The following is a 57,512-nucleotide window of genomic DNA, read 5'->3' as shown; positions in this document are numbered from 1 at the left end:
CTGACCTACAAACATCTCAGTCAGTCTTTCAAAGCTATCTACTGATCCAACTTCAAGGTTGTTAAACCAATCGGCTGCAGCCCCAATCAGAGTTGTCGGAAAGACTTTACACCAAACTGCGTCCGAGTTAGTGTACAGCATCATGTGTCCCTCATAAGACGTTATGAATCTTGCCGGATCCCCCCTTCCATCATACCTACAAGTCGGCATTTTCACCTTCTCCATTGGCTGATCTAAGATGTGCTGGGCAAATGGGGATGCCCTTAACTGCACTACCGTGCGTACTGCTTGACCCTCTACTTGCGAGCTTCTTTGCTGCCGAGTTCTGGTACTCGCAACATGACTCGAGGATTGCTCATCCTGCCGTGATGTTGTATGCGTCCTTACTGACGACTCATGTCGGGGTCTTCTCGACGAGTTCTCAAACTGATTATACTGTTCTTCCTGGTTACGGTGCAATGTTCCTCTATCTGCCTCAGCAGCTTCTTTTTCAGCCCGTGCTGCCTCGGCCTCCTTCCTCTTCCTACTCATTGCACTCATCACTCTTGCGGCTGTTTCCAACTCGTCTGGAGTGAATGCCGCCATAGGATCCTCTGCCTCTCCTCCTCCTGCAGGGGGGTTATCGGCATATGGAACTGATTACCCTCTAGGGTATGGGTTTCATCTACTATCTCCACCTGGGGTTGTCCTACTGGTATTCCATTGTTTCCGGCCATGATTATTGTTGTTGTATATATATTTTGTGTGAGGTTCTTAGGCGATAGAAGTGATCAACTGCCCCCTCCTTCTAGCGCCAAATTGTTTCTGTCTGATCCTAACTTCTCCAAGAACTCGGACTTGAGATTCTGATACTCCTATCGGCAAGCTGAGAACCTACACAATGAGAAGAAGTTAGCTAACCCCGGGGTGATCCGGGGATAACCACTCCGATGATAAAGTCAGAAAGTGTTTGGGAAAAGAAGATAAGTAAGAGAGAGAAAGTAGAGAAAGAGAGAGTGAGAGAGTAATTAATGCCCTCATTAATGAGGTCTTACCTACTATTTATAATAGTTTACCTTGACAGGTGGCTCTCATCCATGCAGAGCCTTTTGTGCCAAGTGTTGAGCTTCTGTTGCCACGTGTTGAATTTCGGCAGGCCGACATGTCTTCTTTCTGCAACATATCAACATCTTCTTATAATTATTAAAACCTGGTCGTGTGTTTTCACAAGATATCGGTCATGTCCAGATATCATCCCATACAGTTTCATTGGTGGATTCAGGGTGTCGGGGTGGTGGTTTCATGGGGAATGGGGGGTGTTTTGGTGAGGGAGGAAGACAGCTACGCGACGGATATTGTTTCTCACGGCTGACCGGCGATAAAGGAGTGGCAGGCTGGGCAGTGGGTGGTGGTTAGGGTGGGCTGGTGGGGGAAGAGGAGGCTGACTAGTGGTTGGTGATTTTTGAATTTTTATTTTTTTTTAATTTTTTTTAAAGATTTGGACCCATCAGGGCTTGACACGTGTCAAGTGACCTGATATAATAGGTAATTGACTTTTGTTGACCGGTTAGGGATTGAAGAAAAGAAAGACCCCAAAGTTCGGATCATTCTACTATAATCCAAAGTTGGGATTATTCTACCAAAATGTATGAAAGTTGGGATTATTATTTCTAATTTTTCCTAATTTAATTTAACCCTAGAAAAAAAAATGAGATGGAAATGAAATTGAGGATTGTATGATGGATTTCCAAATTCAAGTTATGGGCTACGAGTATTTTGCATAAGTGTATAGTATTGAGTAAATTCACTTCCAAATGTTTTCCATCCCAAAACAACCAAATTGAGTCAAATCCATTTATTTGAAATGAAACACATTACTTAATAGGTATTAGTTTTTTTTTTTTTTTTTTTTTTTTTGAACTATTAATAAGTCAATATTGAACTACTAATTATCGGTTTCAATGATTAAATTTAACCTGTTTAAATAGCACATTTTTTTATTTGAGAGATTTGTTTCTATAGACTTATAATACATCAATTAATACCTATCATATTTAATCAAGTTTATTTTGAGAAAACACACAAAGAAACAGAAGGATATAGGGAATCTCAAATTTAAGATAATTTGTGAAAAATTCAAAACCACTATGCTCACAAGAGAAGAATAATCTAGGTCAAGTCCCACGGTATTCCAGACACAAAGCAACAACCATTGATGATCAATGGAATAGAGCATCAAACTAAAACCTAATCAAAGAATGCAAATAACTGATGTAATTCGCAATAACATAGCTCCATATATCCCAGATACAAATTCAGTAACAAACATTCTAACATATTATTCAACATCCCGGATTACAAGTAGTTACTAAGTTGACAAATACCTCATTGATGACATGTTACAGTGCAGGCGCACAACAAAATGGGGAGGTAAATGTCTTCTTATCACTTTTCGCCCAAGAAAAGGGCTTTGACATACAAAAATCATGAACAACCTCCTCACTTCCCTGTCTCTGGTGACAACAGCATCAGTTTTACAGGGTTACAGCTTCTCATGCAATAACACCAGCAGATATTTGCAAATATACTTTTTAATCATCTGAGGCCTTTGGAGAGTTTTCTGGAGTCTTCAGTTCAGTAGTAGCAGGCTTATCCTTGTGAGCTGAAACTGCTGAGGAAAATTCTTCCATAATCGAGCCATCTTTGAACTTCAGTGCAAATGTTGAGAGCCCATCCTTGCCTTCTGTAGCGATATTCACACAAGCAAAGGTAATGCCTTTTTTGTCCATCTTTGTGAGCTTCATATCAGGAAAAAGACTTGCATTCAGAATCAATCTCAAATTCCCTTTAGCTCGCATCACCAACCGAGCTTTCTGAGTTTCCCCTTTTAGGACGTTCAATTTTACCTCTCCTTTACCGCGTTCTTTCCATCCACCATCAATAAACTCGAAAAGAGCAGAATCAGCATTAAAAACGGTTTCTTCGTTCTCTTCCCCTGTTTCTGTTGGTACCTCTGGCATAGAACGAAATGTGGAACTTTCAGTCTTGGTCCCAATGGATGTCCCTGTCATCACTGAACCAAAAAGGGGGGTACTACCATTAGTTGGGGCGCCAAAACTGAAGGTAGGAAGAGATGCCTGTGAAGGAGACCCATCTTTTTGAAGCGAGCCGAAAGAGAAAGTAGAGGTTGAAAATCCAGTGCCCATAAGGCCAGTAAACGCATTTTGGCTGTTTGAAAGTTGTTGAAATGAACTCAAAGCAGCACCACCATTCCCACTTGCATCAGGTTTTTCATTGTCATTTGTGCCATCATTCTCACCCTTGGTACAATCAGCTTGTATTTCACCAGCTTCACTTGTTTTTATAGCACTGTCATTAGCTTCTCTCTCATCACTTGGCTTGGGCTCAGCAGCAGCAACATCAGCAGCTTGCTCAGGTTGACTAACAACATTTGTTTGCTTAGTGAGTGCTTCTTTCTCCTTATCTGCATTAGATTCTGTTGTGGCCTCATTAGGTGTCTCTTTTGGTTCTACTTGTTTCACTTGAGTTTCTGATTCTGAGTTAGCATCATCTTTGGTATCTGCATCTTCACTACCTGTTTTGTCTTCAGCAGTCTGCGCTTCTGCAGTAGCAGGAGCAGGAGCAGGAGCAGGAGCCGGAGCAGGAGCCGGAGCTGGAGCTGGAGCTGGGGGGACCAATCGAATTCCGGCAAAAGGATTTGATGAGGGAGCAGAGGGTGTTGTAGAAGTTTGCTGACGACGAACTTTCACTATTCTTCTCGTGGCCAATACATCCTCAGCTGCTTTCTTGAAAGTTCCTGATGGTTCTTCGGATTCTTCCTCATCATCAAGACCAGGATTGTCTCGAGATAATTCTCTACCAGCAGCTCTTTTCTTAGAAGGCTGATTATCATCACCCATTGGAGATAAAAGAAATACCAATAAGAGAGAAAGACTGCTGAAAAGAAATTCGAGAAAGGAGTCAAATATAGCACTGCACATGAACAAGACAAAGACTGCTGCAGAAACTCGAGACTACAAAAGGCATGACATTAGAAAATAGTCAAACCTTTAAAACTAGTCGTATAATACCCATCAATTGATCCATCCACAAGCATTAAAAAACCAAGAAAAAGTTACCTTCAACTTTAAATAGCATAAGAAATTTATAAAGTAAACTACTCTTACTCTCAACACTTCCTAACAAAAAATTACTTGTCCAGTGATAATAACCTCACTGGACAAGTAAGCATCAATATCTATAGAAACAGAGGTTCTTTACTATAATAACCTCACTCAATCCAAATCTAGTCCCCCCCCCCCCCCCCCCCTCCTCCCCTCAAACTTTCATCCAGCAAACACGATAAACAAAACACCTGTTCAATGTTAACCACTGAAACCTCCACCAACAATCATATAACAGATTCCTGCCAGTTTCTAAGAATCTCCTACTTGGTTTTTTTTTTTTTACTTAAAGCGTAAAGAAAAATTGGATGAGCCAGCTATTCCATTTTTGGTAACAAAAAAATTGTATACCTCGCTATCTCAAGTCATGAGCAGCTGTTAGTTAAGGCACAAAAGTGGGCAATGATGGTCAATAGAAATTTGAATCACACATTCTCGGACCCAGGTCAGCGGAGATGAGAAGGCAATTCCAAAACTATGAACAAAATTGCTCAATTAACAGACAACTATTCAGATGCTAGTTGAAGACTAAGTTCAAATAAGATAAGTCCAGGAAAAATAAGGTCATATGAGTGATTAAATAGTAAAAATTAACAAGGGCTACCTAAGTTCAATTTATGACTAAAATAAGTTCTTATAAGATAAAGTCAAATAAGTTCAAACAGGTTAAGTATAAATCAAATGAATATATGCACCCTAAAGAAAATTCAGCCAAACACCCCCTCCCCCCACCCCCACAATATATATATATATATGTAATTAAAAAAAAAAAAAAGAAAAAAAAAAAAAAACCTTCCAGAACATGTCTATTAACTGGATAACTCAACTATGTTGCATATTTTAGGGTTTAAATAGGCCCACTGCCCACATATGATGCACTAATGAAGAGAACCCATTGAAGAGAGGTATGCTAAAAAAGACGAAACTTTTAAGCACCATGTGAACCCATAGGGTGCTGAACACACAAGAGTCGATGTAGCTTTTGAGCACCACAATAAAAACAAGGGTGTATGACAGTACGTTACAAGCAATCAAAAGATAGTGAATAGGATTAGAAGTATAGGATTCATAATTGACGTGATAGATTTAATTACTAGGGAGGAGTGTGGTAAATTGGTAATAGGGAGAAGGTGGTAAAATGAAATTTTGGTAAGCTAGCTATAAATTTTCAGCTTATTTCCATCCCAAACTAAACACAGGGGAGGAAATTTTGTAAATGATAACAAATTCCCAATTTCAATCTTTAAACCCCAAACTAACATCACCATAAAATTTCAGTGATAAACTTTAAAAACCGGAGAATGTCAATGTTTCCTTCATCAAACATAAGCCATAAGGACCATAACCAATATACCAATACCTTGAGATGTAATCAACTATTTAATCATATAATCAACAAATCAAGAAAACCACGCTAGAGAAATTAAATCTAGTCCAGCACCAAACTTTAAGCTAAAACTATTAGCAACCACAGAATGCTTAGACCCAAGATATATATACCAGCACAAACACTTCAAAGTCCATACTTCACATATTTCTTGATATTGTTTAAGCATGCAGAATAAGGCCATGACACAACCACACATACTCGAGTACAACCTAAGCACTTCCTTTGTTAACCCAATGCAATACTCTGTAACTAGCTAACCTTAGGAAAATTAATTTGCTCTATGTTTAAACAACCTTGAATTTGACAGTTAAGTTTTGATCAGGTGGGAATTGAAGTGGGTGAATTATTTTTATCTTTCCTCAGCCCACTTTTATTCATACGTTTGTTTGCATTTTGACCATTTATTTTTGTTCAAATAAGTTATTAATTGAAGTAAAAAAAAACCATAATCTTACAAGCAAACCTAATAAAATAAATTAATGACATCCACGGATTATAGTCAATACATATTAGAAAAGAAAATTAATAAATTTCAACCACTAAATCCAATCGTAACCTATTCATCTCAAATTAATGTAAAACAATTTCACATTATTAGATTCTAAGACGGCCTTCTATGTTGAACAGTTGAAGGGATTCAGAATCTCAATAGCAAACATTTAACAACTCCGTATTCAATTCAAGGGAGGATGAAAATCTTTCAGACATCTTTCTTGCCATACGTAACAACTTAAAATTAGACTTTCCCTATTACAAAGACCCAATTCACTACTTCATTATTGCGTGCGATGCAAAATAGGGAAGCGTGTGCATGCTCTATTTCCAACCACCACACAAAGTCAATAGAACAAAAGGGTGAGGCAATGGGTGATAAATAATACGAGTAGTCTTTTAACTCAAATACGAATTCGAAAAACGATCCCTCAAAAGCTCATTTAAACAATGGATAGATGGTACCATATATATCATAATTACAGAACCAACAAGAACAAGATGACATCGAAACTAGATGAGCTACAAGCCTACATATTTCATTTTCAATTTATTTTTCATCTGTTGATAATAAACAATCGAATCGCATAAAGAACAAACTAGGTTAATTTTTAAAATAATAATTTAAAAAAAAAAAAAAAAAAAAAAAAAACACCCAATTCTCAGCAACACCAATAATGAAATGGTAATAACAAACACCCCCAAAATTCACCAATAATTTCAATTTTCTGTCACTTTAATCAAATTTCAATAAAAATTCCTATCAACCATCAAACCCCACAAAATATTTAACAAACAACAAGCAAAATCAAGCATAGAAATACAAACAATTTTAAAAAGCAAGTTTAAACATTGAATCTCCTAACTATACTAAGCAATTCAATAAATGGGCAAATTTCATCAATAAATTCCGAATCAATAAATTGATCTCAATATATAAACATGGCTAAAACAACAAGCGATTAAAAATCACATAAAAATGAGAACTGGAATAAACGATAATAGTTAAAATACAAAGAACCTTAGGAATAGAGGAATCTACGCCGGTGCCGGTGTTCAAGGAATCCGGCGACGTGAGCGGCGGTGACGGTGACGACGGCGGCGGCGGCAGAGTGATGGAGAGTGAGCAGAGGAGAGAGAAATGAGGCTTTTAGTTGTGAGTAGTGACGCTAGGGTTAGAATCTGGAACTCGATGCTTGAAGAAGCATTGATGGGGTGTAATAAGGTGCACCGTATTATCCTGTTATACCCACTAAAATTAAAGGCTTAAGGGGTTAATCAATAATCAATAATCAATCAATTAATAACTCTACTATATACTAAAAGACACGTCAGTAATGACACATGTCAATTTCTAAGAAAACTTTTAAAATAAAATGATATAGAATACATAATATATACTAAAAGACACACCACCAATGTCACATGTCATTTTCTGACGTGTCCTAAAAAAAAAAAAAAAAAAACTTTTGAAATAAAATGATATAGATACACCCAGAATATTTTCTTCTAAAATTTAGGAAAAAAAATCGTAGAATAATATATTTGCCAACTTAATTAGGTATCTAACCGTATCTTTCTATAAATTCTTATACAAATAATTATTTTAATGTATATAATTATTATCTATAGTAAGAAAATCATGAATATATATATATCTTTCAACATAACATAATTAGTGAATGAAAAATTTTGAAATGTGAAATAAAAAAAAGATTATATGCCATCAGGGTTTAAAATAAAAGAAAGTTTAAATTAAAAATATAATATGTAGTCATAAAAAATTAAAAATAGTAGTAGTATTTTAAGTTGCTTAGTTTGGGATTGAATAAAAAATAGATTATGGACTAAATTATTTTTTATATTTAAATATAGTTTTAAATTGATACTCCATAATAAAAAGTGAAAAACCGTGCATGGCACAGAGTCTAACCTAGTTTAGCAATATTTAGGGCCTTTTTTACTTCAGCTTATTTTTGTTGATATGATCAGATTGTCTGATTTGACCAAGTTTTGATTTCATGAGAGAAATATTGGTGCATAAGGCCTATGTATATGGCATGCAAATAGGATGTCATTGCTGTAAGATTTTATTTGTTAGAAATGCTTTATGCATAGGATTTTATTTGTTAGAAATGCTTTATGCTTTATGCATAAAATTTTATTTGTTAGAAATGCCCAATGTAATGTTTTTTTTTTTTTTTTTTTTTTTTTTGCCTTTTTTTCAACCGGGAAAAGCATAACATTGATGATAAAACCATCTAGGCGCATAGGGTCTATGTGTTTCACATACACATAGGAGGACAATCTAGGGTTTTTATTATTTTTTTCTCTCTTAATGGTTCAGTGTTATATTTTTGTATACTATTATGCATGTATTGGTTCTTTCTGCCATTAAATTTTCCACCAATGCTTTTTCTCATGTTTCCATTATTCACAAAAATGCTATCCTAATTGTTTCATTGGAACATAGACCGTGTACGTCAATACTTCTCCCTTAATATAAGCCATCTCATGTGTAATTTGAATATCAACATGGTGTGATGAAGTATTAAAGTATATAAATTGATACCAAGCCCATGGTTGAGACTTTTAATGGTTGTAATGTACTCTAGGCCATTTTGAATGCCATGTAAAGGGGAATGCGAAAATGCACTAGACCACATGAATATCATATATGACGAGATTGAAAAGGATCTTACATGTGAGGGGAAGTCTATATACTTTGTTTCAAATGAATTAACGAAGAATATTGAAAGATTGAATGATGATGATGATGATGAATGTCTAGCTGATGAAGACCGCTTTAGATCAATAAGAAGACTATTCTAAATTTCTAATACTGCTATACTAGGCTTACAACATACTCTAGACAAAGGGCCTGTTTCGATTTACTTAAAGTAACTGAACTGAACTTAACTAATTGGGGTTGAACTGAAGTGAACTGAACTTAATAGAGCTGAATGAAGTGAATTGTTTATGAGAATAGGAAATTAGGAATTGAATTAAATTGAACTGAATTAAAATTAAGCTGAATAGAACATGCCCTAAATCTGTTGGGCACAAACAAAGTACGAAATCAGATCAATTATCTTATTTCGTTAGCTTAATTAGAGTCTACAAGTTGCTAACATGAATAATTAGATTAAGAGAGATGGTCATTGGGCCTTAGATGTACTTAAGACCGTGCTGTGCATAAACTAATGATTCCTAGCTAGAGTATCTAACACATGTAGTTTCATATATTTTCATATTTTGCTCACTTAATGTAGATGCACGGTCCAAGAAAATACGGATAATATAATGCAAAAGTGTGTGTGTGTGTTTTTTTTCCCCTCTCAATAGGAAAGAAAATGTGATTGTGAAAGAAAATTGGCTGGTCAGTCTAAAAAGTACTAGGGGCAAGAGAGGATATGTAAAAATTAAAGTGAAAATAACAAATACTCCGTAATAGACTAATAGGTACTAAAAGAAATATGAAGTATATCAACAAATCAACAATCGATACTCGTATTAATTATGAGGAATGAGTGAACGACTCAAAACTTAATGTAAAAAAGCCTTCAAGAAACATACGAAGTATGAAATATACAATATAATTGTCCATTTATAACTTTACCTATGATGTAAGGGAATTGAAGGTATTGACTATTGAGAGTTATGTTGATTAAGAAGGTGAACCCTAATTTCTTATTTTATTTTTTAAATCATTTTCTTTATAACAAAAGTAACTTATTATATTAATAATGAAAAAACAGTTGTGCAAATTTAAAGTAACTAGGGCAGCTAACGCGCGCGTCAAAGCTAGTCATATCTAGAATTTTTTTTTTTTTTTTTTTTTTTGGTTTGGCTTTTAAATCACAAATTTAGTTAAATTAACCATAAGAGAAGTTTTTTTTTTTTTTTTTTTTTGGCTTTTAAATCACAAATTTAGTTAAATTAACCATAAGAGAAAATATATAAACACCTATATTTAGGAGGTATAAATGTTCAAGATAACTAACATTAAAAACAAAAAAAGTAAATAAATATTTTAGAAGGTATAGTTGTCTAAACATTATTCATTAAAATTAACTTGTATATATTAATGAGGGTATGTATGTAAATACACATTTTGAAGGGTATAATTGGCATTACACTAGCTAGTCATATCTAGATTTTTTTTTTTTTTTTTTTTGGTTTGGCTTTTAAATCACAAATTTAGTTAAATTAACCATAAGAGAAGTTTTTTTTTTTTTTTTGGTTTGGCTTTTAAATCACAAATTTAGTTAAATTAACCATAAGAGAAAATATATAAACACCTTTATTTAGGAGGTATAAATGTTCAAGATAACTAACATTAAAAACAAAAAAAGTAAATAAATATTTTAGAAGGTATAGTTGTCTAAACATTATTCATTAAAATTAACTTGTACATATTAATGAGGGTATGTATGTAAATACACATTTTGAAGGGTATAATTGGCATTACACTATTCATAAGAGTAGCTTTTCACTTTTTATAAGGTAGGGATATAAGGTAGGGATAATGATAAATATTTATATAGTGGTAAGTTTGCTTTGCCTTTAATTTCAGTTTCTATTTTATTTTAGAGATTGATATCAATTGATACAAAAGAAATAATGATTCTTGATTTTGTCTAGTTATATGATTTTATTTATATCAATCTATACTCCGTAATTCGTTACTCTGTATCAATCAACATCTTTAGTAATACAATCATATCAAAACCATCATTTTTTTTTAGTAACAATAGATATTTAGTACCTATGCAATTATAATTAAGATATGAAATTTGTTGCATTTTGTTAGTCATATAATGTCATCAAATTCATGTATGCTTGTAAAAATTGTTGTACTGTCCATAACACAGTAGTAATCGGACTTACACAAATAGTTTAATCTAGAAGTTATTGTAGGTTTTTAATAATAATTTTCAATTTCAATTAATGTGTTTGAAATACCTAGGAAAACATAAGGAACATTTATTTGTTATCTTAATGACAAAGATGGAACATATATCACCATATTAACTTCTTTCATTAATAAATTAATGTTGTAAAACAAAGCTAGAAAATCAACAAGTTATATAGCTCTCTAAAATAAAAAATAAAGAAAAAAGGAAGCTATAAATTAAGGGGAAGCACAAACAACATTTTTGTTCAATTAACTCATACTTGTTTATGCAAAGAAGTTCTAATTATTGTCCATTAGTCGTACAACCATTAAATAAAAAACCATGAGCTCTTCAACAACAACAGATAGACGTTCAGCAGGATATAAACCTAACATTTGGAATCTTGAGTTTCTCAAGTCTTTGAAGAGAGATCATTATGCATATCAACAGGTAATTTTTGTGATTTTGTGGTAAAAATAGTGAAGATTGCTTGATGTGGTATGCCTAGAGGTAAAGTATAGATTATCATAACTGGTGTGTCATCGATTAAGGGGTTAGTACGTCAATAAATCCAGTATGTGGGAAAATTCGTCATATTAGTACAAAATTATATGTCAATAGGCCATACGTATATGTGGTGCGAATTGGTTATAAGTTTATAACTTGACTATACTTCATCTTCAACCTTATATAACAATTTAGGCTAATTCTTTATTATCTGCTTAATTAATATAGGATGATTATGAAAACATAATAAAGAGGCTAAAATGTGAGGTGAAGAATTTGATGGTTAATGAAGATTTGAAACCCTTAATGGTTTTCAAGATAATCGATGAAATTCAACGACTAGGTCTTGAAAATCATTTTGGCGAAGATATAGAGAGTGCACTACGTAGATTGGCATGCAAATTTGGTGATTTGGAACTTGATCTTCATGCTACTGCTCTTGGGTTCAGACTTTTCAGGCAAAATGGAATTTTTACGTCTCAAGGTATGTTTCCTTTTAAATAACTGCAAATTTAAGTTTTATTCAGTAATAACTTCGAAAAAGCGTCCGATAATAAAAAAAAAAAAAATGTGTACAAGTGTTGATAATGCTTTCTTTGTTAATATTTAATTTAAAACATCGGTCATCATAAAGTGTCCAATTGTGCTGACAACATAATCAATTATTTGTATACTTACAAGTTTCAACATGTTGTTTATTGAGCTAAGACCAAAATACATTAGATCGGATTGGGAATCAAGACTTGGAGACTGCACCATTTTATAATAGGACAACCAAACTAATATAATTGGTCCAACCAAAACCCGGACCACACTAGTTTTTTTTTTTTTTTTTTTTTTTTTTTTTTAATAATATATATATATATATATATATATATATATATATATATATATATATATATATATATATATATATATATATATATATATATATATATTATATATTATATTTTTTTTTTCAAAACATAGAAGTAGGTCAGTAACTACCTTATACTAATTTATAAAGAGTTTTGGAATAGACTAAACCGAATTTTAGAAATTTAAATCTTCAATTTCCTAGTATTAGAACTACAATGAATTTTTTTTTTTCTTTTTTGACGAATACATACGCTATAATTTACAACGTTTATGTACTCGTATTAGTTATTTTCTCTTCTCAGCATATTATTGTTGTTGAATAATGTGCCTTTTTTTCCTTGTAATTAAAATGATTTCCTTGGATTTATTTGGTATGAGAAACAGACATTTTAAGCAATTCATGGATGAAAACGGCAACTTTAATCCCTCATTATGCAATGACAACGAAGGAATGAAAAGTTTGTACGAAGCCTCACACCTTGGATTTGAAGGGGAACATCTATTAGATGAGGCCAAAGCTTTCACCAAAGAGCACTTAATTAATAGTTACAAACTTGAGGATAAAAAGATTGTTGTTGATGATGATGTGAACTACACATTAGAGCTTCCATTACGATATAGAATGCCAAAGCTCGAAGCTAGAAACTTCGTCGTAACTCATCCTAAGGATGATGAAACGGCCTTGCTCGAACTTGCCATGCTCGACTACAATAGGGCACTATTTATGCATCAACAAGACCTCCAAGAGTTGGCTAGGTAAGCTCTTCACAGTTTTATAATTAGGATGATACATACCATAAATCTCTACACAACTACATAATTACAAGAAAATACAAGTTTATCACCTTGATAAATACGGTAGATTTTGAGTGGCAAAACTGTAAATACATAAATCATTTTTTTTAATATATAAATGGGCCTACAAATAATATAAATTCGAAATTATTAGGTTGATTGAACATATTTGTTGATTTATTTATGATTTTATCATTTGATAAACAAATTTGTTTATCAATGTGATAAACTGGGACTTCCTCCTTAATTACTGTGTGAATTATTTTTTGTAGGTGGTGCGTGGAACGATCTTGAGCTATCAGAGAAGTTGAGCTTTGCGAGGGATAGACTGATGGAGTGCTTTTTTTGGGGCATAGGCACATTATCTAAGCCTGAACTTAGCTCCGGTCGAAAGGCTTTAACTAAAACCTTTAAATTCATCACCATTATTGATGACATCTATGATATTTATGGGACCATTGATGAACTTGAGCTCTTTACCAATGCCATTGAGAGGTTTGTGAGATCTCTTTTACAGTGTCCTTCATTTTTTTTTTTAGGAAACTACATGCCTAATCCCTGTATTAGTGTTAGTCTACACATATGCACACGACACTACAATTGAGTACAATTTAAAATACGGTTTTTTCACCATATACTCATGAGTTTTTTTGTTTATTCACCATATACTCTTGAAAATTTTCAAATTCACCATATACCCTTAAAATTTTTCAAATTCACCATATACCCCTAATGACAACAAGATGAGTGGAATTTGGTTCATTATTCATTGAAATCATCTTAAATCTCTCTCCCTCATCCCTGAAACCACTCCTATGCTTTCTCCAACCCCCGAAACCACTCCAAATCTCCATAGTTATATCCGTATAATTGATTTTGAAGATGAGAAAAAGAAATTTGGGGTAGTGTTTAGGGGTGGAAAAAGGAATATGAGTGGTTTTAATTTGGGGACAGGGAAATATATTTAGGGTGCGGTTTCGGATCATAATGAACCTTAATGAATCATTAGTTATCAAGGGTATGTGGTGTATTTTTGTGAAAACTCGAGAGTATATGGTGAATAAACAAAAAAATCAGGGGTATATGGTGAAAAAATCATTTAAAATATATATGTCAACAGAAAAGTAAGGTCCGGTTATTCTATTAATTTTATATACGGAGTAAATAAAAAATTTAACAGAAAAGTAAGGTCCGGTTATTTTTTTTTTGAAAAACGACAGGGATTGAATTAAATTAGATCAAGGTCCGTCAAAATCATAAGGCTTAGGGGAAAGGACCACAACAAACAAGTTCATCACAACCCCTAAAATCCCACCTTGCCACCAAATGGGCTAAGGTATTCGCCGCCACTTTTTACATGAGAAAAAGAACATAAATACTTGTACAAATGCTTTTATTTGGGTCTTGTATATATTCATTATAAATTTATAATTATATAAACTGTTATATCTCCCTAATCATGGTTGAAGTATATAGATATAAATTTTATAATAACTAGGGGAGCCAACGCGTGCGATGCGCGCGGAGCGGTTTGCCTTTTTTGTTTAGATTGTGTTTTGTTTATGAGGTTATGGTAGTTGTTTTTTGGGTTAATTAATTTTCATTTGAGTTGTTTGTGGGCTGTTGTTTTGTAAAGGGAATTGTGATTTACGTGGCTATCATATTGGAGTGGTGCTATTAGGTTGAAATGTACAATAATTGTAATTTGTAATTGCAATGAGTTGGTGCTGTGACTATCAATTGGAGTGGTTCAATGGTCTTTAAACTTGCCATTTATTATTTGATTTCAATAAAAGTGTTCTTACATGGCACATAATTTAAGATTAATCCTAGTAGTACGGAGTACTTAGATAGATATATTGATATGCAGAAAGTGTTCTTATATGGTAGTACTAAATTATTGTAAATATGTAGCTAAGTATAAGGTGTCGTTTTAGGACAAACGACTACTTCTTTTTTTTGTTGCAGCACTTTCATATCTCGTCAAATCTCAACGTCTTTGATAGCCCATTTGAGCACCCTGATTCTAGTTAGAGAAGTTGTTGGTGCTATTTGGAATTTGATGGTCCTGACCTTTAGGTTGTTAGCTATATCTTCAAATTCTGGCCAATTACCCTGCCCAATAATGCAAATAAAAAATCAGAAAGCTGGATTTGAAGGACTGTTTTTGTTGAGTTTTTATGTGAATTATATGGCCTTTCCCCCTTTTTTTCCGTTCTTACCGCCATTTTCTTCTCATATATCTCTGAAGTAGGGAGACCAAGGAGCTTTTCACAGTCTTCAGCAAAAGCAGTGAGTCTTAGTGTCCCAGTGGCGTCACTCACATCGATTGTGAAATTTACCCTGCGTGTAAAGGGACATTAGTATTTTGGTTATTGTAGTTGTTGCATTTGTTGATTTGAATTGATTCTTACCTGACTGCGGCAGTACTGTTTTTTTTGGAGCAGTTTAGGCATTTGAAAGTTGCGTCCTTTGCTTCCTGGCAGCGCTTTCCACAGTTGTTACATCCTAGGTAAGCAATCAGATTTTGCAACTGAGCATCAGGGATAGTGGCTTGTATCCAATGGCGTTCTTCTTGCATTGTGTTTGCAGCCTGCGATTTATGAAAATGCATCAGTCCTCTGTTAATAGGTAGGTATTTGTTATGTAGTGGGGTGTGGGTTGTTGTCCTTACATTTTTTTGCTCAATTTCATTGATAGTTTTCGCTGCTGTAGTTCTTGATGGTGTTCTGATGTGTAGTATTTTTGTTGCCTGGTCAAGAAGCATTTCTTGTTTTTCTTTCATCCTAGGATGTTTTGAACGAATTTAGTAGAGTTGATTAGCATTAGATATTGTAAGTATATCGTGTTTTTCATTGCTTACCATGTTCGAAGAGCATGTGCTTCCTCCCCCGTAGGATCTGAGATGATAGTAGTTGACATTGAGCTTGCAAGGGAGAACCCTACATGTTTTAAGGTTTTGAATTAGTCGGTGTGTTAAGGTATTTTAACAATTTGAGAAGAAATGATAGGCTACCTTTATATGTGGTTGGCCGTAAGTGAGTGAAGGCTGCAACTATTGGGCTTAGCACCCAACCTGCAAGCTTCTCAGTGTCAATAACAGCAAGGCCTCCCCACATTGAGATGGTCAGCGGCTGTTCAGTGCTGTTTATCATGGAATATAGAGTCATGGATACTTTTGTAGTTTTTTATAAATGGTGGATTACATTGTTATAATAGGGTATTATCGTCATTGTTTACGTACCTTTGGTCAATGACTATGATTTCACGTACATCCATCATGTTTCCTCCTGATGTTGGTACTTTCCTGACCTCTTCTATGTAAAGGACAACAGCAAGCAAATCTGTGTGACATGTTACATACGGTTAGTGACTGCTACATAAAGTGCTGTTACCAATATAGTTGTTGTTGGTTAGCACCGTACTTACCAAAGCGTTCATTTTTTAAGCTTGTTTTTGGAATTGAGTTGATGGAGACATAATTTGGCAGAACTGGACCTGCAGTTGGGTCTAGTGGTTCGATGATCGTTTGTCCGCCGAATGTCATCTGGCATTCATCTTCTCTTTTTTGGTACTTTGGATCTATTGGTTTCAGTGGAGCATTTGCGATCTCATATTCTTTCCCTAGTTGCAGGACGTCCTTGAAAGTGTCTATTTCATCACCAAAAAGAGTACCTCCAAGATGGTTACCCTGCATAGAACAGTTCAAGTGAATATATGTGCCATAAAAATCCAATACACCTGATCATATCTAAAGTGACCCTGCTTCTTTAAGTCTTTTTACTGCATGGCAATGTAAATTATAGTGTTGAACTCATAGATTTGTTTGCTCGGCAATCATGACATTTCGTATAAACTAATTTAATAAATGTCATGTTGAATATGTAAGTGATTTTTAGGTGTTGAAGTTGTGAGTTTCCTTTTTTTTTTTTTGGTAATTTGGTTGTTGATTAAATCTGTGAACGAGATCTGTATTCTCCTCATGTTTTTTGGTTTTATGGCCGATAGCAGAATTACAAGCAGTTGTAAATTTTATATTACTGTTTTTAGTGCCTAGTAAAAAAGTGAACATACCTCAGTATCCTCAAATACAAGGCGTTAGTAGCGCTTCTTGTTTGGTGATTGTTGTGGCTGAGATTTTTCTATCACTTTGGCTCTGACTTTGTAAGCTTTTGTGCTTGGAGTTAGTTTCCCGAGTGAAGTTTGTTCTGGCTTCATGGTTAAACTCTGCAGCAATATACATGTACAATGCAAAACAGAAAAGGTAAGTTAAGAAACGATATGGATATGACCAATGTGATGTAATACTTGTTTACTGAACAATACTAACCTTTTTTAAAAGTGAAGGATACTTTGGATGGCGTTGGTGGAAATGACAGAGAATAAATGACATATATATATATATATATATATATATATATATTGTTGTTTAAGACCAATATTTCAGTTTCAAACTTTTGCATTTCCTGTGCTTAGTTTTAATTAGAGTTTAATTGTATTGATAATGAGATCTAAATGCAAAGAATTTGAAAAGAATTATACTGTAGTTATTTGTAATTAGGAGTAATTATTGCTAATTATTTCTAAGTAGTATTTGAAGCTGCCTGTGACTTTTTGTTAACAGAAGATGCTGCGCAATAAATGTACTATAACCTCTCAATTTAACAGCCTAATGAATATTATGTGGAATGCCAACCAAATAATCATATGGATGTGAAGTTTGTTCTGGCTGAAGAAATGGTAGTCTATAGAGTAGAACTGTCAAAATGAATGAACCAAATTATTTTAGACCCAGTATATTTTCTGTCATAATCTGCTATTACTAAGTTAAGAAGAATGTATCACCAACTGAAAAAATGAAAATTGCAGAAAATAATAGAGTTAATCAAAGCAAAACAGCAAGATTGTAATAACAGTAGGAAATGTCAAATTCTTTCAGCAGAGTTTGTGGGTTTATAAATCACAATAAATTATTATTATAAAAGATTTTAAAAAGTGCTTGTAATAGTCATATATTCATATACCTTCTGAAGCATCACAAGATTCACAACTACTACACATATGTTGTCCATAGAAGAATTAAGTATTACGCCAAAAGTCATTAAAAAATGTAAGGATTTGGAATATGAAGTTACCAAATTCATGGAATGTTGAAGTTTGAGCTGCTGAAGTTGGTCTAGTGCCTGTGCACATGCAATATTCACCCCATGATTTGTGAGCAGAACGTAAGGATCACTGCAAAAACAAATATTTTTCTAAGAAACAGATCATGAGAATAAATTCTTTCTGAATAGAACTTCTATTCAATTTGATTATAGCTGTTTAGTCTATAATAAGAGCATGGTAAGAAGCTATATTTGCTAAGATCTGCTGAGAACACTTATTCACAAGTAAATCTTTCTTTCACTTTTTTTTAATGGTCCGGCGTTTGATTCAGGGTGCCTATCCTCAGTTAACTTTAAAATTCACTCCCATTTACACTATATACTACCAATGAGCCAAGCACCCAAGAGAAGCTAATTATTTTATCTATTTTTTGGTCAATGTAGAGCAGTAACGATTCACATCACTGCAAAGTGAAAACAATCAGTGCATCTCTAATCCATATGGAAGGAAACAGCGAAACACAGCATGTATAAAACCTATTAATTTTGCATTCATATACTCTGTCCCTCCAAATATGACAGTGACATGTATATAGTATTTCGGGATGTGTCTGAAATTAACTGTCACATATTCGTACCTAGTTAACAATATGATTTAACTTTCCAAGATACTTATAAAAGAGAGTAGTAATGAGTTATTAAAGAAGATTTTCTACTAAAATTACATCACATTCTCAATTATGAAAGGTTAGAACAATGTGAATCAATTTTCTGAGTTGAGGGAAAATGGCATAATATTGACAGCAAGGAAGCAATCTATTTGAGTAAAATGAATTGATTCTAGTTTGTCTCCGAAAATCTGACCTTTGTCAATAGTCGCATTTGGTGAACATGGTCCTTGCCAGGAAACAATGGCCTTCTGTTCATGAGCTCCATGAATATGCAGCCCACAGACCACAAATCAATTGAAGCAGTGTAATCAGAAGAATTGAGCAATAGCTCGGGTGCTCTGTACCATCTAGTGGCAACATATTCAGTCATGTGTTCGTTTTCTGAGGTTGGTCGTGCAAGACCAAAATCACAAATCTTGAGATCACAGTTAGCGTTTATCAGTAGATTGCTTGGCTTCAGATCTCTATGTATGACATTAGCGGAATGTATGTATTTAAGCCCTCGAAGAATCTAGTACAAGAAGTACTGCAAGCATATATGGAATATTGTAAGCGAAGTTACAAAACATACATTGATATAATAACGTTCTAAAGTACTTCTAAGGTACTCAATTGTTCGTCATAAACTTTGAGTAAAGAGAATGTTGTTACAGCAGGAGAAGAAACAGAGTTAGGAGTAGTAGCAGAATTCTCTGAATCCATCTGGGTATTCAAAGAACTATAGTTTCATCAGCGCAGCCATATATGGTGGGTACCGTTTGTCCTGCACCAAAATCTTATACTCTTGTTATGTTTTAATGATTTAAAAAGAAATAAAGGGGTAATTTTGAAGCAAGACAACATTCATATAATGTTGATATCATTCCAAGTAGAAATCTTAACAAAAGACACAGTAATTAGGAAGTAGTTGCTTGTCATTTTCAGAAGAAGAAGTAATAGATTGTTTGTTTCATATAAGGATCTTATCTGTTATTAACAAAAGACACAGTAATTACGGGACATCGTGAAGATAAGCAGACCGAAGTTCCTGTTTCAACTGTTCCTGTCATAAAAGAGTGGTTTTGACTTTAGCAGCTACACATTAGGTGAGCGCCATACATTATTAAAAATAAATCAAGAGGTTGTAATTATACTGACCTTGAAGGAGATTGCTGTGTAACACCTGATCGTAGTAAGATCTCAAAGGAAATAACATTTTTTGCACTGTATACATGCTGATCTTCAGTTGTAGGCTTGGTCAGTACCCTTACATGTTTAGAATTCCTGGCCCGAGAAAGGGCAACATATAGTTGTCCATGAGAGAAGCAAGGTCGTCTAAGGTATATCCCTACTTGAGTGAGTGTTTGTCCCTGGGCTTTGTTGATTGTCATAGCAAAACAAAGCTTGATTGGGAATTGTTTTCGCTGGAACTGGAACGGGTAATTAGTTGAGGCAGAGGGCCGCAAGTCAATGCGTGGCAGAAATACATATTCACCAGCATGATGGCCAGTTGCAATTACACACTCAATCATGTTGGGGTAGAATCTTTTGCATATGAGTCGTGTCCCATTGCATAAGCCAGAGGCTGGAGCAAGGTTCCTCAGCAGAATAACGGGGCAATTTTCCTTTAGAACCAACTCATGTGGACTCATTCCTCCGGGGCATAAAGTGTTTAGGAATTCGGTTGTGTAAATTTTGCAATTTTCATCAATTAACACATCAAAACTCTTGTAGGTTACAGCATGACCTGGGTGTTTTGCAATTAGCAGAGTATTTATCTCATCAACATCATCGTTGAGGGGAGTCAAGATTGCACGTTCAGCGAAGATGCTGGAACTGAAACTACCTGCGGTCAGTTCCGGGAATATTTGCCTGAGAAGCTGGTCCAGAGAGTAGTTTTCATCCTCAAATGGCACAAACAGTTGTGTTGGTAGATGAATGTCAGCTATCTCTTCTGTTTGCATACGGCCGTCCCCTAAAGCAAGCAAGAAATCAGAGAATGCAGGATCTGTCCGTGCTCGCATGTTTTGACTAAGGCGTATTCGTTTGAAACCATGCCATAGATAAGAAGAGACTAAGCTCGCTTGTACGGCTTCTTTTTGTGATTTTTTGGGTACCACAGGCAATACTTGCCGAAAGTCCCCACCGAAGACAACAACCTTGCCACCAAAAGCCTTACTGCTATCACATAAATCCCTAAGCAGCAAGTCTAATGACTCTACGTTTTCCTTGATTGCCATTGATGCTTCATCCCAAATAATCAAGGAGCATTCTCGTCGAAGACCAGCTAAGTTGCTTTGTTTAGATACATTGCAAGACATGGAAGCTGTATGATCAAGGGGGATTTTAAAACGTGAATGGGCTATCCTCCCAGTCACTATGTTTGAGGCAGCAATTCCGGACGTAACTGTTGGAAGAACTATTTTGCCCATTTTTCTAACAGCAGCATACAATGCACAGTAAAGGTATGTCTTGCCAGTGCCTCCCGGACCATCAACGAAAAATGAACCAGGTTTGTTAAGCTGCACATGTTTAATGATGCAATCAAAGGCATCGCGTTGGGCAAGGTTGAGCTTGTCAATGGCTTCAATGTATTCAACTGGTATTGTGGCATTGAGTGCATCAGCAATATCCTTTGTTTGTCGTAGTCCGGAGTCTGCATTGCTTATCAACACCCCTAGGCCAAATTCTTCCAAAGTTTTCCCCATTTCTTCTAAGAAACGCTCAACCCCTTGCACAGTAAGGGCCTTCACTTTGTCTTCCATTCCTGGATTTTGGTGTCTGATATCTTCAGACAAATGAATGTAGTACTTCTGCCAAAGGGCTAGGGGATCTCTTGGCATTCCGAAAATCAATATTGTAGCAAATAATTTACGCAAAGCTGTTGGCATATGTGCAGTAACAGCCTCTGCCATACATTTATCAACGGCGTCATCTTCTGCCAGGAGGCCAAGTTTCAAGGCTGCTTCCTGAAATGTTGCACAAAGGTGGCCGTTGACTGTTCGTAAATCTTCAAATGATTTTGGTCCCCTTACATTGATTAGTAGCAGCCTGAGAAAATATCTTTCCCCTTCGGATGGAGCCACAAAAGTCAGACGACCTATTGCAGTTCGCACATTAGCCCGCTTAGACCATGTTTTTGTACCATGATTCCACACATAATGCTCACAAAATTCTGCATATGTGTATTTTGGTATGTTTGGGACAGTGTTGTTCATTATGAAGAACTCAGTTAATGAAGTACGGGCTCGGCGCCTATCTGAAACAACAGAGGCTAGTTGTTCATTGGGAGAGAACCTCACACTGTGCTGATTAGGCAGGTGAATTTGCAATGTTACTACTGGTGGGCTCATCTCAAACAGGTCAAACCCAAAGATTCTCCATGCGGCTTCACAAGGGGATACCCAACGGCCTGCTTGGAATTGCTCAATCTCATTTACAGGGCCTGATGAAGCTTGTATGTTATATGATACCCGATCATGTCCTTTATAAACGTATTTGTATAGGTACTTAACTGCTTGAATTGTTGAACATACCTCCACATTCAAGTGACAGTCGAATAAGGCAGATAGATAAGGGTTATATGGAACGACCCAACGGTTGTCCAACCTTTTCCTTCGAATCACAATAGACTCCCCTGTGTCCCGACGTCTGTATTCAGGATACCCACTTTCATGGCTTGTTGTAATATCAGAAAAAGACTTAGGGTAGTCGTATTTGCACTTCCTTTCCATTCCTGTATGCTTCATGCATGGGCATTGAGGGTTATCCTTCCCACATGGGCCATGTATCATATGGTTTAAGACCACTTTTCGTAAGTGTGGGTTTTCATGGGAAGGAATTTCAGCAGACACGTACTTGTCAAATGAGTCCGGATGCTTTATCTTAAATTCTGGCTTTAAAATAATGAGCATATGAACATGTGGCAAGCCACGTTTTTGGAACTCAACTACATAAATGAACGCAGCCACCTCTCCAAACACTTGTTCTTCTTTTATTTTTTTTTTCAGTGCTATAAGCTTTGCTCTGAAAACACGAGCTACAAGATCGGGTCGATTTTGTGCTTTTTCCCCGTGTGCCAGCTCTGATTTGATTTCTGGCCAATTTGGGTTGCAGGTCATTGTTATGAATAAGTCTGGTTTCCCAAAACGCTGTACAAGAGTGATAGCATTGAGATAACGTCGTTGCATATCACGAGGCCCCCCTAAAAAGGAAGGAGGGAGGATAACACACTGACCTACATTCGATGCATTTGCTTCACCGCCTTCAAGTGTATCTACTAAACCCTGATATAGCTCAGCTCTAATTTGTGCCTGATTTTGTCTAAAGAAATCCAGCCGAGTATTCTCTATCTTGACATACATGTCTACAATATATTGCAAGAACAGCCGCCCAGCCCGTAGGATGAAATTTCCAGCACGCATTTGAAACTTGTATGCATAGTACTCCCTGCAAGAAATAAGCTTGCCCTTCTTCCCCCGAGCAGCAGCTGCAATTCCATTTTTTTTTTATAAAAGTAGTTACATTTACATGATTAATACGGGAATGACATAAATGAATTAACATGTTTTTGGTGTAAGTAGTCACAATTAGTTGTCTTACCAGAACCTTCTTCAGTTACCAAATCAGCTGCCTCTTGAACATTGTCTGAAATGACAATATTTGAAAGGTCTTCCACCTGGGACCGTCCTCCGTGAGACATTTTTAGTAAACCGTGATGCCACCCACAGTCACCTCGAGGAAATAGAAGCGGGTATTGTAGAGGATCGTAACAACCATAATAATGATATATCCTATGGCTCTTGTTTGATTTCCCATGAACAATGATATGTGGGCTGTTGCTTTGGCTAGATGAAGTACCTTCACTCCATATCACAGCTACTTCTTCGGATGTCGGAGCATTGTAAACACGTTGATCAAGAACGGGGTGTTTATTGAGCCTGATTTCAGTCTCTTCAGTGACTTCAGTCTCCCGAAGAGACTTGAAAAACCTGGCATATGGATTCAAAAGCATAATAGCCATGATCAAGGAAATTATACTCGGACGTAAGTTTGGAAAAAGACGATGTCTATTTTCTGCCTCAAACATAGCATCGTAGAAGTAAAGCTGTAAATATTGTGGTGGTTCATTATCAGGCAAGAGGTCAGGAATATTATGATAAATTTGGCCATGAACCTTCAAAGCATATATTCCTTTATGAATATCCCCATCCATTGATCCACCAATTGAGCTAAAAGCAAAGAGGTTATTGTAAAGGCGAGAATATGTCTGAAAATGATCCGAATCATCGTCATTAGAAGTATAAAGTTTATCTAATTCAGGGGGTAAAGCATTAGAAGCAATTTCAACTTCACCATCACAGCAACAAAAATGCAATGACTCAAAGGCTATTTTTTTTGCACGACACTTATCGCAAAAATGAGGGGCAGGCAACTCCATGGGCTTAGTAGGCAGCGATTGGCCGATATTTATTGCAGCACCAGCTATAAGCAGTTTAAAATAGACATTTAGTTGAGACAACTCTTTACAAACTCAGAGAAATGCATAGCTTATTATTTAGAGATATTCACCTGTCTTTGATTGCTTTTGCCGTTTAGGTTTTGGAATCCCTAAAATCGTTCGTTGTCTAGCACTCATTCTTGTGTTTGATGTTGTAGGATATTGTGGGAAATCTGCTACAATATGAAACAATAATTTAATTAAATAATGTGAAGTTTCTCGGTTTTTTAAAAAAATAAAATTCATGGGGTAAAAGAAACATTGTGCTTACCCATCACATATAGAAGTGAAATTTTCAGTTGTTGGACAAGTAAATTCGAGAACCTGCTGCTTTTAAATAGCTCTGATTTGTACAGCTGCTTTCTTGCTTTCTTTTAACCTTTGATTATTCCCTTGAATCCCTACTTGCTTTCTTCCACCTTTCACCGTAGTTATTTTGTACCATAATCCTGCATCAACAACCTTTTGGTTCTTCAGTAGGCAGTAAATAATGTTGTCATGGACTTATTCTATTTCTCATTTAATTACTTATTAATTGAGTAGACCTTTCAAATTCATCCATTTAACTGAGTTACCAATTAGAGATAGAAGTTAAAATTAATAGTAACTGAGAAATTGTATGCAAGAATCAATGAAAAGAACCAAACCTGGTAAACGGCAAGGCAAGAGTTGATTCCAGCACCATTGAAGTCTCTACCCTGGACATACAACCTCCTTTCAGAAGGCACCATTCCCTTTGGGCATACAGCAATCACACTGAAATTCTTGGGAAACTCCTTTCCCAAAGACTGCAGGTGCCCCAAAACAAATCCATAAGACAACCCAAGAATGCTAAAGACTTCCACGCTAATTCAAATATGTAATTGAGAACTAATTCAAATATGCAATTGAGAAATGTGAGAAAATAAAACTTCCACGCTAGAGGAGCAAGATTGCAAAGAGACATAAACCTGAGCAGAGTCAGAAATCAGCAGCATCACAAAATCACTTTTGGGAATGGTCTCCCACATCTCACCTAAAGTTTTATTCTCATCACTGAACCCAGCAGCGCGTGCCTCAGCTAAAGAGTTACATCCTTAGCGGAGTCCAATCTACATCACAGAGGCAATAAAGCCATGACAATATATGACTTGGAATCACACATGTTCGTCACATAATGACAGAAGCTTGATGAAGGGATGATAGAAATTTAGTATTCAATAAACCATCACTTGAATTTTTCTGATGTGGTCTACTATGATCATATTCGAACCAGAATAAGCAATAACTGATAGATAGGTTATGAAGCCTATCGATGCAGACATTGTGCTTGAAGCTCTAATACTCTCAGAGTGGTTTTAAAAATTAATCAAAGGCTTCTGGATACAAGTACTCAACTCCTCCCTCACCGAACTGAAATTGTAGAGTGCACCAACTAAAAGGAAGCCTTGCTCTAAAGATTGACATAAGCTGATAAGATACCCTACCCGAATATCAATAAAGCTTAAAGTTTGATCCTTACCAAATCAACATCCCCACATTCTTTCCTTCAGACCCTGTTGCGGACTAAACTTCAAAACATATATATATATGCCCATAAATGTAAACTATCAAGACTAAACGATGTTGGCTAAAAGCGTATAACTAATTCAATAATAAAGTAGAATTTCATGACAAATCAAAAACAATAGAGCAGGGCAATTGGCTGTAGAATTGTTTGCTTCATAAACTAAAGCAATAAGTACCAACAAGTAGCATAAACAAGCTAATAATATCCAAGATAAGTTTTATAATTGTAATATTAAAGAGATTTCACTCTCTAAAAATAAAGTGAAATCTCCTTATGTGAAAAAAAGAGCAAAATACAGTAGATGTATTGAAACTTTGAAATCATATACCAAATGGTGTACTTTTACACATAAAAATTGAACAAAAGACTCACGTTCACACTAATTCACAAACATGCCATTGATTTACAAGAATATGAACTACATATTAATTTCACTTTATGAATTTCCCAGCTAGAAAAATCAATAATTTAATCAATGTATTTATACTACTACTATTACAAATATAGCCATCAAATAAACAACAATCAAAAACCTTGTATTTTGCACAAATTGTCATTTTTAAAATCAAAAACCCTTGATACAGTATGTGTTTCTTGTTATAAGAATTCAAAAGTGGAGCTCATCCTCAGGTGATAAGATGTATTTAATTGTGTACAAAATACTCGATTTAAGGCGCTGCTGGGATTATTGTTTTGCCTCATGATGATGGCTCTGACATGGCTAAGTGCAATTCTTAGAGTACCTAAAATTGTGAGTATAAATCAATACTAAACCAATTGTTGGCCACAATTCAGAAATAATATTTTGTACAAACCTTGTATTTTTGCACTGTATAGAGAGGAGAGAGAAAAAGGCACCGGTGACCCACCTCCCATAAAGTCCGGCCGTCATCTTCCGCCGCCGCCCCCTTCCTCACCGTGGTCGTCACCTGCCGATGGACGACGAAATGCTCCTTTGATGTCATGTCGTGTATCATTTTTGCTCAATTGGAACTGTAAATTCAGAATTTTAAAATTCAGCACTTCAATGGAGAATTGTAAATTTAGAATTTTCTTGTAAATTTAGAACTTTCTCCATTGAAGTGATGAATTTTGCAATTCTGAGTTCACTTCTCTTCGGCAATTCGGACAGAGATGAAATTGAGCAGTTAATACTTCACTTTCGCAGACACATGGAGAGGAGAGAGAAAGCTGAAGGCAGAAGGTGTACACTATTGTGGGGGTAATAATGTAAATAAACAATTTTGAGGGTATAAAGGTCCGACCACTGTTCATAAGAACAACTTCCCACTTTTTATAAGGTAGGGATAAAAATGTGTCAATGTGTTAATGTTTAATTGTGATTGTTAATTATGATATTATGCAGGTGGGACGTTAACACTATCGACCAGCTGCCAGACTACATGAAACTAACCTACCTTGCTTTATACAACACTGTTAATGAGATAGGATATGAAATTCTCAAGCAAAAGGGTTTTAATTGCATCCCTTACCTTAAGAAGACAGTAAGTTTTTTGCATCATTTATCTCTTAAATTCAATTACCTAAATTAATTAGTAAACAATTTTTCATCAATAATTTGCAAATACATTATTAATTGAAAAAATTGGTAAAAATAATCCCAACTTTCACGTATTCGCTTTAAATAATCTCAACTTTCGATTATTATTAAATAATCCCAACTTTAGAGTGTATTTGCTCAAAACAGGCCCTAACCGGTTACTAACCTATTATAACAGGTTTTTGGGACACGTGGCATCACATGATTAGTTATTTTTTTTACAAAAATGTTTAAAATAAAAATATTTTAAAAAATTGAAAATAAAAGAAAAACTTAAAAAATTAATAAAACAAAACTGCTCAGCATCGTCCACCCGGAACCACCTTTACCAACACCATTGCAACGCCCAGAACACTCTTCCCCACCCACACGCCGACCAGAACTTCCTCTCCTGCGCCGGTAAGCTCCCCGGCCCTTCAATTACCGACGCTCCTTCCCCCAAAACCACCAAACCAGCCACCTATAACCCCCCGAATTCTCTAAAAACGACATCCCCGCTGGCAAAACCACCTTGCAGCAACCCCGTAAAAAACTACAGCCGCCCAACCTCTTAGTAGCAATTGCACCCAAATCGCCACCACAAGAAGCCTGCCGCACCGCCTCCAGCACAACCCTCGCATCCCCACAACCTAGCTAGCGACGACAGTGACGCACATGAAGGAAAACGACCACAAAGCCAACCAAATCCTTAAATTACTCTGGATTCTTTGCATTATTCAAGTCGCAATGCTCTGTTAAAGCTTCCATTGATGATTCTACGAAGATTAATCTAGAAATTGCTGTAAGATCTGGGGGAAATTGTTAGGGTTAATTGCAAAGGAGATTTTGTGGTGGCGGTTTGGTGGTTTAGGGTTATGGGGAGGGGATAGCGTCGGCTCCGGCGTCGGCGTGGGGGAGGGGTGGTCTGGGCAGGCCGTTGGGAGAAGTCTGCCGGAAATTTGGCTGGTGGTGGTGGTTGTCGTGGGTTGGGGTTGGGGATGATGTTTTTTGTTTTTGTTTTTTTAATTTTCAGCTAATCTCACGATGACACGTGTTACCAAAAAGCCAATTTTTTTTACCTCTTTAACCGGTTACCAGTCAATTAGACCTATTTTGAACGGATGACCCTCAAAGTTGAGATTATTTAATAATAATCGAAAGTTGGGATTATTTTTACTAATTTTTCCCTATTAATTTACAAGTATTTCTTTACTTTGATCATTTATATTTTTTGGTATTTAGCGAGCCACTAGGCAGGGTGATGCGAATCGATCCTAAAATCTCCTAAAATCGAAAAAGAAAGCTCTAACCATTTGAGCTATCTCTCACTCTCTTGTGTTCATTTATATAAATCTAACGACATTTCTTTTGAGAGTTTTTCTTAGCGATTAGTGAACAAATAATGTCAAAATTTAGTCAGATCAGCTTAATTATTGACTAAACATATATGTGGTTGGTGTGGACTAAAGTAAATTACGTACTCTTGATATGCAGTGGGAAGATATGATAAAGGCATTTATGGTGGAAGCAAAATGGCTACAAAATAAGCCAAACTCCAACATTTGAAGAATGTCTCAACAATGGATGGGTTTCAGTTTCAGGAGTCGTAGCACTAACACACGTATTTTTCTTCGTGAGTCCAGAAATTACTCCTGAGGCGCTTCATTGCTTAAGAAACAACCATGACATTTTACGTTTACCTTCCATGGTTTTTCGACTTTCCAATGACCTTGCCACTTCTGAGGTACGCACATAATATTTTAAGTCCGTCTCACCTAAGACTTAACGTATATAGACAATATAGTAACGTTTCAACATTTTTGGTGTACGTAGGCTGAAATAGAAAGAGGAGAAACAGCAAATGCAATATCATGTTATGCTAAGGAAAAAGGCGTAACAATGAAAGATGCACGTAAACACTTGAGCAATTTAATCGACGAAAGCTGGAAAAAGCTAAATGAAATTCAAGTTGTGAATGATACTCCATTTTCGGCTGATTTCATAGAAGCAGCCATGAATCTTGCTCGTACAGCTCAACGCGCATACCAACATGGAGACGGTCATGGATCGCCCGAGCTAATAAAGAAGAAAATTGTTTCTCTTATAGTTGATCCTATCCAATTATAATGTGTTTTAAAACAAGTGATTGATAGAAATACATATGATTTTTTTTTTTTTTTTTTTTTTTGACACCCAATAAAAATAGATATGATGGTAATAAGGATTTGCATAATAATACAACACAATACAGTACATTTAACGTCATAATCAAGGATATACGCGATACGACGTGTCATCCATCTTTTCTATTAAAATAGACACTAGAAATGACACATGTCACTTTCTGGTTCTGTTTTTTCAATTCTCTCCAAAAGTCACCCTTTTTTTTCCTTTTTTTTTTTTTAGTCAATGTCATTTACTATAATTTATACACAAATTAAAAAATAACACAAATCATTTATTATAAAAAAATTTAAACACTTATATGGTCTAATATGTAGTTATACTATACTTATAGTCTAATCAACTATTTTGTTACATTAATGTTTAATTTAAAAATATACACAAAATAAGAAGAAAATAAGTACGGAGTGTGTTATAGTTGTTTTTTCATTTGTCCATGTTATTACCGTGTATGGTACATCCGCATAGAACCTAACCTAGTAATTAAGATACCAAAAGTCGCCGAAATACTCGCTTTTTTTTTAGGAAGAAATCCTTACATTTAACAATGACATAAATTAATCTGTTATTTCCAAGAAATTAAGTAGTGGAACAAAACTCATCGCTTCTCTCTCTAGAAACTTGATACTCTTATTCTTGTTGAATCCATGAGAAAACCCACATGTGAGTGGTGTGTTGTCCCACATTGGTTGAGTGTGTGCTGTCCCACATTGGTTGAGTGTGTGCTGTCCCACATTGGTTGAGTGTATAAGTGAGAGTTAGTATTGAGATATGTATCCCACATTAAAGAAATAAGATATTTGTGTCCACTTTATAAGGCTAAGAAGCTACTCCCCTTATTGCCATATGGTTTTGAGGTGGAACCTCCTTGGTCGAGCAAAGTGGACACTTGTGGCGAGTGTGGACCAGGCCCGTTTGACAGTTCTTAACCCCCCACTGTTTCCCCCTTTCTTCTTCCCTGCTCCCCGGTGATCGGCGCTATTCTCTTAGTCATCGCCGGTGAGCCTAGCTCTTATCCTTTTCGGTATATTTTGGTTCCTAGGTGGAGAAAGCACGGAAGATTGCAGTTTGGTTTTGTTCTTTTAAGTTCATCGTAGGTTTAATCTAGATTGGTGGTGTCGTCAAGTGTTTTGATTCTAATTTTCCAACGGTTCAAGGAGCCAAGGCCACTCTTAACGCCGCCGTTGAAAGGAATTTCGTTAATTGTTCCCGACGGTAAAGGTAAAGTTAAGACTAGGGTTTTCTCCCTTAATCAAAGGATAGATTTAGGCGAGGCGGTCTTCTCGAGTTGGCCTTGACGACGGGTTGTAATGGTTGGTTTTGGTTCTAACGGTGACGCTTTTTCTGGGTACTCTGCTTCTTCTTAAGTTTCACTGAGTTTTCTTAGTGAGTTTGTGAGTATTTGTTTTCTCTGCTTTGTTTTGTTATTTAGTTGTTGTTTTATCTTAGTTTAAGTATGTTTTTACTGCTTTCTTTGCTTGTGGTCTTGTTTGGGTTACTAGTTTTTAATAATTCCCTTGCTCTATGTGTTTATGAGTTGGGGTTGCTTAGGTTAGTTCGTTTGGAGGCTAACGAAATGTGGATCTTGTTTTCGGAGTCTGGTTTGTCGGTCAGGCCCTTGGATTTAAGGGTAGTACGGTTTAACAATACTTGGGTTGTTGGCTTGTTGGTCCTTTTGGTTGCTCTTTCGGGGTGGGTTTGTGTTATGAGGAGTTGTCACAGTGAATTTGTGGCTCCTCTCATTGGCAGTATGGGCATTGTCCTCTGTGTGTGTGCTAGTTTCCAGAGACCGAAGTTATCTGTGCGAGTAGAAAGTGTTCCATACTTTTGGTGTTTGTAGGGAAAAGGTAGTTTTGAGGGGGGAGGTTTGTTTGCTTTTCCAGTTGCTACTTGGTTGTGGGATGATTTGGGTATTCATTCATTTCCTATCATCCCAGTGTCGGTGTTGGTGATAACAGAGTTAGGCCCTGTTCTTTTGAGCTTCTGGCAGAGTAGAGCAGATTTCAGCAGAGCAGAGCAGATTTCAGCAGAGCAGAGCAGATTGAAGCAGAGCAGAGCAGAGCAGAGCATATTTCCTAATTATTATTATTAAAAACCTACAAAGTCAATCAATTTACAAGAAATTGGTGGGGAGCCGAGATACAATCTGGCCCCCCACCCCTCTAGTTATAGCGAACCCGATCCTGCTGAAGATGTAAGCAGCTGCACGAGCACCAATATCCTGAGTCTTAGCGAACGCCTGAACCCGCTTCAGTAACGCAACAACATCCTTCTCTAATTCCCCCAACGAAGAAAAGGAGAAAGGAAGAAAACCATAGCCAATAGCCCTACAACGCGCCCCATACTTGTCCCGCTTTATTATTATTAATATTATTATTATTATTAATTATTAATTATTATTATTATTATTACTACTACTATTACTATTACTATTACTACTACTACTACTACTACTACTACTACTACTACTATAACTATTATTAATATTATCGCATTATTATTATAATTATTAAATATTATTATTATAATTATTATTTTTATTAAAAAATAATAATTAGTATTATATTTAATATTAGTTATTATCTTTAAATATTAATTTATGTTATAAAAAATCAATTATTATTATTATTAATAAGTATTATTATTACTATTATTGTCATTTTTTTTTTTTGAGAAAATATTATTATCATTATTATTTTTACTATTATTATTATTATCAATAAATATTAATTATTATTATTATAATTATTAATTATTAATTATTATTATTATTTATTATTATTATTATCAATAAATATTAATTATTATTATTATTATTATAGTTCAATATTAATTATTATTTTAATTATTAAATATTAATTATTTATTATTTATTATTAAATATTATTTATTAATTATTATTATTATTATTAAATATTAATTTTAATAATAATATTATTATTATTAAATATTAATTATTTATTATTGTTATGAAATAATTATTATTCTTAAAAAAATGATTCAATATTAATTATTATTATTATTATTAAATATTAATTATTTATTTTTGTTATTATTAAATATTAATTTTTAATAATATTATTATTATTAAATATTAATTAATTATTATTATTATTAAATATTAATTATTTATTATTATTAAATATTTATTATTATTATTATTAAATATTAATTATTTTCTTGCATTTTATATACGTAGAATTGCAGGAAAGGAACCTGCATATTAGTGCAAGGCTCCTCATAGCAGAGTCGTGAAAAAATACGGCTCTCTTGGTTTGGCTCCTGGACTCTTAAGAGGTGGCTAGGTTTTTCGATCCCTAGGAGTGGAGCCGTGTTATGGGTCTTTTTTCTGGCAACAGGGTGCTTTTGACTTTCGGGTGTTTTGTCTCTGCATTACGTCCTTCGTGAATTTGCATTGGTGTCATTGCAAGTTTCGGTTCCCTTCTTTAGTGATGGTTTGCACTACTCTATGTCCATCTTAATGGTTTTGGTTCATTTGGCGACGATTGGTCCAAGAAATGGTTTTGTTAAGAACCTTTACGTTATCCAGGCTCCGTGGTAATCGGTATGATGCGCGACTTCTTAGGTCTACTCTTTCACTTTGGTTTCCCTCTTCGGGTAAGTGGCAAACCCTGTACATGGGTTTGGTTGGGTGTGTGGCTCTGCTTTCGTTTTTAAGGTTTTTCTTTTTGTAGTTGTGTGTTTAGCTAGATGTGTTTGGTTGTCTTTAGTTTCTTGTTTTAGCTCTATTAGGTTGTAATTGCTCTTTATTTATAAAGTTTTCACTGTCAAAAAAAAAAAAAAAAAATAACGGAAACAAAAATAAATAAAATGACATAAATTAGTTTACAGTCTAAAAAATAACCCGAATAGTTTTTTTACCATTCAAACATAAAGAATTTGTATTTTACCACATTCTTAACAAACTACGTCCATAAAAACTTTTAATTAGGTGAATTGAAGGTGAAGATTGAAGGAAGGATGATGGAGAATTGTGGGGGGAAAAAAAGGAAATATTGGTCGTCAGATGGGCCCAATATAAAAAAAAATTAGGTGGTAAAATGTAGAATCAAAATTTAAGTGAATGGTAAAAAAAAATGTAGAAATTATTCAGGTTCTTTTTTTTTTTTTTTTTTTTTTTTTTTAAAGTAAATAAACACTATTTTTTATACAAAATCTTTGTTGCAGCTTATTTCTATGAAAATATTTGTGTTTTTTTTTCTTGAAGGGGTAGCACTAGCATGTGCTACCCCGGGCCCTAACGTGGGTCATTCGATCTCTGGTAGAGACACTAAGACTAATAAATAATATGATTAAATTTATGAGATTTGAATTAAATTGCATATTTCTAGACCAGGCAATTCTGACTCAGATTCGATGATCTGACTCGAATGACCCGACCTATTACCCGAAATCGACACGGAAACAGTGACCCGAAATTGACCCAAAACCCGAATCAACCCGACCCGACCCATAACTGACCGAAGTGGAATTGACCCGACCTTGACCCGAAACCCGAAATGACCCGACCCGAAACGACCCGAATTGAGATGACCCGACCCGAAGTTAACCCGAGATCCAAAACGACCCGACCCGAATTTGACCCAAGACCCGAAGTGACCCGAGACCTGAAGTTGACCCGATACCCAAAGTGACCCGACCTTTAACTTGAATTAATTAACCCAAATAGACTTGAAACCCAAAGTGACCCGAACCACAAATTATCTTATACCTTAAATGATCAGAATCTATATTAGCTAAAGACTTGACCTGAGCAAACCGAAATAGAAAAAAACCGTAATCAAACTAAATTTTTTTTTAATTAATTTGTAATGTGTAACAGTGTAAGTAATTTACATATTTTGAGCATTACTTTTCTCGATTTTTTCGGCCTTTTATATCTATAAGTTATTAAAAATTCGTAAAAAGATTGAAATTTAACGACTATTCTACGGAGTTTGTCCATAAGATTAAAAAAAGGAAAATGATAAACATAGCCCTTAGGGCTATGTATAAGGAGCTAAAAAAGGAAATATTAAGGTTAAATTTACATTAATCACACCGATTTGCGCGTGATTTTGTCATGAATTCCCAACTTAATTCCATTTTAGGAAGTATATTTTATACTTATATATAATCATTACCCTTAAAAAAAATTAACTAAAGCTTGAAATAAAAGTCACAATTCTCACAATTACTATATTCCATGAAAAAAGTAGCCTTAATAAATATGGTGAGTTTCTCATCAAAAAATAAATAAATATATATATAGAGTTGAATTTAACTCAATGCATCGACCCGAATATGACCCGACCCGAAGTTGACCCGAAAATTGGACCCGAAAATTGACCCGACCCGAACTGACCCGGCCCAAAATATTGACCCGACCCGAACTAACCCGGCCCAAAATATTGACCCGATACCGACCCGGCCCGATTATCAATCGACCCGAAATCAACCCGAAACCCGAATGTCTCGACCCTACCCGAACTTGACCCGATAACTTTTTGACCCGAACTTGACCCGACCCGAAATGAGCCGACCCAAATATATTTCTAACGCACACTTTGAAAACTACATATTGAATAAATTGTTAGTGAAATTCAGAAAAAATATAAATAGAAAGAATAAAATTAAACTAAACTAATTGAATTCAATTCACCCTCGGAAATGTATCTTTCACCTCTTGGTCAAAAGGTAAAATTTCTGATAATTTTATTAGAGACTTTCGCACACATTACTTCTGAAAAGTTGATAGTTGATGCCTTGAATAAATCCTAAATTAAGATATATATAGTTTAAAAGGCCGAAAAACATTGAAAAGTCGGAAAGGGTACATATAGACATAGTCTATGTATACCCCCACATAGATAGTCATTTTAGTGATATTCTATTGGGAGCTGATACACATAGACTTAGTTTATGTATATCCCCACATAAACACCCAATAGATAGAAGACACCTCATCATTTTATTATAATGAATGGGAGAGAGTTGAGCGAGAGAGTTAAGCGGGAGAAAACTAAGTAATTCCCGCCTAAGAAGAGAAGAGCGGTAAAAAAACTTAATGTTGAATTTAATGAAAAAAGGCAATGGAAGTTCAAGATGTTCCCATAATTAAAGTTAGAGATATTAAGTTAGATGGTTAATCTTCTTGTTCGTAGAGTATTTCGGGTATCATTGAAGGTAATGTTGTAAAAAACAAGTGAACAAGTTGAATTCCTATAATTGAACGGAAATGACTTATTGAATTTGATCTATTTGATGAACTAGGTTTTTACAATGAATTGCTCCACGTATATATAATTGACCTTAAGTATTACAGGTCGAAGAAGATACTGTTTTCAGTTTTGTAATGAATTTGTAAATGTTGTTACATTAATGGATTTGATATATGTTGTTGCATCTGTGTGGGAAGATAAGGGTATATAGTTTGTTGATTATCAACGGCGGCTTGTAACTAGATTAAAAAATTAATAATGTATGATTTAGCTTATTAGTGTATTTAGAAATTATATTTAAGTTATTTTAGTGAGGCGTGAATTTTTTTACTATCAATTTCATTATAATGGTTTTAAAATATGTATAATTTGTAAAACTAAAAGTTTTTTATATGTTGTGTTAAAGTGGGCAGGGTTGTAAGAAGCATGAATTATCGAGGTATCTGATAGTTTTTTATATGTTGTGTTAAAATTGTGTTGTAATTTAATGGAAAACATAGAGGGCGATTTAGAAATGAACATTGATCTTAATGAAGTTTTTGAAAAGGAATATCCTCAAATAGCAAACGGCCCGAAAGTTAGAATGTCCTTCATCTCAAATAACCAAATCTAGCTAAGATCACCTAAACTTGATGTAACCCAACCTAACTTAATACTCGACATTCAATTAATGCGCTACAATACTCGGTTGTACCATAACTTTCCTTAATTTAAATGATTGTACAATTGATTTTATTGTCAATCAACTGTGATGGAGTTTGATACAGTCGATGTACTAAGTTTTACAATGAATTGTAATTGATTTTACTTAAAATTTGATGGTGATTATTGTAAAGTGATTAATTATACTAAGTTGAAGATAATAATGAGTAATATAAAGGGTGTCGATTTATAATAATGGTTAATTAAATCTAGATTAATACTTCGTATATTTTAGCTTAGCAAATTGTATATTTATAAAACAAGTTGTAGTTATGTTAGTGTCACATGAATTTTTTTTAGTATCAATTTTATTAATGTGGGTATAATTGTACAAACTATGGTATCATTAAAAGTTATATTTATATGAGCAGAATAAGCTTTCAAGTGTTTTGTGATAATTGATGAGAATTTTTACCTTAATGGAAAAATCTTAAAGGTAATTGTATTGATGAGAATTTTTATCTCAATGGACCGTGCATTATTATTATATTGATCTTAATGAAGTTGTATGGAGAATGAGGAGGAAGAGGAAGATTTTCAAATAGCATATGCCCCACAAGTTGTAATGGAGTGTGAGAAGGAGGGGGAGGGGGAGGGGGTCGACAGTGGTGGAGATGGGTCGTTGGGGGTAGGAGTATTGAGTGGCGGCTTAAGTGGAGGAGAAGGGATGCTGGCAAGGAGGGGATGGTTGGTTGGTGGAGGTGGTAGTGATTTTTTTATATATATAAAAATTAATTTATTTGTTAAATAATTAATTAAGTTAGAGGGTAATAAGAAGAAATGGGGGAAATTAGAGGGTAATTAAGTGAATTAGATGTTCTTGGTTGTCTTCAACAAAAAAATATACAATCAGATTTTAACTTGCCAAAAAAAAACTTATAAGGTTTATTCAGACAAATTACTATAAAAGGTTTGTTGTGAGAAATTTTCCTTATAAATAAAACAATATTGTAAGTATAAAATAAACTAAGAGTTTTTCTACATTATAACCCTCTACTACATGCCCCCCTTCCCCTTTTTGAGAAATCCACATTGTAACCCCAAAATACATTTAGTTTCTATACGGTAACCTTGCCGTTAACAAATTCCGTTAATGGGGCCCACTCACCCGTTTTTGTTTTGTTTCCGTTAATAAAAAAAAATTTCAACTCCATTAAGACGGTAACCTTGCCGTTAACAAGAATGTGGGGGTTATTTTGTTTCCGTTAATAAAAAAATTTTCAACTCCAAACAATTAACCCAAGGTTCTTCTGCTGAAGTGATCGTTTGACCCACTACATTCAACCACTTGAACTCCGCCGTCTCTTCCGCTCAACCCCGTCATAGTTTGACCCACTATATACAGTAATAGAATATCACTAAAGTGACTGTCTATGTGGGGGTATACATAGACTATGTCTATGTGTACCCTTTCCGTATTCTATTGGTTGAAAATATAACTCCACCTTGACCCACTTCTAAAACTCTGAAAATTTCACTTTCAACTATTTGGCAATTGAAAATTTAAATTTCAAATTTCAAATTTGGAAATTGAATGTCAATATATATATAGCGTTGAGGAATCAGAGTAATGAGAAATTTAAGGAGAAGAAGGTGGTCTAAGAAGGGTAAGCGATGATGGAGGACGAAATCAAGGAAAGTGATGAGGTGGTTCGGAGAAGAGTAAGCAATGACGATGGGTGGTATCAGAGCCAAACTATGGCGGGGTTGAGCGGAAGAGACGGCGGAGTTTAAGTGGTTGAATATAGTGGGTCAAACGATCATTTCAGCAGAAGAACCCTGGGTTAATTGTTCAATTGTATTGCTTTAGTACGAAAAATGGAGTTGAAAATTTTTTTAGTATTCATTTGTATTATTTTAATTTGGTATCAAAAATGAATTTTAAATGATGTTTCAATAATAAAATCAATATCAAATTATTAGGAGTTGTATTAAATTAATGTATAGTATAAGTTATATGGAGTTATGGACATTATCTTCTTAAAAAAAACTTAATATAAATTTTGGTAAAAATAAATAAAATTTAGAAGGTCGGTGGCGTTTAAGAAGGGTTTTTCAGTTCTGTGGTTGGAAGTATGGGGCCTGCACTGGCAAGGTTTTGAGATTTGGGTTTGGACATCGGTGGTTCAAGTGGGTTTCGGGATTTGGGTTTTGAGGTGGGTGATTCAGCTAGGTTTAAGGATTTGGGTTTTGAGGCGAGTAGTGAAGGTGAGTTTAGCCGTTTAGGGGTTTAGGTTTCGAGGTGGTGGTTGAAGTGGGTTTGGGTGGGTCTCAAGTGGCGTTTATGGAGGAGTTGGTAACGGTGTTGGGTAAGCAAAAGGTGGTCATTCGCCAGCAAAGAGGAATATAAAAGGGTCAAGGGTGAGGGAGGTGGTTTGTTTGGTGGTCGACGGTGGACGGGGGTGAGGGCTTCCATGTACATGTAGTGGAGGTGGGTGGTTATTTTCAGTTTATAATAATATTTAAATACAATCACTTTATATTAAGTACGATTAAGTATTGTAAGTCATCTTATTTGTTAATGAAAAGTATCCCTAAAAGTCAAAATATTTTTAGCTGATCAAAAGATTCAGTTATTTGGAGCTAGCCACACAAAAATTAGCTATAAAAATATTTCACACATTAATGACTAAGAAGATTGCGCTTGCACATTATTATTATTATTATTATGAAGTACTCCGTATCTCAATTTTGTGTGACTTTATTATCTAGTAGTGAAAATTGATTAGTTAAGTTTTTTAGGGTTGTCTTAATTTTAAATGGAGAAATCTAAGTTAAACATTATTTGCAAAAATTAAAAAATACCATGATTAATGTCTAATTTGCGTGTCGATAATGTTGTTCGATTAGAATGTTAGTGAATATTTTTGCCCTTAATACTCCAATTTGAGATGAAATTTGTAAAGTTATATCTTAACACCTTATTCTGTGTGAAAAAATATGTCTCGGTACAAGCATGTTTCTTTACTATCTTGCAAATCAAAGTGTTTTTGAAATTAATTTTTTCCAATTTATTTGTGCTCAAACTTAACTAAATATGACCTTATTTTTTTTTTCTTTATTTGATCTGATTTTGCCTTAATTTTTCTAATCTGATTTGAAATAAGTAAAAATAAGGTGAACTAAACATGACCTTATTAATACGAAATATTCCCTCCATTTTGTAGTAATAATCGCAACACTTTTCTTGTACATCTGTTTCATAATAATCGCTACACTTCTTATTGTAGTAAAGACTCAAATCACTATTAATTTATTATTTCTCTCTCCTACTAACCCCATTTACATAAATAATTTATAGTTTTTGTCCCTTACTATCTTCACTTATACTATAAATTATTAAAAGCATCTGGTTCACATTAATTTATTATGGACCACTAATATTCGAGACAATATGACCATTTGTATAATTTAAAAAAAAAGAGGTCATTATCTTATAATAAAAGTTATTTTATTAAAATAAATCAAATTTCACTGTGTTATTATAAAGGTCATAAGAGGTTAAGCTTTTTTAATGAATGTTTTAATATATTAGTCATTCTGAATAAAGAAGATCACCTTGTTAAAATAGGAACACTATGTCTAACATAATATCGGCTAACACGTGCGTGTTTCAGGTTCACAATAATATAAAGTCACATACGAAGTTTTAATAAAGGTTACTATGTTAAAATTTGGGTCATTATGTTCAATAATACGTCAATTGCGCACGTATGGACTTTGGTCCAACCAGTTCCACACAAGTTTTTTCTCATGTATAGTACTCTTTTTTAATTATTATTTCTCTTCCTCCCAACAATTAAATATATCTCCACTTAAACTATTACTTCCTCCGTTTTTATATGTGTTATTCTTTTCTTACCCCCTCCGTGTTTTGATAAGTGTTACTCTTTGACAGACACATAGTTTTAGACAATTTAACGTACTTAAATAAAATAAGAGATAAGTAGGGTGTAGTTGATATTTTAAAAAGTTGTAAAAGAAAGATAGTGGGGTTAATTGTTTATAAAAGTAATGAACATGAGAGGAAAAATAATAATAATAATAAAAAAGAATACTAGTGGCTTTGGGTGGAGATCATGAGAGATTGAGAGGAAAAAGATATAATATTAATTAGTTTAGGTCTCGTGCCACGTACGATAATTTTTAAAAATAATACTCCGTATCAACTTTTAAATATAATTGGTTATTTTACAAAAAAAAAATTAAAAATCTAAAAAAATAAATAAATATACACACTACTTTGATGTGAATTCTAATCAATAAATGAACAATTATTTTTATTAGGGAAAAAATATGAATAATTCCGTGAAGTAGATTAAAACATGTCGCAAATTATGTTAATATTTTCGACTATAGTCATAAATATTTGTGTGGAAAGATAAATCAAATCTTTTTTATTAAAAGTAATTGTGTTTGTTAAGTTATAAAAGAAATTATTTTTGTTAAGATTTTATACTAGCTATAATTAAATTTTGTTCAAAAAAAAAAAAAAAAAAAAAAAACTAACTAACTAAATATACACCAGGAGATGACACGTGTCATTGCTGGTGTGTCTTTTAGTATATAGTTGATTGATTGATTATTGATATGTAACTTTTTGCCAAAAAAAGAAAGTGTATCACTTATTAAAACACAAAAAGAGTATGTAAATTTTTTTTTTTAAATTTAAAGTGTTACACCTCTTTTTTTTGGTATCCTACTCCATTTAATTATTAATCTTCCCTCCGTTTATGGTCCCCACTCAAACTCATTATTACTTTTTTTTTTATCAATATTTTCCCTTTCAATTCCTCTATTTTTCAATAAAATATTAACCAAACTATATCTTCTTATAATTACTAAATACTCCCAGCCTATTACTTACATATTTTATATTTAATTCAATTAATTCGCCTAAATGTATGTGCCGGTCAAATTGCTTGGGATTTAAGCTAGTTATTTCTTTAACTTCGAATATTAAGACCTAAAATGAACCCCTAAAATCTAAGCAATTTTCTTGGCACACAAAGTGAGAAGATTACGAGCATGAAAATTGAGGCAATGCTTACAAAGTATAGTAGATATCATTGGACAACTATGAGTTATTAAAGTAATTTACCCATTTACGGCTTGTTTTGTTCACCTTGATTAAATAAGTTTTAGGTCTAATTAATTCAAATAGGATTTTATCAAATCTAGTGAGTTTAATAAGTTGTAATAAATTTTAGTCGAGTCAATAAAGGTATAATAAAGTTCCATTAAAGTTTCGGTCATGTCTAAAAAGTTCCATTCAAGTCTAATATGATTATACGAGTATTAAATATGATATTGAAATCACTAAATTATGGGTTTTTCTACATTATAACCCTCTAACTTTCCGTTTTCTACGATATGCCCCCCTTTTTGAGAAATCCACATTGTAACCCTAAAATACATTTAGTTTCTATACGGTAAACTTGCCGTTATCCCGCCGTTAACAAATTTCCTTAGTAGGGCCCACTCTCCACTTAATAATTATTTTTTATCGATTTGCGTGTTAAAAATTATTCCATTAAAGGTTTTGGGGTTTATTTTGTTTCTTATGGGTCCAAATTGAGCTTAGATTTGGCAAAAAAATGACGCAAATGTATCGTTTTGCGTATTAAATACGTAAACACGCAAATTGAGACATTTTTTAATACGCAAAACGAGGCATTTATGTAACTTTTTTGCTAAATGTGAGCTCAATTTGGATCTTTAAAGTCCAAAATAGCCCCCAAAACCTTTAACAGAACCATTTTCAACACGTAAATCGATTAAATAAATATTATTAAGTGGTGAATGGGCCCCATTAACGGAATTTGTTAACGGCAAGGTTACCGTATAGAAACTAAATGTATTTTGGGGTTACAATGTGGATTCTCAAAAAGGGGGGGGGGGGAGGGGGGCACATCGTAGAAAACGGAAAGTTAGAGGGTTATAATGTAAAAAAACTCTTAGTTTATTTTATACTTACAATATTGTTTTATTTATAAGGAAAATTTCTCACAACAAACCTTTTATAGTAATTTGTCTGAATAAACCTTATAAGTTTTTTTTTTTGGCAAGTTAAAATCTGATTGTAAATTTATTTTGTTGAAAACAACCAAGAACATCTAATTCACTTAATTACCCTCTAATTTCCCCCATTTCTTCTTATTACCCTCTAACTTAATTAATTATTTAACAAATAAATTAATTTATATATATATATATATATATATATATATATATATATATATAAATCACAACCACCTCCACCAACCAACCATCCCCTCCTTGCCAGCATCCCTTCTCCTCCACTTGAGCCGCCACTCAATACCCCTACCCTCAACGATCCATCTCCACCACTGTCGACCCCCTCCCACTCCTTCTCACACTCCATTACAACTTGTTGGGCATATGCTATTTGAAAATCTTCCTCTTCCTCCTCATTCTCCATACAACTTCATTAAGATCAATACAATAATAATGCACGGTCCATTGAGATAAACATTCTCATCAATACAATTACCTTTAAGATTTTTCCATTAAGGTAAAAATTCTCATCAATTATCACAAAACACTTAAAAGCTTATTCCGCTCATATAAATATAACTTTTAATGATACCATAGTTTGTACAATTATACCCACATTAATAAAATTGATACTAAAAAAAAATTCATGTGACACTAACATAACTACAACTTGTTTTATAAATATACAATTTGCTAAGCTAAAATATACGAAATATTAATCTAGATTTAACTAACCATTATTATAAATCGACACCCTTTATATTACTCCTTATTATCTTCAACTTAGTGCAATTAATCACTTTACAATAATCACCATCAAATTTTAAGTAAAATTAATTACAATTCATTGTAAAACTTAGTACATCGACTGTATCAAACTCCATCACAATTGATTGACAATAAAATCAATTATACAACCATTTACATTAAGGAAAGTTATGGTACAACCGAGTATTGTAGCGCATTAGTTAAATGTTGAGTATTAAGTTAGGTTGGGTTACATCAAGTTTAGGTGATCTTAACTAGATTTGGTTATTCGAGATGAAGGACATTCTAACTTCTGGGCCGTTTGCTATTTGATGATATTCCTTTTCAAAAACTTCATTAAGATCAATGTTCATTTCTAAATCGCCCTCTATGTTTTCCATTAAATTACAACACAACAACTTTAACACAACATATAAAAAAACTATCAGATACCTCGATAATTCATGCTTCTTACAACCCTGTTTAACACAACATATAAAAAACTTTTAGTTTTACAAATTATACATATTTTAAAACCATTATAATGAAATTGATACTAAAAAAATTCACGCCTCCCTAAAATAACTTAAATATAATTTCTAAATACACTAATAAGCTAAATAATACATTATTAATTTTTTAATCTAGTTACAAGCCGCCATTGATAATCAACAAACTATATACCCTTATCTTCCCACACAGATGCAACAACATATATCAAATCCATTAATGTAACAACATTTACAAATTCATTACAAAACTGAAAACAATATCTTCTTCGACCCAAAATACTTAAGATCAATTATATATACGCGGAGCAATTCATTGTAAAAACCTAGTTCATCAAATAGATCAAATTCAATAAGTCATTTCCGTTCAATTATAGGAATTCAACTTGTTCACTTGTTTTTTACAACATTACCTTCAATGATACCCGAAATACGCTACGAACAAGAAGATTAACCATCTAATTTAATATCTCAAACTTTAATTATGGGAACATCTTGAACTTCCATTGCCTTTATCATGGTTGCCGAAATTACACGAAATAACTTGCTCATGACGATGTAATATTTTCATGAAGATGGCGCCATAATCTTTTCATTAAATTCAACATTAAGTTTTTTTTTACTGCTTTTCTCTCTTAGGCGGGAATTACTTAGTTTTCTCCCGCTCAACTCTCTCCCATTCATTATAATAAGATGATGAGGTGTCTTCTATCTATTGGGTGTTTATGTGGGGAAATCTATGTGTATCAGCTCCCTTGAAAAGTTTGGAAAGTCCCGTGACACTTGAGGGATTCATCGGGTGTCACGTGAGCTGACTCTAGGTAATAAGATTTTTTTTTTTTTTTTTTTTGATAGTGTATAAGAAGTTTATGGTAAAGCATAAAACAAAACTTTTATCTAGGATTTGAATATTTTATTTTTGCAAATAATTAAAACATGTATGTCCCTACATTTGTACCTTAATACTCCATAATACATAAAATATAAAAAAGTGTGACCACATAATTAATAATGGAATTGAAACGTTGTATATCTTTAAATTCATTGGGTATTTATCTAGGATTTGAATATTTTACTTTTGCAAATAATTAAAACATGTATGTCCCTACATTTGTAACTTAAAAATACATAAAATATGAAAAACGTGTGACCACATAATAATGGAATTGAAACCTTGTATTTATCTTTAAATTCATTCGGTGTTTCCGTACGAATGGTTGATGTGACTACACGTCTACACAGTGCCAAGAAACTAAATGCAATAAGTCAATAATAATTCATACGGAGTATATTGATACGAGTAGGGATGTCAATTTGAATAATCGAATCGGGTCTGTTATGGTCGGGTCGGGTCGGGTCAGGTAAATTTTTAAAGTTAAGTCATACTAAATTGTTATGTTTTCGCGAGTCTAAATTAAATCGGATATTTTTCGGATTGGGTCAGGTCGGGTGTGCTTTTGACACCTCTAGATATGAGTATGTTTGTTAAGAATCTAATCCATTAAGATGAGACACCCAAGTAATCCAACTAAGGCCCTGTTCTCATTAAATTATTTTCAATTCAGTTCAGCTTCTAACACTCCACACTTAAAAATCCACTTTGGAAAGAAAGGTTAATAAGATTTGAACCTATGAATTTTTGTCACGCATGCTTTGATACCATGTCAAAAGATCAATTCAATCAAAAGGTTGAGCTAATGGTTAAATTAGAGTCATAAGATTGGTTTTTCACTCTACTACTACGCTCTCTCACACAAGGGCTCTTAAGGGTTTGAGATCGATATAGATGCAACATGAGCCTTCACATACCAAGTGTTATACATTCTAATTTTAATTTTTTAAAAGAAAAGGTATATGGAGTATGAATTTATTTGAGACAGTGATCTTCTAGTGTCCTTTCTGACTACTTGATTTCATATCAAAATTGGATGTACAATTATAATGTTTTGTCTTTATTTTTTTAAAACAATCTTAATCTTTCGTTAATTTGTTTTTTTTTTTTTAAATGATAAAGATATTTTTGCATATATACAGACCAAAGTTTCCATGAAATTCTGCCATCTGGTATACCATAAACAAGTCCCTACCAAATTAATTCGGAGTATGGATCTATTACATTGTACGAAGTATATTTATTCATAACCAAATAAAGGTAGAAGAAAAATATATACTAAATATTTTTTTTATATATATTGAAAATAAGAAAGAAGTAAGCGAACAATTAAATTAATGGGAGGCACACATAAAATTTTTGCTCCCAAGTTAATCCACTTCTTTGAACAAAGAAGTCATGGCTACTATTATGGTCCCAATATCTTGCCTACAATTAGGTACACAACCACCAACTCAAAAATTATGAGCACTTCAACAACAAAATATAGACGTTCTGCTGGATATGAACCCAGCATTTGGAATCTTGAGTTCCTTATTGAGTCTTCGAGAAGAGATCGTTATGCCCATCAACAGGTAAGTTATTATTATTATAATTTTTTTCTACCGAGTTGGAACCTTTCACAGGTCCTCCCGATCTGGATTAACGGGCTAGACACTTTAGAAATGTGTTGGTGTTGGGGGCCGGGGGAGGGGGGAGGGTGAGCGAATCCCCACCCTCAAAGTGTTTCTAATGAGGTTTGATCCCACAACCAAGAGGTTGTGAGATGTAAATTTGACCACTAGATCAAGCTATGCTTGATAGCTAAGGTTATTATTTGGTTACATAATTTTATATTATATTTGAAGTATGTTTAATTCTATGTATAACACAAGTAATATTTTGACGGTTTATGTTGGTCGCACTTATATATTGTACTTGGCATCATATATTTGAAACACATTTTCTTATACTTGTAGATAATAACGTTTTCTTATATAATCGTAGAAAATAATGTTGATTTTTTTTTAATCTACTTTTTTTTTTTTTTTTTTTTTTTTTTTGTTGGTTTTCTCTTCTCTTTACATGGCCTGAATATATAACCAATATAATTGTTATCTTAAATGGCATCATATATGTTACTCTGTAAACTAGTTATGCTTGCTTATGTGATACGGTGTTAATAATTTACGCTAATTATTTATTTGTCATGTGTGCTTGACTAATCGATCTAGGATGATAAGTACGCAAACATAGTAAAGAGACTAAAACGTGAGGTGAAGAATTTGATGGTTGATGAAGAATTGGAACCCTTGGTGATTTTCAAGATAGTCGGTGAAATTCAAAGATTAGGTCTTGGAGATTATTTTGGCGAAGATATAGAGAGTGCACTACGTAGATTGGTATGCAAATTTGGTGATTTGGAACTTGATCTTCATGCTACTGCTCTTGGGTTCAGACTTCTTAGACAAAATGGAATTTTTATTTCTCAAGGTATGTGTCCGATTCGATAAGACTATATATGTAATGATGTTCATATAGTTCAACTTAATTGAGTTTTTTTTTGTTAAATGAATAGATCAGATCATACCATATATTTTATATGCTTTTGCTTATACCTTAAATTTTAATCTTGATGGAGTTGGTGGCAGAACTCACCTTAAGTTCGAGCCCGACTAGCAACTAGCCTACTAGCTAGCACCTCTCACAATTTCCCAATTTTTCTATACCGGCCAGCTTTGACAATTAACTTCATTCGATGATTTAACAATTTTGTGTATCTCATTAATTTCGTCATTAGGTTGGTTTGTCTCTCGGTACCTAGTGGAGTTTAAAATTAATATCGATTTTCATCATGTACACCGTCATTATTAATATATATTAACTAGCCTTGTAGCCCATTTGATGCACAGGTTATTTCTTATCTTATAGAATAATTTTCTTGAGATGTGTTAGTTTAAGAAAATTATGAAACACCTCATTTTATTACTTAAATTATGCAAGCTACATAATGCCTGGAGTCTTTAACCGTAATCTATGTTTAATTTAGTGGGAATGTGAAAGAGATAATGTTGATTACATGTAATAAATTAACTTTATTGGTGATCTTATTATATATATTTTATTAAAAAAAAGGAAAAAAGAGTTAAATGGTAAGTATGACATGTGGTGCTATCTTGTTGTTTCAATGAATACTACAAGAAGGGGGGGTTGAATTGTAGTATGAGAGTTTAGCCAAACTTTTTGCGGAATTAAAACTAAGTAAGCTAAAGGAACAGAAAGATAAATTGAAGGAACTAAAAGATGCAAGAGAGATTTTTACGTGAAAAACTCCTTGACCCTAACAAGGAGAAAAACCACGACCACTTGAGATTTTGGGAAAAGAATCTTCACTAGAATAGGGCAAATGGTCCTATTACAAACTAAAGACTCAAACTTCAAGTTCCTCAACGAACTTGAAACCCCGAGGAACAAGTCACCCAACTTGTTACTCTTCTCTTCTCTTTCTCACTTCTCTTTCTCACATACAGAAATTCGCTCAAACTTCCCCATTCCCCAAATTACAACTCGAAAAATAAATAACTCTAGTATAAGAACATAAGAACACTCTATATCACTTATGTGGAATTGACACTTAACTCGAATTAAAGCTTGAAAACTTATGTGAGTAAAGGTGAGTTTTCCAACTGATTTCAAAGACTATTTACAGATCAAATTCGTTTAGGAAAAACTCCTTTATGCAGCAAATCCATTACACCATTACTCCAGCCCACTAAGAAGATCATGTTCCTAAAATTGAGGAAACATGAACTCCTAAATGTGCAAGACCATGACTTGAAGAAGATCATGGAGGAGTAGGCCGCAAGTTTTTAGAAAACGTGTAAGATTTTATTTGCAAAAGATATTTTCGAAAATCAGAATAAATAAAATCTTTTTAATTGAGAAAAAGATAATCGTTAGAAAATAACAGGTTTCCTAAAAACTAGCATGCACAATTTTATCAACTTAGACCAATTCCACACAGTTTTTTCGAGTGTAACTAATTTCTTATACTTATATAAATCCTAAAATATAAAAATATATTTAGTCTTCATGTCTTATGTTGAAACTTCTGCTCGAGGCTTCTGTTTCTCTAGGGGAACTTCTCTTCTCTGGTGAAGCTTCTGCTCTGAAGCTTCTGTTCCCTGAGGGGAACCTTCTCTTCTTAAGTCTTCATTTCTGAAGCACCAGTTCCTGCAAAGGAACTCTTCTTTTTGGATAGCTTTGCTTCTGGCCTTCTTATTCCTCATGGTATCTTTGCACGACACTTAATTCTCCTAGTCATTGCATCTGATCACACACTTAAACAATCAAGCTCTTATTAGTTTGTAAGTAAGTGAGGTTGTGTCATCATCAAAATCATTAAGTCCAACATATCTATTGTTTGTGTGATGGCGGTTTGTGTTATTATATACTAAAGTATAGAAGTATAGATATTCCGTACAAGTTTTGATAATCACAGTAGTACATACCTCTCTACCAATTTTAACTTAAAAAACATAATTAAGGTTATGTACTTCTGACTTCTCAAACTCTATAACACCATAGTTGATTCAACCATGTAATATTAGCAAATCATCATTTGAATAACATTGGTCATAAATATGTATTCGAAATAAATGTTGTAAAGAAAATTTCCTTCCTCATTTTAATCAATCGAATATCAATTACAAGTATTCATGTTCATGTACCTATGCGCTATAATTTACAACGATTTCATAAGGTATTTTCTCTTTGCTACTTAATTTTTGCTCATTTGTTTGATATACTAGCCATTAGCCAATGGGTTTTTCCCCTTAAATTGTGGTTAATATATCTTAGCTTGGATGTATTTGGTGTGAGAAGCAGATATCTTCAAGCAATTCATGGATGAAAACGACAACTTTAAGCCCTCTTCATGCAATGACAAAGAAGGGATGATAAGCTTATATGAAGCCTCATATTTTGGATTTGAAGGGGAGCATCTATTGGTTGAGGCCAAAGCATTCACCAAGGAGTATCTTCTATCTAATAATAATCATTCCAAACAAGAGGATAAACTCATTGTTGATGATGATGTGAATCACACATTAGGGCTTGCATTACGATATAGAATGCCAAATCTTGAAGCTAGACACTACATCGAGACTCATCCTAAGGATGTTGAAACGGCCTTGCTTCAACTTGCCATGCTCGACTTCAATAGGGCACAATTGATGCATCAACAAGACCTCCACGAGTTGGCTAGGTAAGCTAAGATACTAATCACGTGATTCTCTCATAAAAAGTCAAAATAATAAGAAGAACATTTAGAAACGGAGGGAGTATATACCTTTTTATGCAACTACTGTCTTAATCCATAGGTGGTGGAAGGATCTTGAGCTATCAGAGAAATTGAGCTTTGCAAGGGATAGACTAATGGAGTGCTTTTTTTGGGGCATAGGCACATTATCTAAGCCTGAACTTAGCTCCGGTCGAAAGGCTTTAACTAAAACCTTTAAATTCATCACCATTATTGATGACATCTATGATGTTTATGGGGCCATTGATGAACTTGAGCTCTTTACCAATGCCATTGAGAGGTTTGCGATTAAACTGTACTAGATCTATATCCACGCACATAAGTAAAATTTTAAAGCTTCCTAAACTATATACTAAATTTTAAAGTTATTTATTGTTATTGCTTGTTAATATGTGATTTGTATGATGATGTAGGTGGAACATTAACGCTATTGACGAGTTACCAGACTACATGAAAGTAACCTTCCTAGCTTTGTACAACACTGTTAATGAGATTGGATATGAAATTCTCAAGCAAAAGGGTTTTAATTGCATCCCTTACCTTAAAAAATCAGTAAGTAAATTACATAAGTTTGACAAGTAACCTTAATTAAGTGGACATTGGTGACTCCATCTCCAATTAATTAGTTTGAGGGTGTTTGTTTGTTGTAGAATTTATTCGGGCCAAAATTAGTTGATTTGACCAATATTTGTTGATTGACCAATATAATTAGCTAATTAGGATGTTTGGTGGTGAGTTGATTCCTCCAAACAAGCTCATTTTCAATAAGCTGCTTGGAGGACTTTTTATTTTATTTTATTTATTTATTTATTTTTTTTTAATCAGCTTCTTAGAGTATTATTTTAAGGTGAAATGACAACTATATACAATCATTTAACTTAAAACCCTACAAGAATAAAAATGACAATATCCTATTGGTAATTTTGCATACTCAAACAGCTTTAACAAAGCAGTTATTAGCCTAACACATTATACAACTAGCAAATACAACTAGTTAGTCAAATTAGATAATACAATCAGCTAGTAAACTTTGGCTAACACGATAAGGTTGAGCTTTTAACTTTTCACCAAACACGAACATATATATTTGTAGGAGTTAAGCATAAGAGAAGGATTTCACTTTTTGATTTTTTCATCTTTAAGGACCTTCTATTTTTTTTTTCACCTTTGAGCACTTGTGGTTAACTTTCCGACAATTTAACTCAACTTTAACTCACCGGAGCAAATAAAATAAATAAAAAATAAAAACTTAGGTCCTTACTTAATTTATGTGAACATTATTTTATCAATTCTTTTTTTTGAATGGATTTTATCAATTCTTTATACATCATGAAGTGCAAACATATATCATAATTAATTCATTATTATGCATAATGTTAATTCCTCAATCAGAAGTATTTCTTTCTCATTCTCTTAGGCAGTTGCTCCACCGACGGATAATTGAATTTTTTTTATTTTTACTAATTTTTTAGTTGATCAGTTTTTTATGGTGTATTATTATTTGGTAAGGTTGATGATAGTTTTGCTTTTTATGGGTTGGATTTATGTGGTTTCATATTTAATGAAAGTTTTATTTTACTACTTCCGTTTCTTATTATTTGTAATAAAGGGTTATTATGTTTGAGATATGTATAAATAATTCATTTTTTTGTAAATAATAAGAAATTGAAGTAATATTTTTTTCATTTTTTTCTCATTTTATTTTTGGACAAAGAGACTTGATGAAAGTTGGTAATTTGTGACATATGTTTCGGGTTAGTACTGGATTTTGATTTGATGAATCTAGTTCAAAGTTGATTAAATTAAATGATATGTTGTTTATTATTAAATTGGTAAATTAATAGAAATGGTTGCAATGGAGGAAGAGGAATTGTTCACACTTAAACTACTTAATTAAAAGTGGAAAAAAAATATAAAAAAAAAGAGGTCCTTAAAGGTGAAAAAAAAGAAATGTTAGGTCCTAGAGTTTTGTTAACTTACGTATTAGTGATGTCAGAACTATATGCTTAACTCACCTTGAGTTAACTTAACTCCATTTTGGCCGGAAATCAAAATTTAGGTCCTTAAATGTGAAAAAAAAGTAGGAGGTCCTTAAAGGTGAAAAAAATCAAAAAGTAAAGTCCTTCCATTATACTTAACTCATATTTGTAGTATCCGTCAAAAAAAAAAAAAAAAAAAAAAAATTGTAGTAGACTAATTAAGTAGATTATTCTTGTCTATCTATGCAGTGGGAAGATATGATAAAGGCATTTATGGTGGAAGCAAAATGGCTACAAAATAGCCAAACTCCAACATTTGAAGAATATCTCAACAATGGATGGGTTTCAGTTTCAGGAGTCGTAGCACTAACACACGTATTTTTCTTCGTGAGTCCAGAAATTACTCCTGAGGCGCTTCATTGCTTAAGAAACAACCATGACATTTTACGTTTACCTTCCATGGTTTTTCGACTTTCCAATGACCTTGCCACTTCTGAGGTACGCACATAATATTTTAAGTCCGCCTCACCTAAGACTTAACGTATATAGACAATATAGTAACGTTTCAACATTTTTGGTGTACGTAGGCTGAAATAGAAAGAGGAGAAACAGCAAATGCAATATCATGTTATGCTAAGGAAAAAGGCGTAACAATGAAAGATGCACGTAAACACTTGAGCAATTTAATCGACGAAAGCTGGAAAAAGCTAAATGAAATTCAAGTTGTGAATGATACTCCATTTTCGGCTGATTTCATAGAAGCAGCCATGAATCTTGCTCGTACAGCTCAATGCGCATACCAACATGGAGACGGTCATGGATCGCCTGAGCTAATAAAGAAGAAAATTCTATCTCTCATAGTTGATCCTATCCATTTATAAGATGTATGTTTAGCACAATTGATAAGATGTACGTTAAATAAGGATTTGCATACTCAATGCATATATTGTTTTGAATTTAATTTGTTATTAGAAAATAGTGTAATATAGAAGAAAGTTGTCTATAAAAGTGCTACACTTATTCAAATATATGTCAAATAATACAAGTGATGCACTTATTCAGATACGGCGAATAATACTCCGAACAAGCTAAGTGATGCACTTATTCAAATATGGAGGAAACTACATATGAGTGTGAGAGTATATCACAAAAGTTAAGCTATGCACACCACACCTTAAGTTGAATCTAACGTGTTTTCCGCGTAATATTTGATTTTTGAATATAATATGTTTTTTTTGGTGTTTAGAGAGCCATAATGGCGGATGATGAGAATTGATCCCAAGATCCCTGGAATCGGGAGGGAAACTCTAACCACTTGAGCTATCCTTCACTCTCCGATAAGTGATGCACTTATTCAAATATGGAGGGAACTACATATGAGTGTGCATGAGAGTAATCACGAAAGTTAAGCTACATACACCACAACTTAAGTTGAATCTAACGTGTTTCCCGCGTAATATTTGATTTTTGAATATAATATATTTTTTTGGCGTTTAGAGAGCTATAATGGCAGATGATGAGAATTGATCCCCCAATATCCCTGGAACTGGGAAGGAAGCTCTAACCACTTGAGCTATCCTTCACTCTCTAGTAAAACATAGATAGCCTAGATATAGGGCAAGATTATATCGAATGATGGATCATATTGGACGTAACTAACAGTGTTAATGTTCCCATAAAAACCTAAAATTATTGCTAAGAGCCAAGACATAAAGACAATGTAAAGAGAGTGAAAAACTATAAAATAAAATTAAAAAAAATCCGACCTGCCGGAATCGAACCAGCGACCTAAAGATTAGCTGTGTTTACCACTACAGTCTTCCGCTCTGCCAACTGAGCTAAGGTCGGATTGTTAACTATTATCTCATCATATTATATATATTCAATATGCAAAAATCTAAAACAACCAAATTGAAAATTAATTAAACTGATCATTTAATTTGAATTAAACAAGTGATTGAGATATTAGTTCAGACAATACTCCCTACATCTCTAATTTTTTGCACTATTTGACAATAGCATGTATGTTTCCGTTTCCATACCCACAAAATTATTATTATTATTATTATTATTATTATTATTATTATTATTATTATTATTATTATTATTATTATTATTATTATTATATGATAATCTTAATGTAATTAAACAGTTGTGTGACTCATTTGTTCATTCGAGTAACCCTTCATCTTTTATTTTGACTATTAAATAAAATAACTCCAAGTGTTTATATAAGTTGAGTAACCTCATTATTCCATTGCAAAGAAACCCCTAATCCTTCAAAATAACTCCATTTGACCATCGTCGCAACTCCAGTTACTCAGTAAATCTCTATTATGTAAATGAAAGGGGATGAGTGAAAAGTTGGTGTTCATATGGTAGATCGCTTAAAATACCTCTCATCCATTTTGTAGTTCATTTTATAGTTTATTTTTAAACTAAGATACCCAAAATAATTTACGCCATAATAGAAAATCAATGGCTGATAGACCTTGATATAATTGCAATTTATTGGTCGAGTTGGGGAAGATAAAAAAAAAATTGTACTTGTGCTTGGTTTTGGTTGTTCTATGTGTTTGTAATTTTGTACAATTGTATTAGATTTTGGATAATTTGGCGATTGGAAAGTAGAACGGGGTTAGCAAAATGTCAAGGAACACGTTCTTAAACTTGATTGAGCATTTATTTTGTGTGGAATTTTTTATACTACCTATAGTTTAAATTTTAATCAAATTATGTAGTAGATTATTAGCCTCATACTCATTAAGGCCATTTGTGGAAAAAAAATATAAAACTTAATTAGTCATTTTGTCAACTAAATTAGTCATTTCACCATTTTAATGTAGCAACAAGCAAACGTTAGGATCTTCTATCAAGAACTTCCCTTCAATTTTCCGTTGCGGTAGAAGCCTAATTTAATCAACTAATTTCGTCATTGCTAACACATCATTTCACTGGAACAGGATAATTATGGATATAAATTAGAAGGCTTCATTGCGACAAGATACCATAATTAAATCTCTCAAGATTAACTAGTACGTAGACATCAAAACAAAGCGGTCAAATACACAATGCTTATTACTTTACTCTCACAGGACATGGCTCTATTACACTCTATTAGAGACATGCCTCTGCATAATTTCCTACTAAATAATTGCCTTAACGTGCAAACCAAATAGATAAAAACAAATCTTACGGGCGGATCACCCTGATCTAACAACCAAGACATACTATATAGGAGAAAAAAAACTTTCTACATTCACATTAACAATTTGTATTATACTATAAAGGGAAGGTGAGAAGGCCACAAAGAATATCCTATGAAAATTAACTATAAAACATTAGGAGCATGAATTAACTGTATCTAAAATGTGGCCCTCCAATGGAACTCTCAAGCGGTACAAAACAACCATATAGCAACAGTGAACAATCCATTCCCCTAAATCTGCCATCCCGTTCAAAAACCTGCGCAAATGTTATGATAGCAATCAAAAATTTAGAAACTACAATAAGATCAACACTGAATACAAGTAAAGACTTCCTATATTCAAAACTGAATATTTACGGGATTAGCAGGCTCACGAACATGCAAAAAAAAATTTCACCAATGGAGGGAAAGTCTGATCTTTCAGAAAAGCTCTGATTTCACAGAACTACTCATTATCTAACTCGATTTCGGATCCAAAAGTAGGTACATTTGCTTATATATTACTGATAAATTGTTTCGCTAATACATTAAGTCATGTTGTTTCACTGACATTAAACTATACCACAAAAAATAAATAGGATTCTCATAATAAACTTGTGAAGATCAATAATTTGATTAGATTCTCATAATAAACTTGTGAAGATCAATAATTTGATCAACTATGAATCGTAACACTATACTACAAGAGACTTCAGAAAAAATTTACTCAAGCACATTTTCATACCTTATGCAAGGATGTCTACAAGCCAAAATCAACAGTTATACAAGGGACCTTATGGATGTTGAGTAAGCACTGCAAGATCAAGACAACAAGAATAAGTTACACCACCACAAACATACAGAAAAACGAATATTTTTATATGTTGCACAAGTAGCACGAGTCAGTAACAATAGTGAGAAGAAGTGACCAAAACGTTACAGTCAGAATGGAAGAGACAACCCAGGCGCAATAGCCAACTATTTCTTATTGTCATCACCATGGCTTGCAGACAAGTAAATTTACAGAGTTGACAACATTTCCTAAACAAATCATAACAATACCAGTGCACCTAGTTTCACAAGAGAGCGGTCATTTTTTAACCAACAGTTGAAAACCAACAAGGTTCAATACCAAAATCGAAAGAAGTCATCATTCAAGAATGAGAAAGTTATGATAAGGGTATGGAAAGAAAGAGTTCAGCAATTGGACTTCAGAAGAGGAAAAAAATCAATTAATCACCAGAGACAAAATTTGGATTTTCAACACTGGCCCAACCAATTGCCTTTAAGCTGATGGGGTTCCGTCATTATTCGTACCCCATTCTTCGGTTTCGTTACCGTTGACGAGCACAGCGCCATCATTAGAATCAGCATCTACAACAACACCCTCTTCTTGACTTTCATCTGCTCCATTCTGCTTAAAGGAAACACAAAAGATAAGAACATTAGTTTTTTCACAACATTTTCATCAAGAATTCAAAAAAACAAAGGGTATTTAGAAAGCTAGCAGTTCGTCAATCTAGAAAATACATGTTACATTCTCTAGAGGAAAAAAAAAAATCACTTCATTCCAAACAGCATGATTTACGGCAAATAACACACACACAAACAAAAAAAAAAGATAATGTACATACTTCATCTTCAAGAACCTCATCTTCATGCACCTCGTCTTCATGAACCTCGTCTTCATGTACTGCGTCACCATTTTCAAGAGGTTGGTCTTCCTCTATCTGCATACTCTTAAAGGCTTCAACAAGATCAATTTTTGATTTCTCGGCATATTGCAAGTATTGCTCAGCAGGAGGATAACTGCCTCTGCATATATTAATAAAAGGTCAATTCGGATTACTAAGTATGACCAAAAAAAAAAAAAAGAAGAATAATATCATATGAATAAAAGTTCACCACATTCACATAGTATCAACCTACAAAAAATCACCCATTATGCTAAAAAAAAACACACACACACACACACACACAAATTATGTTTAGGATGAGGGGACTATTTAATTATTCTACCTTGTCTCGGCAACTTTAGACTCAACAGCAAGAGAAATTTGCCAATCGTCAAACAGATTAGGATACTCCTGAGGATCTGCCAATGATTCTGCAGCCTTTGAATTTACCTGTAGTAAAGGACAGAACATTCTATGAGGTTAAAATGAAACAATTTCAACTTCTACTTACACCATAAATAAATAGTTAATTTGATTTTTAGAAAGGCAATAAAGCAATCACCATGCTATACATGCAAAAAGATATAAATACAGGAAAAAAAATTTGATTTAAGAAACTCTTGTATATTCTACCTTATGTAGGTGTCTATA

The 57,512-nt window shown here is 33.8% G+C and overlaps 2 protein-coding genes, 1 long non-coding RNA gene, 1 other non-coding gene and 2 pseudogenes across 9 annotated transcripts in view; 2 read left to right on the top strand and 4 right to left on the bottom strand.

Annotated features, from left to right (window-relative positions):
• Window positions 1–2,253: 2,253 nt before the first annotated feature.
• On the bottom strand, window positions 2,254–7,238 carry LOC145589722 (nuclear pore complex protein NUP50B pseudogene; annotated as a pseudogene). 2 transcript variants are annotated; one of them, XR_014101796.1, is made up of 2 exons: window positions 7,067–7,238; window positions 2,254–3,936 (listed from the first exon to the last, which is right to left on the bottom strand). The product of XR_014101796.1 is annotated as a nuclear pore complex protein NUP50B pseudogene, transcript variant X2 (transcript). The 2 variants fall into 2 exon arrangements; XR_014101795.1 differs by having other exon boundaries at window positions 2,254–3,933.
• A 4,044-nt stretch (window positions 7,239–11,282) lies between these two features.
• Window positions 11,283–30,171, top strand: LOC145588993 (tricyclene synthase EBOS, chloroplastic-like; annotated as a pseudogene).
• Window positions 15,777–16,250, bottom strand: LOC145589302 (uncharacterized). The gene is made up of 3 exons (XR_014101642.1): window positions 16,120–16,250; window positions 15,967–16,045; window positions 15,777–15,889 (listed from the first exon to the last, which is right to left on the bottom strand). It is a non-coding gene; the product is annotated as an uncharacterized LOC145589302 (long non-coding RNA).
• A 15,781-nt stretch (window positions 30,172–45,952) lies between the features above and the next one.
• Window positions 45,953–52,905, top strand: LOC145587988 (tricyclene synthase TPS4, chloroplastic-like). Its single transcript, XM_081644627.1, has 7 exons — window positions 45,953–46,294; window positions 46,934–47,192; window positions 49,587–49,965; window positions 50,081–50,299; window positions 50,433–50,571; window positions 52,248–52,496; window positions 52,586–52,905. Exons 1-7 carry the CDS (start codon window positions 46,058–46,060, stop codon window positions 52,877–52,879), a joined length of 1,776 nt encoding a protein of 591 aa, XP_081500753.1. The 5' UTR covers window positions 45,953–46,057; the 3' UTR covers window positions 52,880–52,905.
• An 853-nt stretch (window positions 52,906–53,758) lies between these two features.
• Window positions 53,759–53,846, bottom strand: TRNAY-GUA (transfer RNA tyrosine (anticodon GUA)). Its single transcript is given in 2 exon segments — window positions 53,759–53,794; window positions 53,810–53,846. It is a non-coding gene; the product is annotated as a tRNA-Tyr (tRNA).
• Window positions 53,847–55,056: 1,210 nt separating this feature from the next.
• The window catches only part of LOC145589721 (coatomer subunit beta'-1-like), a 10,960-nt gene continuing 8,504 nt past the window's right edge, over window positions 55,057–57,512 (bottom strand). The window contains exons 22-26 of one of the 4 annotated variants that reach the window (XR_014101793.1): window positions 57,205–57,311; window positions 56,820–57,000; window positions 56,426–56,602; window positions 55,931–55,999; window positions 55,057–55,463 (exon numbers count right to left, since the gene is read on the bottom strand). Coding sequence is in view for 2 of the 4 variants with exons in the window: in XM_081646401.1 (XP_081502527.1) it covers window positions 55,980–55,999; window positions 56,503–56,602; window positions 56,820–57,000; window positions 57,205–57,311 (408 nt within the window). In the remaining 2 variants the exon portion in view is untranslated. The remainder of the gene's footprint in view (window positions 55,464–55,930; window positions 56,000–56,425; window positions 56,603–56,819; window positions 57,001–57,204; window positions 57,312–57,512) is intronic. The other 3 variants (XR_014101794.1, XM_081646401.1, XM_081646402.1) reach the window with 3 other exon arrangements.

This window comes from Chenopodium album, chromosome 17 (genome assembly GCF_948465745.1).
Source record: "Chenopodium album chromosome 17, dcCheAlbu1.1, whole genome shotgun sequence".
In the NCBI taxonomy this organism is placed as follows: domain Eukaryota; kingdom Viridiplantae; phylum Streptophyta; class Magnoliopsida; order Caryophyllales; family Amaranthaceae; genus Chenopodium; species Chenopodium album.
Note: the sequence above shows the minus strand (reverse complement) of the source record. Positions and strands in the feature narration are given on the sequence as shown.

Bases quoted from the DNA above. Each gene is read 5' to 3' on its own strand.
- LOC145587988 (XM_081644627.1), top strand. From the start codon at position 46,058: ATGGGAGGCACACATAAAATTTTTGCTCCCAAGTTAATCCACTTCTTT. The intron at 47,193-49,586 runs GTATGTGTCCGA...TGTGAGAAGCAG, and splicing joins TGGAATTTTTATTTCTCAAG to ATATCTTCAAGCAATTCATG. The intron at 50,572-52,247 runs GTAAGTAAATTA...CTATCTATGCAG, and splicing joins TCCCTTACCTTAAAAAATCA to TGGGAAGATATGATAAAGGC.